This window comes from Perissodus microlepis, chromosome 12, assembly GCF_051167445.1.
Source record: "Perissodus microlepis isolate ML-2025 ecotype Zambia chromosome 12, ASM5116744v1, whole genome shotgun sequence".
In the NCBI taxonomy this organism is placed as follows: Eukaryota; Metazoa; Chordata; class Actinopteri; order Cichliformes; family Cichlidae; genus Perissodus; species Perissodus microlepis.
The window spans coordinates 31,287,680-31,351,299 of record NC_140472.1 but is presented as its reverse complement, the minus strand read 5'-3'; the positions used below and the strand labels follow the sequence as shown (position 1 = coordinate 31,351,299).

General features: G+C 38.5%; 2 protein-coding genes and 1 long non-coding RNA gene across 3 annotated transcripts; 1 reads left to right on the top strand and 2 right to left on the bottom strand.

Annotated features, from left to right (window-relative positions):
* Nucleotides 1-4,734: 4,734 nt before the first annotated feature.
* Nucleotides 4,735-10,134, bottom strand: LOC146376644 (uncharacterized). The gene is made up of 3 exons (XM_084945150.1): nt 9,936-10,134; nt 6,911-7,818; nt 4,735-6,523 (listed from the first exon to the last, which is right to left on the bottom strand). Exons 2-3 carry the CDS (start codon nt 7,639-7,641, stop codon nt 6,286-6,288), a joined length of 969 nt encoding a protein of 322 aa, XP_084801276.1. The 5' UTR covers nt 7,642-7,818; nt 9,936-10,134; the 3' UTR covers nt 4,735-6,285.
* On the top strand, nt 10,133-10,704 carry LOC146376643 (uncharacterized). Its single transcript, XR_014801766.1, has 3 exons — nt 10,133-10,300; nt 10,392-10,441; nt 10,614-10,704. It is a non-coding gene; the product is annotated as an uncharacterized LOC146376643 (long non-coding RNA).
* Nucleotides 10,705-12,040: 1,336 nt separating this feature from the next.
* Nucleotides 12,041-62,223, bottom strand: LOC146376642 (phospholipid-transporting ATPase ID-like). The gene is made up of 28 exons (XM_084945699.1): nt 61,934-62,223; nt 42,912-43,002; nt 41,409-41,467; nt 37,504-37,617; nt 36,359-36,457; nt 31,290-31,351; nt 29,555-29,627; nt 29,134-29,204; nt 28,936-29,018; nt 27,002-27,160; nt 26,831-26,919; nt 25,349-25,539; nt 25,024-25,232; nt 24,770-24,813; nt 24,123-24,288; nt 23,717-23,905; nt 23,474-23,589; nt 22,330-22,494; nt 22,125-22,236; nt 21,931-22,036; nt 21,716-21,851; nt 21,105-21,288; nt 20,691-20,914; nt 20,060-20,143; nt 19,659-19,904; nt 19,421-19,559; nt 17,341-17,471; nt 12,041-16,655 (listed from the first exon to the last, which is right to left on the bottom strand). The coding sequence occupies exons 2-28, from the start codon at nt 42,952-42,954 to the stop codon at nt 16,326-16,328; spliced, it is 3,624 nt and encodes a 1,207-aa protein (XP_084801825.1). The 5' UTR covers nt 42,955-43,002; nt 61,934-62,223; the 3' UTR covers nt 12,041-16,325.
* Between the last annotated feature and the right edge of the window lie 1,397 nt (nt 62,224-63,620).

Genomic DNA, 63,620 nt, shown 5'->3' with positions numbered 1-63,620 from the left:
AGTGGAGACTTTTCAAACAATCAACCCTGATAAGACGTCCTGAGCAGGTTATTGCTTCAGATTTTTAAAGCTTTTTGCCATTTCAACCATGAAAGTGTAGAGGTGGAAGAACTGTAAAGCTGATTTTCGCACTTGAACAACGTTTTTAATGCTGTGAAGTCTGGATTATTTATTAATTATGTAGAATTTTATGTGATTCAGTCATGGCCAGTTCATCAACAACCACTAATTAAGCTAAAATGCATGCCTTTGGACTGTGAGAGGAAGTCAAAGTACCTAAAGGAGGCACAGGGAAAAATGCCACAGAAACCCACTTCTTTCACACTGGGTTCATTTTTCAGCCCTGGAGGCACCCTTGTGGTTTGAAGTTACCTCTTTAATTCCAGCCCACACAGGTGATTCTCAAGAAATCATGTAAGGGGTTTACCTTTCAAATATTCCTCTGAAATGAGAGAGACATACATTTATTTCTCTTTCATTCTGAGATGAGTGGGAAAATTATATAACAAAGGAAAACTTTCAAAGGAACCAGAGGGGATGACTTCAAATGATTTAGGAGGAACTAGACAACAAATGAATCCTCAGGTGCACAGGACTTCTGTCTCCCCCCAGGGTCAAACAGAAGATCTCTAGCATGTTAGGCAAATGTGTAAACCGCAACACTATGGCCCCACTAATCTACTGAATGAGTAAGATTTGATTTCTCCTTTTTCCTAAATAAAAAAATAATTTTGTGCAATTTATATATATTTTTAGTCTGTAAATAAGGCTGTGTGTACATCTTTGCCTCTGCACATTTAATCAGAGAATCTTTCCCAACCAGGTCATTTTCCTCAGTGACCTGATCACTTTTCCACATATGTGGAAACCAACATATCAATGAAACATGTGACTCTTTCTCTCTTGTATGTGGCCAGATACATATTGTGTGTTAGTACTATGCCTTTTTACTATGCCTACTTTATAACTGACATATCTGTCCTGTAAGGTAGATTTCTGATCCAGGTGATGTGTAACAGCCTCTTTAGGCACAAATCTTACTTCATATGTTGGTGCTACAGCTCCACCTGCCGAATCCAACAGGTACAACAATAAAGTGGATTATTAGTATGGGTTAATTTTCATTCAAAATGTGCCAAATATAAAGGTGTAATAATTCAGATTTAAAATAAGAACCGAGAAGGCTTGATCCAGGATCACGCACATCAGATTGGTAGGTTTGATCGAAATTAAATCAAATATCAGACTTGCAAATCAAGAGTAGACAGTTACTTCCGATTACAAGTAGAATAAAAATAAAACAGTTCACCCTTAGAGTTATGAAAATGGAAACTGTCCAAAGAAGCCAAAATCGATTTTTGTACCAGAGTGTAAACATGTTTTTTGGGGGGGAAAGAGACTGGAATTCATTGTATCAATTTATCATCGATCAAAAACTAAGCTAACATGCATGTCTTCAGAATGTGGGAGGTAAAGAAACCAGAGACAGCACAGAGGAAACATGCCAACTCTACACGGAGGTAATTTTTGGTCCTTTGGCAATGGAAGCTCTGCAGGCAGGCGAAACTCATGGTTTGATGTTACCTTTTCAATTTCAGACCACACAGATGATTCTGAGGAAATTGAGCAACATGTTGTAGGTTTACGTTTCAAATATTCCTCTTGAAATGATAACAACAGAAAAGTATACATCTGATCTTTCCAGCTGCCCAGTTTTCCAGCCACATAACTGACTACAGATAAAAATATGAACTGCTCTATTTATAAGTGTTTAACACTTTGTTGCCCTGTTCAGAAGTCATCTTTTTTTGTAAAACAACCCTTTAGCAGTCGGTTATCCACATTACACTAACATCTGCATGGAGCAAGGCATTGCTGGAACTGTTCCTGGCTTTTTGATGCCATAAAGTTGTGTCTTTAGTACTTTTATAATCTTACTGATCAGTCAAGTACTTTTAGCAAACCACATTTAACTACACGTACATGCAATGCATACAGTACATATTCATTTTTATTTATTTATACCTTAAGTACTTTACAACTCACTTCCGTGGGCAATTTAGCACCAGATACTAGTAAAACTAACATGCATCTTTCTGACTCTGGGACGAAGCCATCAGGAGGGACGTGGAAAACATGTCAACACCAGATAAAGGCTGTTTTTGGCACTTCCGGATCGGGTTGGATGGTTTATAGTTACCTTTTGAAATCCAGCCTACACACATGATTCTAATAAAATCTTTGAACATGGTGTGGATTTCAGCACATTTTAATATTAGAGCACATTTTAATATCATTTCAATATTTCCCAGAAAGCTCCAGTTTGTCAACCATATCACTTACTTCAAACATCACTTTGATGGACCATATAGACCAGGGAAGGGCAACTCCAGGCCTCGAGGGCAGGTGTCCTGCAGGTTTTAGATGTGTCCTTGATCCAGCACAGCGAGTTGCCCACCCCTGATATAGGCCCTACATTTTTTCTACATTTAAAAAAAAAACAAAACAAAAAACTGTTCTGAGACATGTGTAGCGGTTGATAGGCAACAGTTTAGTTTGGTTGTGATGCACTTTGACATCACAACCAAGGGATATTATATCTCTCTACCTCTAACTTGCTATGTATACATATAGGTATACGTGTACACACACACACACACACACACACACACACACACACACACACACCTTATATCTTGAAATTGCATGTGGATGTTGGTTCAAGAATAAACTCAAAAACCTGTGGATGTGCTGCAGGCAATAGTCAAGTCCTGCCAGCCCCGTAGATGCAGTTGACCGTGCCATAGGATATCCAATCAGTGTACCAACTTGGGAATTTCCTAAGGATTACGCCGTACACTTAGACATTGATGGTGTCATTTTACAGGCCAAAGAAAAAGCAGTGCTCCTCCCTGGTGAAACTTTCAAGGTACAAATGTTTGACAAACTCTGGCCTGAAGTGGAGTCTAAAGAAATGAAAATCACTGAAGACAATATCAAAAATGTATAAACAGATATCATAATTACAATAATCCATAATTATGTGGATATGCATATTATACAGTTTTAGTGAAATATAAGTCCTCCAGAAAGGCAGGAAAATCCCTGTAACTTACTTTAAAATGAAATATGTTCCCTAAAACGGTAGACAGAGCTACAGACCCAATGGCACCCTTAGCCAGTTAGCTAGCAGCTATGACCGGCACTACTTATACTCCCGAACGCTACAGTCTATAGTCTACACTGTATACCCCACTTACTGTTTTTGTTGCATCAGTCTGCGTCTCCCAATTAATTTCTGTTTCTCCTGCACCGCTTAGATGGCAAAAAATGTGCGTGCTCTTTGCGAGCTCGTTCAGGTGTTGTGCCAAAAAGTGATTGCCTGCCAAAAACTGATTTCCAGTGTTTCCGTGTATTTTTTTATGTGTAATATCTTTACGTTTGTTGGTAAATAGACTTTGGTGAACAGCGTTTACAAAGGGGTTATATATAGAATTAAAAAAATTATCTGTTTTTTCAAGTATCTTTACAACTCGGTGTTATTGTACTTACATTATAACCAATCCGGTCCTTTATCCCCACTTAAAGTATTTTTACAGAACTATTGTAATATTTGCTGCCATTTCTGCTGTCCTCCTGACCAACTTACTCTTAGAAAAGACATATTTAATGTTAATGACATTTTTTAACTGCATAAATAAAGGTTATATAAAAGTTGCTGCCAAAAACTGATTACGCCTTCTATCTTGTTACACGAATGTTGTTGTCATCCATGAGGGATGCATTTGACATGTTTCACATATTATAGCCCAACAAGTTACTTATAGCAGTTTAAATACGAGCAATCACTTTTTTGGCAAATACCGGAAATCAGTTTTTGGCACAACACCGGCTCGTAACCAGCGTCAAGGGCAATCATTGGTTAATGGTAGTCATGTGACTGATGCAAGCCAGATCCTTATGTTCAGCAAAACTTTGATTATTAGTTAAATATTATTGTTGAGGGGCACAGGCAGGACTCAACACGAACACACATTAAAGAAAAACAACTGCCTCGAGAAAAGGGCAGGTGCTCAAGCCCCTTCCTCTTAAAAGGGAGTTTTTCCTCCCCACTGTCGCCTAGTGCTCAGAGGGGTTTGTCTGTTGGGGTTTTCTTTTTAATACATGTAAGGTAAGATTACTTTACAGAGTATTACTGTAAAGAAACGCCTTAAAAAGACAACCATTTCATTTTCTTTGGTGCCTTAGACATTGAAGTGGACTGAATTGAAATGACAACATAAATAATTCAGCGCGTCAAGTTAACATCAGTAAATGTTTTTAAAATTCACACCCTGATTTTTGTTGTCATGGTCTGTGAGTTGAATAAATACGTTTTGTTATTCAGTTTAAATCCTGTGCTGTCATGTAACCAAACAACGGCAAATTAAAAACAAAGAAATTTATTTTAGTATCACAAAAAATGATATTGCAAGCTTTCTCTAAACAGTTACATAAAATATATAAAATCATTTATTTTTCACTTCACCATTTAATGACAAAAGAACCTGAAAGACTTTTTATCTCGTGCATTAAAAAAAACAAAAAACAAACAAACAAAAACAGGAAAATAGGATGGTAAACTTTGAAATATATTCACGCTGTCAGTCATAAACAACTGTTCGAATCTGCAGTTAAAACTTGGTTTTTGGGTATACATTTTAGAAGGCATGGGCGAAGGGAAAAAAAAAAAAAAAAAAAAAAGCAGCAGCATTTTCATCTTTGATTTGCAAGTCAAAATAGTTTTACAACAGGTGTTGCTTGATGCCAGAGGTGTAGATTAATATAAAACCACTGGAGTGAGAATCTGCAGTATTAGAGCAAATATTTTGTATATTGGGGCAACATTCACCAGACATCCCACAGCTCAGCCGCTTGCTGAATGTAACAGAATATGACATGCAAACCCAAAGTTCACACATTTAAAGGCGATTTTACCCACATACCCCCGTTTTGCCTTTTCAGAAATGAGCTGCATATCCTTGGATAATTTATAACAGTTTAGTTCATAGTACTCACAGCATAGAAAAACAAATATGCATTAAAAAAAAAAAATTCCTTGTCGAAGAGGAGAAGAGTTAACTGGATATAGATCTAAAACTAAATGGATAAGCCTTCAAGTCATTCCATTGTGGCTATGAAGAATTAAGCAGCAGATATCTCGAACCCTAGACATTAAAGTAAAACTACGTGCATGGAAAACCCTACAGTGGCGATGCTGAAAACACAAAAATGATCCAGCATCTATGAAAATGCAAAGTGCGCAAATTGCGGTTTAGGTGATTTGCATGAAACCCAAGCTGCAGCTCCAACTAAATGAAACCTGTTGTTAGCAATACACGTATGAATCAAACGTGCAACATTCACACTTCAGGTTCCACCTTTTTAAAGTGCTCAAAGTTTCCCGGGGGGGTGCTGCTGCAAAAATAAAACAACTTTCGTACACAGAGCAGAACAAGGAAGAAGGCAATAGCTTATGGTAAGTTTAAAGAATCTCGTAGTTAAAGTCAGGCAACCAGACCAAAACAATAGCCTATAATAATGGCTTTAACTTATTAAATGATAGTAACAAAATTGCAAAACAATTCTTTTTAGCAGTTAAATGTAAGCCATGAAGACTTTAACATGCATTTTGAACCTGACAACCAGTTTTTGCTCCTAGTGCGTCATCCCTCATCTTTAATATAAAGCTTTTTTTAAAATATCAACACAAAGATTTGCAAAAATGCTACAATGAAAATCAACTGGATCTACTTTCTTTCCCACTACTGTCTTTTCTTGACCATTTTATGGCTTGAACAACAAGATGTTATGTTAATCAAGTTATCAACAGCAAGCTGATCATGTACAGCCTTTGGCACAGGGGAGGCAGATAAAAGTGCATTGATAGTTTGTAAAACTAAGGAATAAAACAAGAAGAGATACCTGGGCAGTTATTAGAAGCTGAAGTGTTATGTTCACGATTAAAAGTCCACCTTCTAGTTTCTCAGTTGTCTTTATCCAGTTTCCGCAGTTTTGTATTTAAAAAGGAGCGCTTCGCTTTGAAGCCCATTGGCTAGTTATAAGCTGTTGAATCCAACACCGCCTCAAATAGTGATGTTTATTGCACATCTGGATCAGTTTTTAAATAGCAGCAGGAAAAGCTGTTGCTTCATGTAATTAGGGAGAATCTTTTTTTTTTTTTTTTTTTTTTAAGTGACATGACACCAATTTTTATAAGACTTCACAGGACAAGATGTCACTCAGTTATTTGCAGCAGGTGAGGAGGAAGATAATGACACCAGTCAGAAGCACCATTATCATCACCACAGATGTTAGGAGTAAGGCACGACACACCGGGTATCTCGTCAGTCTGAACACAGTGCCGCGTGACTGACTGTGACCTTCTGCGTTCCCACTGGGAATGCCCACGTCCAGAGAGCGGTGGATGGATCTCAGAGACGTCAGCGACTGCCGAGGCCACCGACGTTGTCCGTCAGTTGACCTTAAAAACAAAAATTAAATAAATTCAAACTAAATGTTTTATGCATTTATTCAAGTAATTTAGTTCTACGCAGTTACCAGTGCAAAAATATTTCGAAAAAAAAAATGCACAATCCATCTATACGCACACCTTTTGCTGATTAATAACTGATATATTCCCCCGAGCCAATTTCACAGCTCTACTATCACCAGTAAAATACATTTCAGATAAACAGCGCGACTTGTTGACTTCACTCCTTAACAACATTAAGATTAATATGAGTATTAAAATATTCCTGCTATTCAGTTTTTCCTTTGCAATACTGGGGAAACCTAGTAAGAAAATATTTGAACTTTCAAAGAACCACTTGGACAAAAAGGCAAGGAGAAGGCTTTCACCCTCACTGACCTTTTGACCTCCAGCTTCCCTTTGCTGCGGAGGAAACGGATGCTGTAGACTCTCTGCATAGCAGCTGGAAGGTAAGACAAAACATCTGAGTCTGTGGCCAGTTTTGGCAGGCCGAGGGAAGGCAAGGGTGTAAAGCTGCGGCACAGCGGACACTGGATGGCGTTGGGCTCGGCCGACTTGACGTTCATGCGAGCCAGGCACTCCAGACAGAATGTATGCTTGCACTGCAGCATCTTGGGGCAGCGGAAGACATTGTTGAATTGACTGAAGCAGATGGCACACTCCAGGTCTGGACAGTTTTCCTCAGAGCACTGAGTTGAGAGGGGAATGGGATGGAGGTCTGTGGAGGGGATGATCACAGAGACCTGATATGAAGACGGGGTGCCAAACGCAGAGTAGGGATTTGCTGTGAAACCAGGTTCTGGGGTAGAGACTGAAGCTAGATCAGACTGAGACCTGGCTCCAACACTGAAGTCTGGATTTGAGGCTGGAAGCGGGAATGTAGAACTTGGGGATTGGACCAGGGTTTGGGGACCTTCTTGGTCTGATGAGGCCTCGTGTGGAGGAAAGTTGTGGCCTGAAACTGTAGCAGAACTATTATCTGGGTGAATGACTGGAGAAGACTGATCACACGATGGCGCTAAAGCCAATTCTTGGGGTGAACTTTGAGAGCGAGATGCTGCGGCACCACTCAAATGAGAGTCAAGATATTCATTTCCGTAGGGATTCATGTCTCATGTGCTGACGTGCTGACAAGCTGACAACACAGGAACAACAAAGCTGAAACGAGATGAAGCTTGAGCCTTCAGCAGTAACCAGGGGCGAGACGCATCAGTTGTGGATTAACAGACTGGACAGAGGGATGATGCTGCTCCCTAATCTTCAGATCATCACACCCTTTCCACACTCTAAAAAGGAAACGCATTGTCAATAACCAAAACTACCACTATTAAATCTTATTGCCTCAATTGAATCTAAACACTGATATTAGCATTTCCCATCTGTGAACCATTAAAATAAAGTTATTTCCAGTTTGATGCCAATGTTCCCTGCCCTACACTAATATCTTTTTAATATAATTTATAATAGAAATAACATTTGGACATTTTCTTCAGTGTGGTTCTACCAGCAGAGCAACAGCCAAGGTCAAAGTGGATATTTTGTAACATAGCAACCAGAGTGTCTCAGGTGACAAGATACTCCAGATTCCGAAGCACTCACAGCTGGAGTTTTTCAGCTGGCCAAAAAAATGTTTTTGTGTTAATGCACTCTTAAAAAAAAAAAAACAAAAAAAAAAAACTCTTTAAATAAAATGAATTTTTTTTTTTTTTTTTAAAGGGACAGGGATAGCTCAGTAGGTAGAGTGGTGGCCCCATGATCAGAAGGTCGGGGTTCGAATCCACTGAACGGCTACCCTGAGGTACCGTCCCTACACACTGCTCCCCGGGCGCCCAGTGGCTGCCCACTGCTTCACTGAGTGAATGGGTTAAATGCAGAGAGGAATTTCCCCACGGGGATCAACAAAGTATACATTATTATTATTATTATTATTAAACTGAAAGACCAACTGTGACCCAAGAAGCGAGGTTAACACAATATTTATGTAAACACAGGTATCGAGGGGCATAAATGTGTACTGGATACTATTGTTTAAATACTGCAATCTGAAGAGGCAGAAGTAGCTTACGCATCATATTTATGGCTGTTGTGGGCACTTAACAATTTTGCTCACCTATATCAGTGCTGCTGCTGGTGGTGAAACAGACACAAGAGTGCTTCTCCTTAAAACATCAGATCTACATAAAACTACATTCAACTATTTTAAAACTACCAATTTCCAACTGCCTGTGCATAAAAAAATACGCCACTTTCTTAGAAACTACAGAAAGGGACAAACTGACAGTTTGTGCATTCAAAATACAACAAAAAGCACAAAAGCTTTTCACTGAAGCCATTCCAGCTTTGCAGGCAAAGCACACTTCTACAGTCACATTCATGCTGTCTCAAACACAAAGTCCACATACACTTCTCTACCAAACTTTTGACCACACGTTTGATCTTTAAGACCTCACAGTCTGAAGGACTTTAAAATATACATATAGGGTGCTCAAGACACCTGGAATAGTTTTTAATTTTCAAAATTAAGGATTTCTAGTAGTCAACATTAAAAAACAAACAAAGTGCTTACTGGTACCACCTCCTGTGGTTCTCTCACATCAGCTCTGTATTAAACTGGCAACATGTTTCCACTGGTTTGCATAGCTTTACGTAAAACTGAATTACAGTCTGTGTTTTAATAAACAACATGGTGCTAGAGCCACGTTCCACAGAATGTCCAACTGCACAGAAATTTGCATTGTCCGGTTTATTTACAAAAGGCAAATGTCATGCAAAATAACACCGGCCTGCTCGCTGTGACAGTCTAAAGCACACTGAGCAGGAATCACCTCAGATGCTCTAACATGTAACTGAAACTTTTACATTAGTCATCCTCTATGAGGTTAGCATTTTTTCCTATTTACATAAAGACTGGCATTTCCTAAAAGAGTGGACACAAATATGAATGCGTCACAAAAGTCAGTCTGTGTGGCATTTCAGATGTTTTCTTATATTGCAGTAGGCTAAGTTTTCAAGATGGAAAAGATGATCCACAACAAGGTGTTAGGTGAAGAGTTAAGTGGGGCATAAAGCTAGCTTAGAAAACCAAAACAAAACTTGAATCTTCATCAACAACAAAATCAACACATTAGACTCTTTAACCATAAAGAGGATAAAACGATGACACCATTTACTTCATGTAAAACAGCTGGAGTGGGAATTAAAAGACAAAGATCAGAAACGATCAGTTCTTTCGTCACAACTTTACACAACACAAAGCCGAATTCGACTTAAACCTCTCTCGATGTGTAAAACCTCTACAACAAGTCGTTCTGCCCAGTATATGCGTTGGTGTATAAACAACAAACGTAAAATTGTTTGATTTATGAGTGAGGTGTGGTGAGCGTGCAGAGAAAACTGCTCTTACCGCTCATAATCATCGCTATTTGCAGCCTTTTCTTGCCCCACGCTTCACCATTATGAGTCGGTGCCTCGGATAAAACGACCCTTCGGGTTTAACTGTAACTGCCAAAGTTGGTTTTGACTTCTGTCCAACTCAACTTCTGGCTTTCGTATTTGAATAAAAGGAGGAAACGGGTTTAGTCAAATCACCTACTGGCCCAACACTCCGGCTAGGCTGTTTAAAAGCTCACACACACCTGAACACAGTGATGCTGATTAAAGGATCAACGGAGAGGAGAAATTTTCCACCTGATTTCACACCAAGTTTCAGCTTACACTCAAACGCATCACTTGGAAATCAGTGTATTTCATTTCCTCCATCGTTTCCAGGTATTCATTAAAGCGATTTTTACTACCCACCTTCGTAAATGTCATCATCTTTATTCACTGTAATATTTAACTTTTGGGTGACGGCACAAAGACAGAGGGAGGAGAGGAGAGAGCAAAGAAAGACAGAGCAAAAAGAAGCGGGTAAGAGTCGACATGTAGTCAAATTCTCCAATTATTATAAAGCTGTAGCTTCTATTTACCCACATTCAATTCTGATGATTTCACATAACTTAGCAGTGTTTTGTCCTGTTGTCAACTGTGGATCCCCCACTTGCTCTTATAATCATAAGATTATATTTTTGTTATTTTCTAGTTTGTAGCTGAGTGAGGACGATGAAGAGAGGGAGAGGACAGAGGTTGTAAGAGGTGAGGAAGAATGAGGGAGGAAATACTGAAGCTAGCTGGAAAAACAAGAACTATTTTTCACAATGTAGTTTTTCATGCGTTTCATGGATGCTTTGCAGTAGCACACTTAAAAAATGCCAATGGACACTGCAAACAGAGCATATTGATATGGATGGCAGCATTTAACAGGATTAACTATAAACATGGCTCCAACAGGATGGCTGCCACTACATTGATGCCACGGACTACAAATCTGTTCTCCACGTGTGAAACTGTGGCACATGATGCTCGGTGCTGAGTCTGTGCAGTAAAGGGAGCGTTTGCATCAATTCAAAAACTTTAATATGAAACAACTCTGTTACCAGTTTGCTTCGTGTGCAGGTCTGTGGAGTGGCAGGGTGATTTTCCAGTGTCTGTACTGAATAATGTTACTTTAAGTGCTTGATAATTTAGTGGACTGCCTCTATGTGATCTCATCTCTCATCTTATCTGCTTTGCCACAAATGGTTCTTTAAGTTTTTCCTCTGGTTTGACAACTAAAGGCTCCACCCTAAAACAGGTGGATCAGATTGAAATCTGATTATTCGCTATGAATTATTCTTAGACGCTAAAATATCCAACTAATTATGTTGCTTTTCAATGTAACATTGTGATATTTACCAAATTGAATTGAGGTTTGCAAATGTGAAAAGGGTTGATTACATTTGCAAACCACATATTCCATTAGTATTAATGACATAGTGTGTTTGGTGACTGACATAAGGAGACGGATTCATGTAGTATCGCCCTCTATCACAACTCATCTATTCTACTTTAAAACTTTTAGAGAAAAGATGTGAGGGCCACTTTTCAGATTCAATGTATAAAATCTATAGTGCTGCTGAATGTTATGGAACTGAGTGACACTGAATGACAATGAGGGGAACCATTATTTTGATTTGGAGAGGGGACTGTCCCTTTGAATGATGCTCTGCAGCTTTAATTAACTACCTTTGTTTTGGGGTTTTTTATTGTAACTTCTCAGACAGTGTATGTTGGCAGGAGCACTCTGTGGTAATTTATTAAAACAAATAGAAAACAGGCTGTTAGTAGGTCAGCAAGCACAAACAGAAAGTAGGCAGAGATCAAGGTTCACAAAAATGTCATGACATCAGAACAGGTTAAAAATCAGCAGGTTAAGGAACATTTGAGTCGGTTGTGATAAAACGGTTGCCCGTAGACTGAAAGACGAATAACATCTTCTGCTTTTTCTTATGTTCCAATTATGCGCAAGCATAACTGCAGTGGAAGAAAACTCCAGCTATAGTGTCACTTTGCAGCATTTTTATTACTTACTATTAACTTACTGAGAAAGTAGTGCAACGTATTAATAACAAAAACAAGTAAAGAGTGTAACGATGAAGTATGTTGATCTTTCAAATCTTTTTATTGCAGTAAAAATGTTTTAAGGTACAAAACAACATGAAGGAGATATCAGAAAGAGCAGTGCTAAGTTGATTTTTGTCACGTCTGAGAAACAATTGTCAAAAATCCCTTATGTTACACTCAAGGCAGCAGATGCAGTAATAATAAAAACAAACTCATAAATGCTGGAATTTATATGTATGGCTACCATTTATGTACCACTTGGAAAAGGTGTTTTGGACTGCGACTACCCTTAATTAATTTATTATGGATCAATAAAACAGACAAAACTCTGTTAAATTATGTTTAACTGTTTATTTAAACAAGATTATTCCCTCTTCCTAATTAAAGATGCTGTCCAAAATAAAAGCCATGCTTGTGACGCGTGCACAAGCATCAAAGAGCTCTGGAGAATTTGCATTTTATTTATTTACTAGCTGTCAGAAAAAATGGGAAGTTGGATCTAATGTAATAAAATTAGAAACATCTGACTCAAAGCTCGACTTGCTCTGTTGATTTTGACTTTTGGCTAAAGGTCAAATGCAGTATCATTTTCCAAAACAACAGAAAATGTTTTTTCCATATATACAAACACTGAACTGTTTCTATAAAGAATGCCTGTACTGTAAATAATGTAAATAATAACTGTGATATAAACCAGTTTCATCACACTCACTTCCAGCATTAAATTCTGTGACTTTGTAGTTTATTCTAAAGTCACAATGTATCCTTTAAAAAGTATCGTTGGGGGTTAAATTTTACAGAGTCAACGTTCACAACCGGAAAAGGAACAAAAAGGGGAAATCGGACATTAAACATCATTAACTTACAAATACCAAACCAGTTTTGGACCACTGTTTAAGCTTTCAGTGATCATTAATATAACAAATAATTGAAAATCACTGTATAAAATAACATTTTTCCTTTTTGAACTTAAAACATCTGCAATCAGTTTTGATTTGTTTTTTTAACAGCTTTATTTTTGATCAAACATTCTTAGTTGCATAAAATAAGAAAAGTAAGAAAATATCATTTTATCTGAATAATAAGGCAGCATGTGCGTTTTCTTTTGCTCCAATTTTTAGCAGGCTGATGCAACACTTGAAGAAAGAGATGGTGATAAAGACAAATGCAGACATACATTACAACTTAAAGCAAATACATGAAATTCAAATGAAAGTGATTACCAAGCACGCGATCTGATAAATACAATGAGGTATAAATATTATTATTTATACAGCACAGTCCATAGGAATGATCTGAGCAGTGTTTTTAAACCCTGTTCGCACTCACTGCAGGTTTTAATGCACGAAAAAGACAAAAAAATAAAACAGGTGCTCAGTGGCATGAAGACAAATGTGAAGCCAAATGTGTCCCTGAATGGATTAAAGGATTTCTTGATCAACTCTGTAGTGTGTGTACATTGTGATAAACCTCCGAAACACAGGTAGATGTTATCAAGTTTCTACAGCATGTCTTACTTGGATTAGGTTCTATACAGCCATCAGAGTCCACTTCTCTTGTTCGATGAGGAACAGGTTCCCCTTTTGGTTTTGCTAGTTTAATGGCAGAGGAAAATCGGACATTAGTGAGGAAGCACAATCTGCCACAGAAGGTGTGTTTCAGACACACCGGGATGCCGGAACTCAATTCAGTCTGTTAGAAACAAGCTCCAGACAGCATCTGGATGCATCAGCTGCTGTAACCAAAACGTAAATCAAAACACAACTGAAGGAATATAAAGTTGCACTGCAGAAAATTGAAGACCACTTTGTGGAAACATAAAGAACAATCTGTCCTTTAATTTTTGGTAAAAAATAATAAGCCGGTAGACCGGAAACCTTTGGGTTGGTATCCCCGTGCTGGTCAAGTAGGATATGCCCTTTAACTTATTTACATTACCACTATGCTCCACATGTTGCACCATTTGATGTCTACAGCACAGCCACGCTCTTATAACGAGATAAAGTTTGGGTTGATTTTGATTTATAAGATATTGACGTAAAAGCTTTGAACACCGTTCCCACATTTGTCACCAAGCTGGGAATGTTTGGAGTCATTCAACCAAGGAGTCATATCTTCTCGTTAATTCTGTTTACACGCTGATGAATACTGATACAATGTCCAAAATATTTGTATGTACTTTTCACATATCTCTTCAATAATCTTGTGAGTTCCTCACATTTATTTTGCAATTTATCCTTAAAAGCAGCAGACTGGGATCATTGAACAGGTGTTTAATATCAGTAAAATGTGGCAGAAATCAAAAATGGGCAGTGGGCTGTGGGGTTTCATAAGAAACTGACCTTTACTAATAATTTGTTTTAGGTAAGCAATAACTTACTTGAAGCAAAGAGTATACCTCATTATACTCCAGGCTTTATTTTATTGTTTAAATATCTAAACAGTTTGGATGTAAATCAAAAATAAGATATTTTTTGCCAAGTTTTCCCAAATTCGGCAAGTTTGGTGAAATGCTTTCAGCACACAAGAAAACAATAAACACAAATTAAAAAACAAACAAACCACAAAGTGTAAACCTTCGTTAAAAGTGGAATATTATGGCCATATAAACATTGTTATCATTATTGCTTTTTATTTTGGTGTATTATGGGGTATTCACAGTGGTGGGTACTAACTAATTACATTTACTTGAGGAAAAAAAATGCTTTCAAGAGGAGTTTTTCTACACTGTACTTTTTACTTTTACTCAAGTAATAATATTATGAAGTCTTGTTACTCTTACTTGAGGAAAAAATTCTTGCTACTCTACTCAGTGTGAGTAACTTCATTTAATGAATAATAAACAATAATAAACAAAATAATAACCAAAAAGGCATGAGACACAGTCCTACAGTCTATGTCAAAGTGAGACTTCTTGTTTGTACATAAGGTTTGTTGTTTTAATGTTATTCTATCGGCTGAGCCTGTTGTGCCATTTGGAGAAGTAAAGTATCACCATGTATTGTTACTGGAAGTACTTTACCCAATTTTAGCAACATTTATATTACCTTCTCTAAATATTAGTTTCATAATGATTTTGAAAAGATTAGATTTATTATTTTGTAATTATGTTTTTTTTATATGTAGTATTTTTATTTTGCTTTTCAGTATTAAACTTTATATTTTTGTCTGTCTGATTGGCTCATTTTTAAACATTAAATCAGATGTTATTATCAGTTACTCAGTACTCAAGTAGCCACTTTCACTAAATACTTTTTTACTCTTACTTGAGTAATTTCTTGGACGGCTACTTTTTACTTTTACTTGAGTAAAACTATGTTGAGGTAGTGCTACTATTGCTTGAGTACAATTTTTGGCTATTCTACCCACCTCTGGGTATTCAGGGCGCTCAACTTTAATAAAATAAATAAACTCATTATGGGGCAGAGACCTCACAAATTTAAATTTTGTACAAATGTTGCTACAACGCCAACGACATCTGTCTCCATCGAAATGTTTTCATTCATTTTTGGATCAATAAGAGTGTTTAAATAAGACTCAACTGACTCTATCAACATACCAAAATCTACTTTCTGTGACTTTTTGGTTTTTCCAAACCTTAAAGTTAAGTGACGCGATTCCTCGACATTTTTCTTGTAAATTTATGAGTTTTCTTCTCTGAGTATTACACCCCACTCCACCCTGGGCTCTTAATATGGTATTGTATTAGAAGAAGCAGTTCATGATATGTTTGGTTATTCCCCACTGCCACTGTGACACAGCCAAAGTGCTGACCGCTTGTACAGCTTTCAAATTAAGAAAATAAAATGCTTTAAAAAGTCAATATCTTGTGCAACATGGCTTTGCTCGTTATTTCCTCTGCAAACACTGCTTTCCAGCTGGACTCCCAGATAGACTGGGTAGCCTGTAAACATGATGACATATTGTTTCCTTTCCTATTTGAAGACAAAGCACCCCGTTGTTATCTATATTGACAGAAAGCTTTCATTAATCACCCTCTCATCCGCTGGCATCTTAAGAAGACGATTCATATACCCATCATAAGTGGCTACATTTGTTGCTGTAGTTCCCTTTGATGACACCATTTCAGAGAAAAATGTAAGGAGCTTAAGTCATGTACTCTTCAAACCTCGTCTTCTGTGTAGGTATGAAAAATCTTTGACATGAACTTCTCTGGAAAGCCCAAGCAAGCTCTTCATTGCAACAAATAGGACCTTTGAACACTTCTGGCTGCCAGCATCATGCAGCTCTCCAGTCAGTAGTTAATTATTTGCTCCCAAATTTCTCCAAAGAGTCCTAAATGTGCTGTTCATCAGGGAGCAGAATCAGTGATTGTCCTATACATCTGCAGGGAAGTCACCTCCACGTCTGGGACCTTGTTATTCTGAGGACGTCCCGTTGGGCTGTAACCGGCCGATCGTCCCATTGGACTGAAGCTAGTAGTGGTGCGGCCTGCGTGGGTGAAAGCAGAAGATCGTGTCAGGGCAGGACGCCGCAGGAACCGACCCGATGTCACCAGGTCCCCATAGCCCTGTGCGTGCGAGAAGGCGTAGCCCGAACGGCGGGAGCTGGTGCGACGGATGCGGGCACGTCGAGTTGGTGGAGCAGGTGTTGCTTTCGCCTGCCTCACTTTGAACATAACCTAACATTTGGGGAGGAAATGAGACAGTTATAATGCAGGAGTGGGTGTTTTAAGGAAACATTTAGTTAAATAAGAAGCCAGAAGGTTAATGAGTCCATCTTAAACATATTGTATATGTGAGAAAACCTTTAAAAAGACAAATCCTTTGAGAAACTCCTCAGAGAGCCGTGGGTTTGAATCTCAGGAGTAAACACATCTATCCAAATAAACTAGTTAAAGGATGAATCACGTCTTGTTTGTCTGTCTTGTATCTCAGGTACACAGAACTCAAGTTGCACCCTCAAACTGCAATTCAACATACCTTGAATGAATGATCACATTGATTCTCAATAAGCTCTGCTTTTTAACCTGTACTTGTTTTTGGCAAGTTAGCACTGTTAAAGTAGGATGAATTAGTTTTGAGTAGTTTTCTATGCCATGTTTCTAGATTACTTTGTTGTGAGTAAAACGTTACTGTAAAATGACCTTTTCCCTGTTTTTTGACACTTGTTTATTGGCAATCGTTTAAAAAGGACACTGAAGATGATTTCCTCAGAAACCGAAAGTCACACTGAGAGGAGGAAGCGTCTCACTACCCTAAACTAGCTTCCTGGCAGATTCTTAAAAAGTCTAACACCTAAAAATGGAGGTGTGAGTTTTCCATGATAGTCAAGCACAACAGGTAGAGCTGCATCTCCTCTGCTACCTTATCATTGATGGTGGGGCAGAGCTGAATCATCAGGAAACGGTTGGTAATGACGGGAAGGACACACAGGATGGAAGTGAGGAAGATCGTCAGCCAAACGTTGGGCTGGTTCAGGGAGTTTCGTGCTGTTCCTGAATAAACACACACATACAAAAGGTTTGTATAATTACAGGTGTGAAGAGATTTTATTTACAGTACTATCTGGCCCAAACTTTTATCCCTATATATGAATTCTGTTCTATTTTATGGATATCAAATTAACCTGTTAACCCTCAGAGCAATGAAAACATGAAGAATATTGGATTATTCTCCTAACAACAGATGAGTCATTAGAAAGGATAATTAGTATTAGTGGAGTCCACAAATAAAAAAAGGTAATAGGTGTAATAGCTCCACTTTACTAAAGGTTACAAATGCTCATGTATTGAGGCAAAAATAATCAAAACAAAAAGAAAATAACTTGGGATGAATATTATTTTAAATGTTTAGACACACGTGAACATTTAGTAAGACCAGGCTGTCCTCACATCGAAATACTCATTTTAGGAGATTGTATTACTGTTAGAGTGCAGCATCTCTGTTCTCAAGTTTATCCTTTCCCCCCAAAGAGGTTTTTTAATTATCTCTTATAAATATCTTGTAATTAAAATCATTATAAATCATCTTAAAATTATTTTTCCTAGACAACAAGCCAGGTCGCCACAGATCATTGTGACCCAAAAAGGCTCCATTGCCTTGTCATTTCAGACCTCCTTAAATACTGACACCTCAGTATATAGAGGTATCTACTGTAAAACACCAGGGTGAAACAGTGAAAGCTCTTAAGCTGGGCAAACACTGTGCGATTTTTTTCAGTTGCGTTATTCAGCTCAAACTGTACGATTGACTCGCAGGGGTTGGAAGTTCGTAGGTCACGATGCAGGGTCTCACACTATACGGCCCGATGCTCTGATGCGACCTGAGTGCTCACACTGTGCGTCCATAAGATGAAGGTTATAACACAAAATCTGCCTCTCGCTCTCTGTCTTTCACTCACACAGACATGCACACCACCACCATCAACTCTGCTAAATTGCTAATGAAAAATCAGGCAGCTGTGATTGAGCAGCAAAGTCCATCCAACTATTTTCATGGTTGTTGCTGTCGTGATAATTTTGTGAGGCCACATCGAAAAGGCTCAGATGAGCTTGCCAAAGTTCTACAAGTTGCGCTTTCATCGCTTGTGTCCAGATCACACGCTGCACTGCCGTGCTGCTCCGTCTTTTCACTTTCATTTCTGTGTTTGCGTGTGCGCAGTGTGAGAGGCTGCGGTGACACCCTCATGGCGGCCGACAGGATTTCAAACAGGTTGGATTTTCTTACGACCAAACAACTGATGATCGGGAGCTGGTCGTGAGGTGTTAATCACTTCTCGTTACCCGACGTATACTACACGATGCACGACACACGAAAATTACTTCAATTTCGCCTTCAATTACTTGAAGGCGAAACTCGGGCCGATCACCAAAACGGTCGCACGACTGAAAAATCGTCTCAAAATGGGCCAAAAAATGGCACAGTGCATGACCAGCGTTAGAGGATTGTGTGTTACTTTAAACGGTGTCTCAGCTTTTCCCAGTCTAAAGACACTCAGACTGTCAAATATTGTTGCACATTGTGGTAGCCTAAAAAGAAAGGCCTTTCAATCAAGGAGGAGATTTTATTTTAAAATATTAAAACAGAACTGTTTCAATTGAAGAAAAATTGAATGTTGATTAGAATTTTGTATATAGAGAATAAGCGAAAAGAAAAGAAGTATTTATCTCAAATTTTACAACTTTCCAAGACTATGTAGATCAATTTAGTGAGAAAAACAAACATGTTGAAAGCCACTACCACGTGACCTCATAACGCAGACGTTCTGCAAAGATACTAAACACAATTCAAACACTGTTAGTCTTATTTGAATTACTTGAGATTAACTTTAGCCTCACATAAAAGAGTGAGCAGCCGGCGCAGACATGCAGTCAAAAAAAACCACATCGTTACATTTATGGATTGGATACTCAAAGCTGTCAGAGATGGCAAGTTTGTCACTCACCTATGAAAGGGAAGGCTGATGGCAATATGGTGAACATGCCGTTACTGTACATGGTGAATGTGACAGCAAAGTACATCGCCAGGCTTCCCAACACGAAGAACGTGTTAACTGCCGTCCAGTAGGACATCTCAAACCCCAGCTATGGGCAAAGACAGCAAGCAGGTTCTATAGTTATATACGTTTTATAATAAACAAATAAACATTTGAAAAATTATGCAAAAGAAAGGTTTCTGGATACCTGGATGCTGACAGCAAACAGCAGACATGTCTGAGTGAGGAGGGCGAAGGACTGGTAGTCGGCGATGTCCTTCCCATCATCCCTCACTGTATCATACATAGCAGCATAGGGGATAAAAAAGAGCACCAAGGAGCTGTAGCAGCTGTGGAGGGCACATTTGAAGAAGGACTTCTTGCTGAAGTACAGGTTGAGTTGACCTGGAACATAGAGCTGAGGATGCTGGAAACTCCACACATCATTCACATCCTAACCAGCAGGGGGAGACAAAGACATTAGATCCTTTTTTAGTTGGTTTGGGTTTGTTTTGGGGGTTTTCTTTTTCTTTTTTTGGGCGGGAAGGAATTCATTTGAGCTCAGATTTATGGTCATGATATTTTCATACATACAGATGATCCCATTACCTGATCAAATAGACTCATTCCCAGTACAGGTAGTGCTGTGTACATCAGATTGTAGAGCGTTATAAACCACTCATCATACACAGTCTGAAAAGCAAAAACAGAAGTGGACCTTTAACTAACTTCTTCAATTTTGGACTCAAATGAAATGAAGTGCATTAACAGACTTCACATTATCATTCAAAATGTGCAGCATCGTATTTGAAATTTGTAAACTGATGTTATTTTTTGTATCTCTTATTTTCCTTTCAAAATAATTTGGTCTTTTTCACTGACCATACCTAGGCTCTGGTGTAACTGGTGTTATTCTGCTTCATGTCTCATTTTTTTAAATTACTGTATAAACACAAATCGTTAATAATATGTCTGCTGTTCAGAGTTTTAGTACAGTTTGGGTTTTTTTCTACCCCTTCCAATCTCATTTACATACTAAAATTCAGATCTCACTATGACTTCTCTAACTGGTTTGTTCTGCCTTTTCATGACACACAATGAAGTGAGTGAGTGTTTATATATAATTATTTACAGATTGAATGTCATATTATGTTTAGTCTAACTTGACTACAAGAAAAATACAGGTTAAAGGCATTTCTGCAATGGCTCGATCATAATTTTGTAACTTCTCCTCTCTCACCTGCGCAGAGAAACCACAGAAGAAGGCAAACCAGAAATGGACGAAGGTGAAGGTGAAGTTTTTGTAGAAGAAGTAGCGCAAGAACTTGCACATGCGCAGGTAGGACCAACGGCCGTGCACCAGCAGGAGGCGCTGCAGGAAACGGAACTGGGCAAAGGAGTAATCGCTGGACAGCACAGCCTGCATGCCCTCCTGGCCTGAGATGCCCACACCTATATGAGCCGCTGTGTGGGGAAAAAATGAGAATGAAGAAAGAGTATTTTAGTTTTTCTGAAACAAAATGAAGATACTATATATACATAAGGGATAATTAGAATTAATGGTTGAGTATAGGGGAAAGGTTTTCCAAACTTGGGAAGGCATTGGAGAACAAACAGGAGGTTCATATGAAGCAGTTTGAGTTTCTTCTGCTACCTTTGATCATGCTGACATCATTGGCTCCATCTCCAATTGCCAGTGTGACTGCCTTCTTGTACTTCTTGACCAGCTCGACCACCTGAGCCTTCTGCAGAGGAGTCACCCTGCAGCAGATCACTGCTTTGCACATGCATGCCGTCCTCAGGAACTCCAGCTCCAGGCTGTGCTCCAAAGCGTATGCCTGAGGGACAGAGGGGGTAAGAAAAAGGTGAGCTTAGAAGAAGACAGGCAATAAAAAACGTGTGACTGTCAGAGCAGCCATGACTGTTAACAAAGACTGGAACATGAGCACAAGAAAAAGGTCGGGCTTTTTTTGCATCTCTGTTTGATGATTTTAAATCATAATGTCTTTCAAAATAAAGTTTCATGGATGGAAAAAAAAAGTTCCCCACTGTAGCTACAGTACTTTTATTTTATTGGACTTCCAGAAGAGCTTGTTTCATCAAATAAACACGTCTTTCATACTCAATAAAAAATTAGGCTCTAAGTAAGAAACTGAGGACAGCATTTGCATACGGCAGCAACTCGCCAGTTACAAAGTAAGCACATCTTTTAAAGTTTGAAAGTGACAGCATGCACATAAACTGAAATTTTATGTATGTATGTACCAAACTGTGTCCATTGATGACCAGGCCATACTCCCCATTCGCCACCTCATCTGTGACCACTTTCACACCTTTATCCATTTCGGGTAAAAACTCTGAATTCTCAGCTGCATCTGGCTTCATGGAGGTTCGGGCATTTCTAGAAAAAAAATCAACAGTATATGAAAACCTGTCATAATGAGATAGTAAAACATGTTTAGTCTAAGATTTCCTCTGACCTCAGTTCCTGCTGGACATCCTCAAGTGAGTTGCCCGAGATGATGAAGACATCATTCATCTCTTCCCGTAGCAAGTTGCACGAGTAACCAATGTTCTCTGCGGTTTCTGCAACACAGACAATCAACATCACCGTGTGTGGACTGGAGTCTGTTCCCCATACGCATTAACTTTCATCTTATTCAAAGTTATGTACCTTGCTTGTCACCGGTCAAAACCCAGATTTTGATGTCAGCCTTAGACAGCTGCTCGATAGTCTGAGGTACTCCATCTTGCAACTTGTCCTCTATGGCTGTTGCTCCAAGCAGCTGAACACACACAGAACACACACATAATCAGAATGCTGTTCATTTTACCACGCAGTTATGTTTTTACAGTATGAGCTGCCTTTATCGTCTTACCAGGAGATCCTTCTCTATCTCCTCATACAACTGGTCCAGTTTGCCCTCTCTATCCTCCAGTGCAGTGTTGGCCTCATGGTGGCGCTGTATCCACTGGTTAAAGTACTCCTCATCCAGATCCTTGTAAGCAAGAGCCAGAGTCCGCAGCCCATCCCCTGCAAATTCCTGCAGAAATTCCACATGCATATACTTATATGGATGAACGCTGGATACTAGAAGGTACACACACACAAATACACAAACGCACACACAAGCTCAAGGCATTTGCACATATAAACAAAAGTCAAACTCTTGCTCAGTTCAAGATTAGAGGAGCAAAAATGACAGCGAGAAATTAATCAGATCTTTCCCAAAACTTCCCTCGGACAAAAAGAACAGACATAGAAGAAGGAGGAATAAAGAAAGGCACTTTGAACATGGCAGCTTACTCTGACGTACCTGCGCTACAGCTCCGCTGTTGTCCAAATACAAATATTTAAAACAAGGCAAATAAAGTCAAATGAAGCTGTGGTGGATATCTCCCCATTTATGATGACCGCGAGAACTGCAATTTATCTTATGTCAAACCCACACAAACAAACCTTCCATAAAGCATGAATTTAAATCTTTTATTTCCTTTCCTGTCAGTAAGAGAAAAAACGTACCAACACGTTTATTTAAAAAAAAAAAAATAGTGCTATACCTACAGCACTTTACTTAAAGTATTATGTGAGAGGTTGTGCCTGTTACCTTTACAGCCTTATATTGCTCAAGAATTGATGTGTACTCAACTCCACTTAACAATCCACTAGTTTGAACTGCTGCTTTAAAATGAACTTAAAAACATCTATTATGTTATGTCTCTTTATTCTGTCAGTACTGCCTCAAATTTGGGTCATTAGTGGAGATTGAACCTGGTTATCTTTGCACTCGCTCAGACATTTTGGACAGTGCAAAGTATTATACAAATTAAGGTTTTTCATCATGATTATCAGAGGTACTTGTATATAAATTCAATAATTTGTTGCTCCAGGGAAGCAAGTTCATCCCAAATGCAAATGCATGTAGGGATGAACTACGTACAAATGCAGTTGACATAGACTAGCAGAGTCAAATATCTCTCTTTGAACACACACACACACACACACAGAGAAATACTACTAACATTAAGATGCTCTGTCGTGACATCCATCAGCTTGCTGCAGGACTGGTGCAGCCTTTCGTAGATGATTGTGTCGGCACCTTTGCAGTAAAGAGACAGCTTGCCCTCTGGACTCCTCACTGCATACAAAAATGTACATACATGAAAACAATGTTTCAGATTGCAGTGGAAAAAAGAGCAGTCTGTATGAGAGCTAAATAGGAAAGCATATACAGATATATGGATACATATATAGTATGTATATACCTATGACTGACATCCTCTTGCGGACATTGTTGAAATCCAGGATGGCCAGGAGTTCATAGTTGCACTGCTCTCCCATTTCCACGATGGAAATACTGTCTGGTGTTCGTGAGCGGAAGACAAATCCAAAGTTTCTGGCTGCGGTCACCAGAGCCCCCTCATCTGGCGACTGGGCCTGGTAGAAAAGCTCTCCTGGAGAACAAAAAGTTTATATTTAGCAGGGCAAATATGATTATTTAAGTAAAGTTCATAATTCTAGCTGCAGCAAAAAATGCTTTCACGTTGATCATTTTCAAGCCAGAGCTTTTTCATTGGAGGACCTCTACAATAAACTACTGAATAAAAAAAGGACTGGAAAACACACATACTGCCTTTTAACTGCTCACTGAAACATCTGTATCGTCCTTACCTTCTTTCTTCTCCTCGGCCATGACAGTGTGGCAGAGAGCCAGCAGCCTGAAGAAGGCGTGGACCTCCGTGTTCTCCAGCTTCACCGCCTCCACCAGAGAATGGTCGTGGAAGACGAACCGAGAGTCGGCTAACGGATTGAAGGAGAAGTCTACTGTGTCTGTATACTGCAGGAGTAAATGTACAACAAGAAAAAAAGAAGTAAGAAAGAAAGAAGGATAAAGCAGAGAGGGAAAGAAATGTAACTGGACCTGCTTAGGCTGATGAGGAGAGGTGAGAGAAGTGCACACTGAGTCTGTTATAAGAACACTAAAATGTGTCAGAAACTTTAACTAATTTAATAATATAATCCTGTGAAATCACTGTAAACCTGGTAAAGAACTAAAGTTGTTTAACTGTCTAAATATAGAAATCACAGAAAGTAAAGGAGCAGCAGTCTAAAAGGAAAACTGTTCAACATACCAGGGACCAGGAATTCTGTCCAGTGTTTCTCTTAACTACCTTCCTTAAACCTATCCAAAAATTCTATTTCAGGGAAACCAAACTTTACCACTGCATTGGAGACGCCATCTGTCAGTCAGTCAGTCATATGGACCAGTAACCTATTTTTTATTTATTTAATTTTTAAATCTGCATATGTAAACTCACCTCATTAGTTTCTAGTCTTTGGCCTGTGTAGTCATAAACATCTCCTGCAGAGCAGAATAACATTTTTAATCAAACTTTATTATACATGAAGAGAATGTATTGAACAAAGCATCAGCTGACGTAAACCTTTGTGTGCGTGAAAAACATCCAACTTCTCGGAATAAGGAATCCAAAAATGCATTTTTAGAAAGTCTCAGTAGATTCTTGTTTCGGCTTCATTCAACTGAAAAACACTTTATGACTAAAACTCTTACCATAGCATTTGCCGTTAATAGTGCACTTGTTGAAGATCATGATATTCTGGGTGAGTGTTCCAGTTTTGTCACTGAAGACGTATTTGATTTGGCCGAGCTCTTCGTTCAGAGTGGTGGTACGAGCCTCAGCAGGGGTGTCATTGCGGGCATAGTACATTTTCCTGTCCCAGTCGATGTAGAAGCTGTTCCCCAGACGAATGATCTCCACACTTCAAGCAGATATTGAAAAGAGGCACGTGTAGTCATATTTTTTTGTATTGATTTTGTTAAATTCATTGTAAAAAGGTAACACAAGGTAATAAAAGCATCATTTCAAACTTATTACCTCACATAGAGAGAGATGGGCACCACGGTGTTGAGGATGATGACGTAGGACCAGAATGTGAGAAAGGACGAGAAAGCAGGATCATCCTCCAGCCTTGGCAGGAAGACAGTAAACTGTGAGCCCTCATTTTTTTCCCAGATGTAGTTTCCTATCGCCAGGACAGAGCACATGAAGGCTAGGAAACCAAAAATCTGCAGAAAGAGTAGAAAGAGGCTTTATTTTGTCATTTAGGAATATAAAAAAAACCTGTGTTGGTGTATAAACTTCAGCTACAACTCAGAAACACAAATGTTGTAGATCCGAGACAACCAAGATCTGCTTAAGTTGAGAGCTTGAAATAAAAAGACGAGTGAGTTTGTGATGATGTCATCTGAGAGTTTCAGATCTAAAAACAAATGGTGCAGAGTCCCAGGTACTCTATGACCCCTAGTGGAGGTCGTCCTGAGGGTCGTTGACCCACTATTGATCATGTGAGTCGTCACATGAGCCATGGTGTGAAAAAAAGATGTGGGTCAGTACCATCACCAGGGGTTCAGGGGGAAACCACTACGGGACCTTCCTCGACCTCATCATGTGACGTTGCGCATGTACAAGCTTGTATATAGATTTATAACCATCTCTCATTAACTACCAAAAACATGATCATTTTTTATTTTAATCAAAAGTTTGGAGTTACTTTGAAATACCATTATTAATTTTTTAAAGAAAAGCTTATTTGTTTCCATTTAATAAGTTTATAATTATCGAACTACCTCAACACAGATGAAAACTGTTCTGTTGTTTAAAGAAGCATTTGACTAATTAAGCATGTGGAGCATCAGTGTTTGTGGGTAAGATTACCAATTTAAACTGACCGACTTAAAAATAAAAAAAATGGGGTGATCTTGTTTAAGAGGTTAAAGTTATTTCATGCATATTTTGCACAAATAAAGGGAACATTTCATACAACCATGTACAGAAATAAATACATTTATGGATGCTGTATTGATTCCACAAGGCAAATTGTAGTACTTAATGTAATTTAATTATGCGGTTAAAAAAAGGGCAGACTGTAGTTTAAAGTTTGGTTTAAAAGTTTTACATTTTTAAGAATGAGTGGTACTGATTTATCCAACTAAATTAATGGCTTTGTCTTCCTTTGCTGTGGTAGTAGCTACTCCATTGCACCTTGAAGCTTTAGCAAACTATGCATGTATCCCCTTTACGGTCTCGGATACATCACCGATTTTCTTGCTTTCTCCTGTTTGCGCTGCTCTACTGCATCAGATCTTTTGATTTTAAATAAATCGTTAGTGTTGGTGAGGAGAATGTCCAATAAAAAATTGTGGTGCATTAGCAGAAGGGAAATAGTGTAATGAACTGATTTAACTGTAAACTTAGACTTCAGTACCTCAGCAGCAGTCAGCTCATTTCTTCACAAATCTCATTAAAAAACAATAAATTATTGATGACCCTGAGATGTGATAAAACAAATGCACTCACAAAGATGACTAAGATATTCATTAGACGGTCTATACTGGTCCTCTTGAACGTGCTCTTCCCACAGTTTTGCATCAGCTTTGTTTCTGGACCTGCAAAAGAGAAACAGAATGATCTGAAGTCACAAGTTTCATAATTCCCACTACAGTAGTTCCCTATTAATGTGTGTCTGACCTCCAAATAGCACCAGTCCAAAGCACCACTCAGTGTTCCTCAGGGTGCAGCCTCGCAGCAGGATTTTCTCATTGTCAAGTGAATATTTCTGACCTGTGAAGCTCAGCACTCCTGTGAAGCGGTCGAGGCGGTTGTTGGGGGGTTCACAGCGGACCTCACCTTGAGGAAAGGAAAGACACAGCAGGTTTAGATTTAGAAAGAGTATGACCACCAGAGATGGGCAGTAACGCGTTACTTGTAACGAGTAAAGTAAGGGATTACTATTGCAAAAACGGTAATTAGATTACCGTTACTTTCCCGTAGGAACGCTGCGTTACTGCGTTACTAAAACCGTGATTTTTTTGCGAGAATGTCTCATGACAGTGACGTAAGCGAGTGCGACGTTTGTGACAACAGCTGTGTGCAGATCAACAATGGATCATATATCGCATGCGGGAGAGAGTACAAGCGTGCAGCGTTTAAAGCGTGGAAGTACTGACCTTACTTTGAGTTTGATTCCATAAAAAGTGACAAAAACATTAGCGTCCGTTGTGCGTGGGAAGAAAACTTCTTTTTACGCCGAAAAAAACCCCTAAACAAGCTCCGAGTGCGCAACGACGTAATGGGAAATTCACAGAGAAACTCGCGGATTCTTCCACTGACCGCTGCGCCACACCTGCACCAGGGTAAACCTCCGCCTACCCAACTCCTGCTTTACAGGTGAAAATAGAGCAACAGGACCGCTAGTCTTTGATTTTATTTATTTTCTGCTGTGTTTTACTTGCATCTATTTGAAAGACTGAGTGTAAACACAAAAATATTTTATTTTATGTGCTGGAATGTGCAGAAAATAGGTTTCAATGTTAAACTAATTTCTTCAAGTCAGAGAATGTTGCATATAATTGAATTTTTGCTTGATGCATAAAGTTAAAAGATTAAAACTGATAAAACAAGTTTAAAAAAAGAGACTTTTCCATTTGATTACATTTTGTATGATGGATTATGCAGAAAAAGTAGAATTGGGCTGAAAGATCTATCACTTTATCACCTATTCAGGTTGTAAATCATGTTTTTAAAAAGTAACTAAGTAACTAAGTAATTAATTACTTTTGAAAATAAGTAATCAGTAAAGTAACGGGATTACTTTTTTGGGGAAGTAATCAGTAATTAGTTACTGATTACTTTTTTCAAATAACTTGACCAACACTGATGACCACTACCAATTTTAAAAATCAAAATACCTCCATAACGTTCACAAATTGTCTTCAGATGAATTAATGTTAAATGAAGGTTAAAAAAAAAAAACATGGGTTAGAAAATACGTGAGCCTAACATGAACTTTTTCTTTCTTTGCGTTTTCACTTATTCACTTTGATCTGCTGATCGTTGGTTCACGGAAGCTAATTCTCAGCTTTATTTCTGGCACTTGCTTTATTTTAGCGCTTTTTTACTATATAAGACGAGTTCAAGATAAAACCTTGATGAGAATAAAGAAACAGTGTAGAATAACTATAACTGTAATAGTAACTGTTACATGCCTCGGCTTTATTTAATTTTTTCTCTGCCTATTGTTTTGGGCATAACTGGTTTAGAAAAATACCAGCGTTAATAAGCATTAATGGAAAGAGTGGCATTGACTAAATTCATAAACATGTATTTTGTGTAGGCAAAACATGTAAAACTACAAGGAGGCCATAAACAATAAACAACATTTCCAGATTTCTTTACAGAAACTGTGAATGAGGTTTAACTTATTTATTATGTCTTACGTTGAGTATTGCAGTGGGTAGACTGCCATTTATTTATTATATAAATAAAACCTTTTATATACACTGTGAGGAATAGCCTTAACAGGGTAAGTCATTTTTATTTATATAGCACATTTACATTTAACATCAAAGTGCATTACACTGAAAAAATTGTGTGTGTGCGTGTGTGTGTGTTTACAGTCTTACCGTTAAAATCTGCCAGTTTTTCAATATCATCCCCCAGGTCTCCCGTCACTGGGAGGGCCTGTCTCACCTTCAGGTTAGTCTCTCTGAGGAAGAGAAGCCGAGAAAGTAAAAAAGAGGAAGAAAGAAGACGGCTGAATAAGCGGAAGTGAGAACAGAAGGATGTGGTTAGATGTGAAAAAGGAGGAAAAATAGACGAACCCATCGAGTTCTGCAGTCTCAATGTACACAAGGTTGAGTGGTTCACTGCTGGAGAGCAACAAGAGGTCTGCCTGAAATTACAAAGAATTTATAAATGGTAAAAATGTATGTGATCAATGACAGAGGATTTTATTACTCAACTAAAAACTTACTTTAGGTTTACTGACATCTCTGATTGTTCTTTTGTCTTTTAGAAAACATCAAAATTACAATATGAAAAACTTCCCCTAAACCTAATTTGGTTATGCGTCTGTTCCTTTGAACAGACATGCTAAAAGTTCACTGAGTCAACCCACAAGAACAAAATAAAACATCCAGAGGAAGTCAACAATAAACACAATGAAGTACAGTTTATATTCTATGTGTTGGGGAAGAGAAAAACGAACAAATAAGTACTTCCACCCTCTGATGCTTTACTTACTGTAACAAACTGGTTGTTTTCTAGTTTGATGATGTCTCCCACTTGGACATTCATCCATTTCTCACTCCGTAGCCTGAGAACAGGGAGAGGTTGGTAAGTGTGTGTGTACAGTATCACTTTCCCTTGCTCAAATGCTCTGAGGGGTCACAAATAACCACTGAACACCAAGGTCATCCTAATATTAGTCATTTTCCTTTTTCTAGATGTTCCTGCCAGTTTCCTGTATTATCTCTCTGTGTATTTATCTGCCAATAATAGCCAGAGTTTTTCATAGCTGGCTGGAACTGGATGCTTTGCCAAGTTTCCCATTACATGTTTCTGCTCATGTTGCTGTTTCAGATTCCCACAGCTGACATATTTTTAGGATGATCTCTTTCTAGTTTGTAAGTTTTCTTAATATTTGCAGTAATCTTTAACATGTCAAAACAACGTAAAGGAATAATTTTCACATCAGTTTTTCAAAGATTGTAAATAATTTTCATGTATTTTTTTCATGTAAGCTTTATTATCATTATATAAACAGTACAATATTTTTGTTATCAGGGTTTTCTGTGTTCTCTGTATTACTGTAGGTCTTTACCTTACAATAAAAAGCACCTTGAGGCTACTAATGGCACTATTGAATTTTTTAAACCATTATTACTATTTATTGTATTAATAAAATGATTATTACAACCCTGTAATCAGCTCTTTTTAATAGTATTCAGCATTTTCCTTTTTCTGATAGGATATACTTCATTTTTCCTCAAAGTAGCAAAAAACTGAAGTACAGGAGCAAATATTAAACACAACTTATAAGAAAATAGAGCTTAGCAAATTACAATAAAATATGACAAGAAGAAAATCACTCAGTAATTTACTGATAATTTCCAATTAAACAGAAAAAAGTACACAAAATATAGGAGAGCAAATCTAAATGGAAAAATAGAACAATGTAAAACACAATAAATACAGCTACTGTGGTATGAGTTTGGACATTTGTTTCTGAATCTCTTCTTGCAGTAGCACAGCTGCTTCCCCAGTGACTAAACACAGAATAATGAACGGGACACACGCTTCAGCAAAATAAACTATTTACTCCAGTCCTAAAAATGAAGTGATCTTTATTTTGCGTATTTAACAGAAGGCAGCCTTGTGTCAGCAGGAAGTAAGCTTTTTCCTGCAGCTGCTTGTGGACTAAACAGTGAGCAAGGCAGCCAGGAGGAAATGAAGACATACAAGTTAAAATATTTTTATCCACCACACCTTTCCTAAGTAAAAATACAAATGGGGGCTTTATCTCTTATTTGATTATAACATCATCACATCATGGTATACAGGCCTTGTGATAACATCCCATATGGCAATTTTGAGACCTTAAAACAATTAGAATCTCACTTGATGTATAATGTTTAATTGTTCTGATAATAGCCAAGCGCAGTGGATATTTTTGAACCTGTATTTTCCTTTTTGCGCTCCAATATAGCCACAGGAAGCAGCTGCAGGATGGTGGGCAGCACTTGTTTTGTTGTTGCTCTTATGTCTACTATTTCAAATATGTGAGCTATGCTCTATTTGGGATCTCACAGACACATAAGTGACATTCCACCTTCAGAGCTGAAACATCAAATACTTTGAATTCGTGCATGAGGATATGATTCATAGCACCCACACAAACACACACACGCACGCACGCACACACACACACACACACACACACACACACACACACACACACACACACACACAAACTTACTTTCTATCAATAAGGACTTGGACTTTTCGGTTGTTAACTCGATTGTCGCTCCTGTGGCGATTCTGGGAAACAAAACAAAATGACAGGACTGAGTCAGAAAAGGTCACAGGAAACTCAAACTGAGTTCACTGATTTGTTAATTTTTTATGACCAAATTTCTCTTTAAAAGGTATCGGTCACCAACTAACAGAGTATGCGAGAAGAGATGATAATGCAGTGACTGTACAAAATGGAGAGGGTTTTAGCCGAGTTAAACCTCAGACTCTTAGGCAAACATTTACTTCCCTCCATGATGACACTTCTTTGTCTCGTCTCATAGACTTACTATTTATTTCTGTATGTGAGACAGAGAGTCTGCTACTGAGCTAAAACTGAAGGGTGGCTTCCCTTCTGAAATTGTATTCAAATTACAAAAGGGTTAAATGTGGTTTATTGATTGGAAACATTTACTGTTACTACTTGTTTCAAATATGAATAAGGCCCAGCTCAGATATGGCAAATTCAGTGAAGCTTTTCACAGAGCAGAAACTCTCATCTGTACGGCAACACATTAAAGAGATGCTGATCAGGCTGTTGAAGGGAAAATAAAGGTTACAGCCACAATAAAATAAAGTTAATGTTGAACTTGTTCTTTCTGTGTTACAACCTGAAGAGGTTATGTCTGGATTTTATGTTCTGCTTTCTGGGAAGTCAAAGTCTTTCTTTTTTCACCTTTTACATTCCACCTTGTTATCACCCAACCTTTTTATTCTAATTCTTTGTGAAGAGATCACATCAAGATAGTGGTTATCCAAAACTGTTAACTTCTGTTGTCAATTCTCTGGCAATTGCTGATGGCTGTTGATGAGTTGAATTTATGACAGTATTTTTTTTTAAACAGAAAAAAACTGTCATTAATTGTTTTAATGTAAGTAATTTCTAAAACCAACAGTTAATTCACATATGAGTTGTTGCTAGAAAACTATCTCATCTCCAATTATCTCACATTTCCCTTGTGACCATTCATATGGGTAACAAACACCATCAAATCTGTTGGGCTTGAGCAAATAAATAAATAAATATTTATATATTTTTAATAATTTCTTGTGTTATATGGAGTTCCTGTACTTTCTGCCGTTGTCTGATATTTTTTCCTAATGTTTTGATTATCTTGCTTCCTATCTTTAGCTTTTTTATCTGCATTTGTAAGTGTTTGCTCTACCTTTAATTAATTAGTTTGTCTTGTGTTTAGTTACTTTTATTGTTCATTTACATGCCTTTGTCCCTTTGCTTTGTCTGTATATCAGTTTTCCCTCCTCTGCTTGGATTATTTGAACAAGTCTCCCTCAAGTGTCATTCTGTTAGGTCTTTTCCTTTTGTGAAAAATTGAATGGCAATTTAAGTGATTTAATCTCACCAGTATAAAGCAGGAGGAGCTAGCAATAATTACTCACTATTGGGATGTAGCATTAGTTTAAATTCATTCTTACAAAGTTTGAAATCTCTGCAGCTGACTTGAAACTAACTTGTAAAACTCTCCTTTTACAACTGCATTCCAAACACCAGCCATAGTTTGCTTTTGCAAGGTCATCTACCTCACCACACTTGGTCACACCTGGAATGCTGAGATCAAATTAACCCTGAACCAAGTGACCCTGTGAAAGTAGCAGACGTTTACCAGTCAGGATCTCTGCTGCTTAACAAAAAGACTTCTGTTTCTCTTCCTTGAGCCAGTCTTAATGGTTTGGCATTAAGTCCTTTTCCACTCACATGCAAACACCGGCACACATGCACATTTGTCTGGTTGACCTTAACTGCTGAAATCATTGTTTTACAAGTGCTTTTTTTCTGGTTTGCTTCTCACAAATTGATAAAAGAATAAGGAAACATTCTGACAATTAAATAAAAAGCCGTATCTCTTTTGAACTTGCTCATCTCTTGATTAAAAGACTGACTTAAGTGCAGACAGCTGAAGGAAGCTGAAATAATGAAAATGAGTTGGCTATGAGAATGTGAAGTATAAACCTAATCTTTTATCTTTCCCTGCTTGTATATATACAATTTTACAATACAATTTTATTTGTATAGCAGAGGGTTCACCAAAGTGCTTCACAGTAAGGAAACTCTCCCTCCTTCAGTGCCTGCAATTAGTCCAAAATGTGGCAGCACGCCTCTTAACCGGCACTAGAAGGCATGAGCACATTACTCCTGTCCTCGCTAACCTACACTGGCTTCCCGTCAAATATCACTTGATTTCAAAATCCTTCTGCTCACTTTTAAAATTCTAATTAACCTGGCCCCTAGCTACTTAACTGATCTCCTTGATCCGTGCAACCCAAAGAGAGCACTAAGATCCTCCAGCCAACTGCTCCTAATGCAACCAAGGTCCCGTTTAAAAACCAGAGGTGACCGTGCATTTGCCATCCCTGCCCCTAGACTCTGGAATAATCTCCCAGTCGAAATCCGTACTTCGGAATCAATTCAATCGTTTAAATCCCGTTTAGAAACACACTTGTTTAACTAAGTTTTTGAAACAAATTAGTTTGACTTTCATTTGGCCTGCACTACGCCATGTCAATGCAATTTTAAGTATAATTGTACTATTTGTTCTTTGTTCTGCCCGCGCTGCGGTTTCATTGTGAAGCACTTTGATGAACACTAGTCTTTTAAATGTGCTATGTATATAAACTTTGACTTGACTTTGACTTGAATAAACAGTAAAATGATTACACTGAACAGTAAGTCATTAAAACAAAGTAAAATAGAGAAACAAACAAAGGCATTAGTAAGCAGAGATGGGAAAATTCATGATAATCCAGAGAAATGAGTAACGATACAGCAGTTAGTGAGCGGTGAGAATTAGCAAGTCGGAAAATCCAGGTTGAATAGGTTGAGTTTTCAAGCGTGCTTTAAAGTATTGAACGGAGTCAGAGGCACGAAGGGTAGCAGGCAGAGGTTTGGTGCTACAGAGGCAAAGGCACGATCACCCCTAGTCTTCAGACGGTGCCTGGGCTGGGCCAGAAGTAACTTAGCAGATGATCGTAAATAACGGCTGGCAGCATAGAGCCTGAGGAGGTCGGTGAGATAGTCAGGCGCAAGGTTGTTTAGGCATTTGAAAGTAAGCTGCAGAATTTTAAAATCAATACAAAATTTAATAGGCAGCCAATGTAAATCAGAGACCACTGGAGTAAAGGAGGCAAACTTTCTAGTTCCGGTTAGGAGACGAGCCGCAGCATTCTGAACAAGCTGTAATCGTTGGAGGTGAGCGAGTTGGAGTCCAGAGTAGAGAGCGTTACAATAATCATATCTACTCTTCTCTCAGCTTCATTGGCAGCTCCCTCTCCTCACTTCTTTATGTTGCTGCCTTTATTCAACATGTTGTTGAATGTATATCTTTGAGGCAACAGAAGTGCCTGGATAGAGTGGAGGCCACACAATAATGTTAAATTTACCAAATATTAGCTGCTCTAGTCTGACATCAGTACTATCTAATATCACACAGACTATGCACTAGAGAGATGGTAGATTATAGTGTGAAAAAGGTAATTTTCTGGTAGGACAGACAGCCACTACAGCAGTTTTAAAGGACGAGTTTTAAAAAAAATCGAGTGAAACACAGATAAATAAGTCGTAGACAATATGTGTATAATGACAATATGTCATGTGTCCTTTTTTTGTTAATGATTGATGCAAAGTCTGAAGTGAAGTGAGGTGGGGTTCTCATTATTCAGTTTCTGAAGGAGATTCTACTTAAAGTTTGACATGGGGGTGGGGGGGCAACGCATAATGAGTGACTAACAGTTAACATCAGATCCAAAATCCTATTATTAAAAAGACAGTAGCATAAAAGTTGTTACCTGAAGAGGCATTGAGCTTGAGATGGGCTGTTTGATGTTTATATAAATTGACTGAATAAAGAATCCCAATAGTGATGGTTGTATGGTCTTCTTGTGCTGTGCTCGCTTTTGGGTGTTGGGGTACGTGGGGGATGTGTTTGTATCTTCTGACATGCCTGTTTTGCATTTGGAAGCTTAGAAGTTAGAGTGTGCCAAATCTCATCACAGATACGGTAACTTTGCAGATTGCAGTCAACTGAATTCTGTTTTCTTACCCCTCCTAATTCAAGCTACTTGGCTGCTGTAGAACAAACAACTCTGGCAATATGCCGAGTGTCCAGGTCTATTTACTATTTTATAGAGGAGGCTGTAAAGATTTGTGAATGGAGTCCAACACGAGTGGATGAGTCAGTGAAGCTCACTCCTGTCTTATGACAGTGACAGTGAGGTGAGTTGCTGAGGATTTCGTAAGCTTTATTTTCAGTAAGTGTTGTGCTCAGCCTCTGCTAGCTGCTGTTAGTGAAGGCTTTAGTGAAACTCTCTTTGAAGTGGATCTAACATTGCTAGACTGAAGCGTCCTAAAAATCACACTTTCCCTCTGAGTCCAACAATGTTAGATCCACTTCAAAGAGAGTTTCACTAAAGCCTTCACTAACAGCTAACAGCAAGTGGCTAAACAAAGACAACAGCTGGTTATAAGCTAACTTTTGGCAGCAAATGCTAGACTGAAGCGTCCTAAAAATCACACTTTCCCTCTGCTAGCTGCTGTTAGTGAAGGCTTTAGTGAAACTCTCTTTGAAGTGGATCTAACATTGTTGGACTCAGAGGGAAAGTGTGATTTTTAGGACGCTTCAGTCTAGCATTTGCTGCCAAAAGTTAGCTTATAACCAGCTGTTGTCTTTGTTTAGCCACTTGCTGTTAGCTGTCTGGAGAAGGGAGGGTCGCATGTCTAATCTACTGACAATAAGTAACTGTGACAGTTAGAAATGAGTTTATGTTTATGAGAAGGATAATAACAACTGAAAACATATCTGTACTTGAGGTTTAGCAGGGTGCAGAATTTAAAATGTAAACTGGGAATTGGGAAATTTGTATTGCAAACTTAGAAGATTCAGATACAAACGTAACATTTCTATTAGTTTCTAATTTTTCTAATAGTATAATAAAGGACATGAATTATTTTGGTTGTAGATGTGGGTTTTTTCAGTGCCATCTAGCCTTAAAAAAGCAGAAGACATTTTCAAATGTGCTCACAATATCATCAGTTGCATCCTTGGCAGCGGTGACCGTCAGCACGAGGATCAGGGGGACGACAGTGGTGAACCAGGACAGCGAGGAAATCTGAGGAATCACCTGAAGAACACAAAACGCAGAGAACAAAAACGTTACTTTATTCCAACCTGAGTTTAAATAAAGCCATGGGCGTATGTTTACTTACATAATGAAAAGAAAGGTGTGTATATGAAAAGAGAATCTTACTTTATCAAGACAACTTTTTATTAAACAATATTATGGCTATTTCTTTTTATTCTGTTTAATTATACATGTGTGTTGTGTTTGCCGAGTAGTGTTTGAGTTGCCAAAATCTGCTTCCCATTGAAATTGTGTTTCAATAGGAAATCTAAATAAAGCTATTTTCTGTTTTGTATACTTTGGTGGATTAGATGCACTTATTAAGAAAAAAAACCCTGATTTTTAATGGTGTTTATTAATAAATTTAAACTGCAGTGTCTAAGTTCCTTTGTTATGGTACAGTGGTCACTTTAAACTCTGTCGTGCAACGTGACTGTTTTGCACATAATGAGGCAATTTCCTGTTTTTGGATTACTGCACACCCTTAAATATCACTGCAGTGCGAACCGTGGACATACTTTAAGATTCCTTTGATGTTTTAGGAAGTGATTCTGACAGTAAAAGCAAAACTGAATATATATCAAGTTACATTAGATGTAAAGAAGTTGTTTCAGAGGTTTTAATTTTTTTGGTTTCCTGGACAAACTGGGAGAAGGGTTGGAATCTAAGAACAAAATCCTTTTTTGGGAATAAGTCATTACATCACGGTCTTTGTGTTATCTGCGGTTCTGTTGATTCGTGCGGCTGAGTATTGTTTACTGGACTCTGAATTCTTTGCGGAATTATTCTGTTCCCCTTTGTTTGCATCACGCTGTCTCTGTGAGTTTGGTGTTGTTCCCTCTTTCAGTTTTATTTTGGACGTCAGATCCTTATGTGGGTTTCTGCATTTTTAATTCTTTCTGTCTTTCTTTTCCTTCTTTAGTGAACAATTTAATTCATGTATCCTTCCTTGTTTTCTTTGAGAAGCTAAAGATTAAAGTGTCATACACACTCCGTAATTAATGTGTCAGGCAACTAACAGTGAGACAGGTTTGCTTAAAACTCACCTGGAGCACCAGCAGGAACAGGAAGTAAGCGTTAGCAATCCTCTGGAACTGCTCAAACAAGTTGAGAGGTAGGAAGGTGAAGAAGTTGTACTTGGAGGTTTTGATGGCATTTGTCTGTAAAAGACGGAAAGAAAAGGAGATGTGACGAAAATTTAAGAATAAAACTGACAGCAGAGTTACTTTTGAGAAATTCTGGAGTTTGTTGAATGAAAGTATTTGTCATTTTTTAAGGAAGCGCAAAGTGTTGAAGTAACATTTATTAAAGTTATTAATAGACCTAGGAAACAAAATTAGCTGTCCCTACTGTGAATTTGAACCTTCTGTTTAAATGAGGGTTGTAGTTGGAGAATGATGGGTGGAGGTGTCGGGTAACTCTGGACGAATGGTTAAACAGCCAGAGCGTTTTGTGAATCAGGTCAGTTTAGGTGGACTGATCTTGTAATCGCATCTTGGGCTTCCCCGTACTTGCTATGACATTTCTGCTGCATGGGAGCATGAAACCGAAAGTCTTCTGATGTGGGGGTCTACACAAAGTGCAAATGCAAGTGGTCAGTGTGGGATTTCCACAGAGTGATCTGTGTAGCCCGAGTGCTTGAAATGGCGCAGAGGTACACAAAGAGATGAGGTTGACGGACAAATTAAATCAGATATGGCATGGTTTAAGCTTTTTCTGTGAGGAGTCACATCTTGGAAACTACTGGACAAATAAAGCCTTATATCCGAAGCATCCGGTCACTGTGTGAAGCTCTTACTCTGTGGACTGCACTTATATAAATCTATAAAACCTTAATGGCTTGCTTTATGGAAATTGGGCTCTAAGTATAAATGGTGATAAGACAGTCAAATGGTAGGTAATCACATTTAAGGCTTTTAAGAAATATTTGCCTGTGCTTTTGGTCATTTGGAAACTGAATGGCTAAAATTATGTTTGGGTCCAAAGGCAGGTAGCATAAAGGAGAGTGAGAGTACAGCTTGAATATTCCTGAACAGATTCTCAGTAACACCAACTAATTTAATAATCAGAGCACTCTGTAATCAGCCTGAGAAAGTAATAAAGTTAGAAAGCACTTGTTCTGAGTGAGACCTTATATCCCTGATGCAGTTCTGTGTCTACTCTGCTCAATAAGACATTTTCCTATGTTTTATTCAACAAACTAAAAAAATGAGTCAAGCCTCTCTGCCATATTTCAACACACTTCAGTGGCACATCGTACCACGGTCGCGACACCAACAGAGAATGTTTGTCATGGATTATCCTGTTACTCTGGATCTTTACTGAAAAAGCAGCAAGTCCAGCAACATCTGCAAACCAATGTGAAACATTATATTGACTTTAAGCACAGTCAGACTTTGTAATTATTGATTAAATTAGTGACTGAAGATGAGATGAAGTCATTACCAAAGGGTAAGACTGAGCAAACAGCCACAAGCGTTTCTGTAAAGGTAAAACATATATTAGCATTCACTAATTTGGGTTGTCTTACTATTCAGTTCAGTTAAGGTTTATTTACATCAGGGGTCTCAAACGTTCGGCCCACGTCACCTACTTGCGGCCGTATATTGACGTGAAGAACTATAAAGCAATTTGGCCTTTGATGTTACATTTTTGTTAGAGAGGATGTGTTTGTTGCTGAGTGCAACGTTAAAATAAGTTCTTTAAAAAGCAAAAAATGATTTATTAGGAAGGCAATATGAGCAGAGAGCAGAAACATGTTGAGGGATTGGCTGTGTTAGTTCAGTGAAAGAGTTGTTTGTAAAAAAAAAAACTAATGTGTACACTTATGTCTGCATTTTATTTTCTTAAATACGAACAAAATGATAGCAGAATAAACAGATTTGTTTATTTGGTAGTTCAATGAAAGGCTTTGTGTGTTCATGTTTGCAGTTTTTTCTTGTGATACAGTATTTAAAATTTGACGAAAACAAAACAATCACAACACTATATTTTCAGAAATATATGTGGTTGTTTTCTTGTTTGTTTGGTTGGGTTTTTTTGTACTACTTGAACACTAAAGTGGCCTCATGTGTGATGACAGTGCCAGCAGAGGCCCCACAGCTCATTTAAGTTTGAGACCCCTGATTTACATGGTGCCAAATCACAACAACAGTCACCTCAAGGTGGTTTATACTGTAAGGTAAAGTCCCTACAGTATTTAGAAGGAAACTTTAACAATCCAACGACCCCCTATGAGCAAGGACTTTGTGACGGTGGGATAAAAAAAATCTCCCTTTTAACAGGAAGAAACCTCCAGCAGAACCAGGTTCAGGGAGGGGCGGGGCCATCTGCTGCTACTGGTTGGAGGGTGATGGGAAAGAGAAAAGAAAAAAAAGAGCTTTCAGAAACAGGACAAAACACAGACTAAGGGAAAGAATGTAATTACATGTTTGCAGTGGTATATACAAACACATGGTGAATGGTTCACTGCTTAATGGCTTACTACCATGTATTTGTCTATGTGATTACAGTCATCTGTGATTAAGTAGCAGCATACACACAATAATTTACTTATTAGTAAAAGGGACGTGACTGAGGCTGAAAGCAGAGGTTCTACAGAAAAATAGATAAATAAATAAAATAGAAAAATGCTTTGCCTCACAAACGCTCGAGCTTCTATCCCTGTTAAAAACAGATTCCTTAGCTGCTCAATGGTTATAAACTTTAGTGTGTTAAACGATTAATTTTGGAACCTGTTTGTGGCATTAACCACTCTCAGCGTTGCTCAATTTACATTTTTTTGTAGATATTTTTAGGTCGCTGTAGGACAATGTCTCACTGATAATTGTGAAAGATGATTCCCCGAAAGTGACTGTACATTTCCTAGGAGCATCTCTCAGATTAAGTAAAATTAACCCATTTAAAAATGTTGAGGTTAATCTGTTTGAACCAAAATACATACACAGGGTTAATACTCTGGGTTAAATATCCTCAGAGAAGTCTTTGTCTACGGTTTAATCAGATCAGAATCTGTAATGAAACTCCTCCTTAAGTATCACAGGGTTTTTCTAATGGATGTTATGTGACTCTTCTGACGTCCCTACAGATATCTGAAAGAGTGAGAGGCATTTTGTCTGCACCAGGTGGATGTTATCAAGAAGCCCCACCGCCTCGCTGGACTGCAGCTCACGTGTCACGCTATCTCTGCATTTCTTCCCTAAGAACAACCACCCACACGCTTGAAAGTTTGTTTTGACTGTAAAATGTACAAGTACCCAAACAGAGGAAATGACTGTTTATGTCTGTTTTCATTTATTTGCTAATGGCTGTGTCCTCTTTAAGCCGAATGTTAGCTTACAGCTAACACACAGCTTAGCGTTAATAACATCTATTTCAATATCTAGTGCAACAGCCTTTTGAAAATTTAATTATTTACTAATTTTTTATTATTTTTATGATTTCTTTTTCTTTTTAAGTAACAGCATCCTCCATAAAGAGGATTCTAAATTCTAAAAGAACACATTTTATATGATGTCTGCTTTGGATACATTTTAATGATTACGTTCACAAGACAAAAAGAACTTCTCCTTGTTCGTGTTTTGGTTTTTAAAGCGTAACATTTATTGATACACTGGTTTGGCCTCGACATCAGCAACTCAGAGCAGAAAATGAAGGCATTCAACAGCAACCTCAGCTCTTTGGTTTTGGCTGACAGCCCGTATCTTGATAAAATCCAGACACATAAACACAGCCCCAAGGAGGTTTTTTTCCTGTTGTTAATATCGAGACTGACAGAAATTGTGTTTAACAGTGTTTTGTCTAAAAGATACGTGGGCGACAACATCTGTTGTTGATCTCCATCTCTATTTTAGTCACGTTTGTAGTGGACAATAGAATTTCACTTTGATGAACTGTGAGTGGAAAACTCACCAATAACACACCCGCAGTGTATCCTCTGTTTAGCACTTACCGCATATTTAAAGGAGAGATTGTACTCGCGGTCGTTTGCTCTGATTTTCCTTTCCAGCTCTGCAAAAGAAAAGACAAAAATGAAAACACAAAAAGCACGACCATAACTGATTTGTATTTAAATATGTTTTTGAACTGCGAGTTGATTTTTATCTTTTTCTGGCATGAAAAAAAAAAAAACTGTGTAGAAACTATAAATGCTATAAATTTGTGAAACGCAAATAGCAGTGATTTTTTTCCCCCCACTAGTATTTTGACTTGTCAACAATGCAATAGGGCCTTGTTTAATGATACACTGCTTTAGTGCCAAATTTAGAAATTCTTTCAAATTCAGTTATACAGTATAACTTGTTATAGAAAAACTAACTTTTATGCCCTCTTTTTTACCCCTGTTCCTTTTGTTATGATGAACGCCTGTAAAATTGGAGGCAGGTGCTTTGACTGACCTGAACCCCACTGGAACCTATTTTATGCTGAATTGGTGCTTTTGGTTGTGCAACACCAGTTCTGTCCTCATGCCATGGTTTGCAGCATTTTATAGCATCTCCTAATCTTTGCTAATTTAGGAGGGGAAAAATAGCAAACTGAATCTGTGAGCTGCATCGACCCAGTCTTCTGTATGCTTGTCAATAACCCAGCTTCCTTTGAGCCTGCCCCGAAGCCAAGCTAATTGAATAAACAGTCTCGGGACCTGTTTATCTGCCTCAATGACTCAATTAGGGTTCACCAGAACGATCTGCTGTAAAGCAAGTTCGACATAGCTGGGCTATTTTTGAGTTTGCTGGCTTGAGTATGCAATAGTAGTTATCAATTTCTTAGTAAATCCAGGCTTTCTGCTTCAGGCTGTGGGCACACTAATGTGCAATATTAATGTCTATATTCCACATTTGTCGGCACAGCCTACCACTTTGTGTCTTCCTTTTATATTTTATTTTCCCTTGCTGTAAGAGCTCTGTAACACCGAAATTTCTCATCCGTGGGATAATAAAGGTTTATTCTATTGTATTCTATTCTATGCCAAAGAAATTTCTTTGTACTGAAAACATGTATAGAAATTTATTAGTGAAAATGCATTTTAAAGTGAAACCTTCAACCTAACTCCAGTATCATTTGTGAGACTGAAATCTCTGGCTTTTGGCTTAACATACCTCACTAACCCGTTACTCTTGCTTCCCTGACACTAACAAAAACAATCCCAGGTCATCAGCTGAAGTTCTGGCGCTTTCACTTACTGCCAAGTTTTTCTCTGTTGATGAAATAAAGTTGCTGTCGAAATGTTGTCAAGCACCGTATATAAAACAACAATAATGTTTAGAACTCTAAATATTATTATTATTTAAACGCCATTATAAAAACACTAAATCTGCAGAGGAAGTTCTTCCAAAGCTTTAGGCTGAGACTGTTTTTCATTTTATTTTTTCAGAAATGTCAGTAGTGAAAATACAGACGGTAAATATTTTGGCGATCCGCTGATATTAATAAACTAAACCTGCTCAAACCTTACCCCTCTCTTTCTTCCTGACACAGTCCAGCCCAAAGAATGACATCTTCTTTTCCTCTTCTTCCTCCTCCTGCTATCTGCCCATCATACCGATCTGTTAAGATCAAGAGAAAACGTCATAATGTGGCTTAACAAAAGATACAAATGAGTCACTAATTATCTCCCTTACAGGGAAGTAAATTCACTCTCGAATATATTACTGCCTTTCTCCTGGAAACTAAGAGTTGAAACGTCAGTGCTGTTAAAGTAGGAATTGCTTCCAGCCGTCATTAGAGCATTTTCCCGTAATGTGCTCTATGAGGTAATCTTTCCTCAAAATGCCCTTTAAAAGGCATTTTGTTTCTTACCGGAAACAATTTTTAGGCCAGGGAGAAAAGGTTTAGACATCTAAATGGAAGGTGTGTTAGGAAATGGTTACGATATAGGGAAAAAAACTGAAAAAACACAGCTCTTAGGCTATCTAATGAAGGAAAAGACGTCTTTTTTGTGCCAAAACCCCTTGCTCTAGGTCTACATCAGGCCTCTTCATACGTTTCCCATGCTGGACAGCTTGACTCAGAGGGGACACTCCCCTCTTACGCCACAAATCCACTTCTTCTTTTCTCATTCAGGGCAGGAAGAGGGCAGAGCCAGGAGCAACATCTGGACATGGTATCTGTCTCCGCCAAGTGAGGAACACCATGTGTAGCTGTTAATGCCAAATGCCGAACCGAACCACATGGATTATGTAAGAGGATACGCAAATCTCTTTAAACCAGTAACTTGTCAAAATGGATTTAGTGCAAAATAAATAGACAAATTTTATATGCAACAAGAATGATATGTCATTACTAAATCATAGAAATTTATGTAGATTTAAAAAGGGTTTGCTGCTACGACAAAAAGGTGTTTGTAATTCTGGTGGGAGCACATGGCACAGTTTTAAACTCACTGAAAGAAAATTATTATTAGGAATTAATATTATTTAAGAATTTGATCAACAGCAAATGTGTAAAACTCTAATGTTTCAAAAAATTTAACATCCCAAATTGAATTGCAAACTTGTAAGAGAGACCCATGATTACAGAAGTCGAGATTATTACCTCTGCCAAAGAGCTGAGGTTAGGGTCGGTCGGTAGGGTTGGTAGGGTCGGTTAGTTGGTTGGGTTAGGGTATGGGTAAAACACTAGAGATTTTTCAATAAATTTAACATCCCAAATTGAATTGCAAATTTATAAGAGAGAATCATGATTACAGAAGTCAAGATTATTACCTAAGGGTTGATTGGTTGGTTGGTTTGAACTAGAGCCTTGGCCCGTCTCAGGAGTGATTAACTTTTAAAGTTTAGGTCAGGAGCTCTAGATCCAGATCTAGATCCAGGAAGGTTTGGAAAACTTTTATTACCTTGGCAAGGTAATGAAAAATTTTCCATCAAATCCTTAGAAATAAATATTAAATAAAAACAGTAACAAGAGCACAAAACTTAAATGGAATAGTATCGTATTTTGTATATATTCATTTTGTTTTCTTTGTTCTTTTGAAACATGCTTAAAAAGTTTATAATGCAGTAAAAATACAGCATTTTGGGGTCAACTTGAAAGAAAAACAGATGTGAAATGCAAAAGTTAGAACTGTGAAATCTGTAATGTGATATTTAGAGTCCCTTTTTGCAAGTATCGTGTCCCAAATTTTGCCAATACAAACAAATGCAATAGAACTTTAAGTGTGGTTTTAAAGACAAAAGTTTGACCTTATTTGACTTTAAAGAGGCAGTCATAGATCCAAAGTAGTGTGATATTTAGAACCCCCATTTATCATTTCCTGACATTCCCCGCTAACATTTTTTCTAAATATTGTTTGATGTGACATTTAAACTCTCAAAATGCTGAAACATTCTTAAAAAGACAGGATTTTAAACAAACAACTTGATGCAAGTTAAAAAAATGTTATGTGGAAACAGCTCATACAGTTGAAGGAACCATCATGTCAGTTACACAGGAAATTGTGCAACTTCATTTCTATAAGCAGCAGTAGGAATCATAGAGACAGTCATGATGACTGTTATCAGCTATCTCACAGCCTTGCTTATGGTAGAGCTGGTGTTTGTCAAAAGCAAGGCGGCATTTGCCAGGAAGGTTTTGCTTTTTCTCTCTTCTCAATGTGGGACTGCATTGCTGTGAGGATGTTGTGTTTTAATGCACCGAATAAGAAAAAATCTGCTAATGTTAAAAAGCAAATATACACCTTGTTGTGTAGTGTTGATGTGAGACAGCGACAAGACTGACACACCCACACATACGGCGCACAAAACATTTAGCAGGTTCAAGAAATGTGGTTATGAGAGAGAAGCAAGCGTGAGTGTCACAAAAGTAGTTGTGGTTTTTGAATCCCGCCTCTCAGCTTTGGTTGCCAGGGTGACGTCAGCATTGGAGCTATAAATATCAACCATATGAGTTTGTTGAAGAATGTGAGGAAAGTCTGGAAATACATACAGAACACACAAACACAGACACACACACACACAAAGACACTAATACAGTCGGGGTTGGGCAATTTAACATAACGAAATACAGTGATCACATGTTTTTATTTTCTTAGCTAACGTAACATAAAAAACATTTGTAAACTATTTATTCACTGAATATATGAAAAGTTAAGTAAAAAAAACATCCACTGGATACTTATGCAATGCATTGTGAAACATATTTTCATCTCCAAGCATCGCACGCTGACGCTTTGTTAGAGGCATCGCAACAAAAAGCATCAGACGTCCTTCGGCTTTGGTGATTCGTAGCATCGTGAGAAGCAATATTTGATGCTGTGAGCTAATGGTCTGTTTTAAGAAGCCAAGGCCTCAGTTTTCACACAGTTTTGGAGTTTTGTGTTCAGACTTTGTTTTAGGATACTTTTAATTTTGCTTTTGCTCGCTGGTTACAGTTACGTGCCTAAAGCGGCTCAGTGTTAGTGCAAAGCAGTCTGGGTTCATCTACTCCCCTTTAACAAGATTACCCTGCAGATTAATGTTGCACATTTTAATTGCGATGTCCTTAAAAATGTTCGTATGTGACAAGTCTCATGGCCCTGAGGTGATATCGATAAAACAGAATTATTCAAATGAGAGTGGGGTAGAAAGACGAAGTTAGACAATGAAACTATTTGGATGATCTTAAATCTGAATGTTTTCACATGAGGCTGTTTTTCCCACTCTACATTTGGATGGTCTCCTAGGCTGGTTAATTTGTCATCCATCTAAGACAAAAACATGGCTGATTTACTACTGGTAAATCCCTTTGCTCTCACTATGAAAATCTGGTCACTGCTGGTCTTCAGCGTCATTCAGCTGTCTCGAGTCTTGAGTCCCAGTGTCTGGCAAACTACCTCCATTAACTTGGACTGTAGCTCATGGTAATAGACCTTGTTCTGCTCTGTAGGTCCACTGCAACCCGGTGGATCACTCTAACCAGAACTTGATTCATTTTAGAAAGAGTAGTTGTGCCTCCTTTTACACACACAACCTTGCTACAACCACAAATGATATATCTAATTCTATGGAAAACATTGTGGGGCGGTACTCCAGCACCTAAATCTGAAAGGTCTGTTAATGCATACTTAGAGATATTTGCAAAATAACAACAAAACAGTGACATCCCACAGTCCGCCTAAACAAAGGCATTCTTCTTTCTTTAGGCAGTCTGGGACGGTTTAATCCAAGCTAAACTTGGTAGTTTATAGCAATGTGGTAATAATGCTCTGTAATGCAGTGGTACAGAGCAAGCTGTGGTTTTCATGGGAGATGTGAGGCACACCAAGGGTAGCAGACATTTATATTTTAGGTGATATTGATTAGATTCGCTCACTGAATTCTATCTGTTATTCTAGCTTTAGGGATATCTGCAGTTTTGGAAATCATCCATGTAGCTTGTGACATATCTGGTCATATCTTGTGGAAAACTCCACAAAGAGCAGCGAATCTCGGAATAGCAGCACAGGTGAATGGATCACAGCCTGTACACAAAGAACAAATTAAATATGTCACTTATTTATAAATAATTCTTTAACCCCACGGTGGACTGCTACGTTTGCCCAACTTCCAAATCCCACTTTAAACTCTGCTTATAATCTTTTTTTTTTTTTTAAGAAGAATTTGATAGGAAATTTTACGGTGGAAATGGTGCACTGAAGTAAAACTGGGTTTGACGCATTGCCCAACTAAAGTCAACAGAGCTTACTTGCTTTGTAATCAATGATAGATTACGAAACAACACTATCAGGACTCACTTTCACTGTGATAACAGACTAGTTTCGTTTGATGGAACAAGTGAGGTTTCTAAGGAAACTTATGTCATTATTTACACCAAAAAAAAAATACCAGGAAGCCAGAGTTTCTCCACGTGTGCAGCTGTGAGAAACACAAACACTTATGTACACTTATAATGTTCTCCCCTTAAATGTTCCAAAAGGTTGATTCTGCTCATCTGGATGTAACGTTTTCAGGGGGAGAAACATTTTGTCACCCATCCAAGTGACTTCTTCAGTCTCAGCTGACTGCAGGTTTCCCCAACCTTATAAAAAGTACATTTGCACAATAACTCAAACCAGCCTACTGAAGGAGCAAAGTCTGTGAGGTCTGAGAAATGTTTCTCCCACTGAAAACGCTACATCCAGATGAACAGAGTCAACGTTTTGGGATTTACTTACTTGGATGATTGAGCATGCATCAAGACCCCTTAAATGCTGGGAAACAAACCCCTCATTCATTCACTAAGTGACTCAGTTGAATAAAAAAAAAAATCAGCCTGTTCTGCAGACAAACACAGAAGTCATGTGGGTGACAGTGAGAGGCGTGTCCAGCCTGGTGAAAGAGGAAAAAAGTTTCATTTTATTCCTCTGCAGCCATCAGGACAACTTAGCAAGATTTAAAATGTCAAATAGCGTGGATTGTTCAAGTTTCTCTGATCCGTGCAATCGGTTTTGGCAGACTGTGACTTTGCAAGTTTTACTGCTGCTTTGACACACCACAAAGACCAAACTGATTCCACTGAATAAGTTATGGATGGTCTGAGAGATTTACCAGCTGTTTTAGCTTAGAATGTCGCTAAGGTCTGATAAATTACAACGTACAAGTACTGTTAACAAAATATAATTAAGGTTACTTGTACTCTGTAAACTGTTCATTTTTTAAGGATATTACTGCAGATTTTCTTCATCTAGGCACTGGGAAATGAGTCACAAGATAAATATAAGGGTTTCTCCAACTATACACACCTGTATTGAATTAGTGATAAGTTTAGAGTGAATTTTCTTGTGAATTATTTTTTATATTAACTTTTTCTGATCTTTAAAAGAGATCTGGCACCAGTATGATGTTTCATAAACTTTTTTTTTGTAGTGACGCATAATGTTTCTGTGTTATTGTGCAGCGATATCAGAAGCATATTCAAGAATTGCAAAGAGCTTCACTGGCATAAAAGTATAAAAACAAATTTTAAGTGTATTTTGGTCCAGACATTGACAGTATCAGCACAGGAGAATGTGTTTGTATCGTGTTTGCTTTTCATTTTCAGAGCAGACTTATCAGTATATCCTTATCCTGTGTTAGGTTATATGCAAAGAAACTTGTGCAGCCATCACTGCTGCACAAAAGTCTTTGCATTTAGTTTTGACTATGTCTTGTAAATTCTTAAAGAAAGGCCCAAAGGTTTTATATACACACCTCCTTTTTCCAGAGGAGCACAACATTTTCCTACGTTCACTTCTTATGTAATCACAGTTTCATGGAGATATTATAGTGGTTATAGTTTTGCAGAACATTTTTTAATGTAAGTTTGCAGATTTTCCATGTTTTTATGGATCCTGTGAAGCACCAGGCATCCACTTTTGTTATGTGTATTTTGTTATATGACACATAAACAAAACATTCTTTTGCGTTTAGTTATGTAATTCAACCTGCAGGCTCATAAAACATGCTGGAGTTGTGTAATCTCTTACTGTAAATATCACATGTTCACTCACTGATAAATCATATCAAGCACGAGAAGAGTCTGATAATTGCGTTTTATACAGTACAGTGCAGATATGGAAGCCAATAGTTTCCTGGTTGCTGAAATTTCAGGTACACGGGGGCATGGATTGCGAAAAGCTTAGCTATGAAGGCAAATTCTTACAAAACTGAATAACACAAATCAAGAACAAATCTTTCAAATCCTTTAAATATTCATTTGTCAACAAAGCCAACCAAAGAGTCGAAAAGTCAAACATCCTTAAAAACTACATTTCACATTGGAGTGGATGAAGACTTCCTCCAGTTATGGTACTTGTGCTGTTTTCATTTTGAGACACAAACTGCTTCACGTTGGGCTTTAAAACCAAAGTGGAAAAGCGATAAGTGGGTCAAGGGGAGACTGAATATAAACATACTGTGGTTTAAATAAAACCACTTTCACAGATGAATGCACTACTGTTTGTTTTTTTAATTATCTTCAACGTGCACACACACAGACACAAACACTCAAGAATCAATTACACTTAATCATCATTAACATAACTGCTACCTGCCTAATTTTAATCAGATCTTCCCACTAAAATCTTCCAACATAGATCATACATATATAACGCACAACAGATTTATGCATCTACAACACACAAACACACACATGCACACTTTCTCTGTGCAGTTCTCCTCTTTAAAGTGCAGCAAACACCATCATCGTGCAAACAAAGGTGTGTAAGAGTATCCAAGTTGTCAGAGTCACCTGTGGCCGGTCAGAGGTCACACAAATGAAAGGCTGTCTTGTCCAATCGGTGATCTCTGGTTTCTGAGCTGAACAGAGCTCTATTATCAAAACTGACTGCTTGATTGCAGCTGAAAGAAAGACTCTTTTCCTCTGTGTGCATGAATCCAAATTACAGAAAAGCTCCCTTTGTATTTGTCCAGTCTGAAAAAGGATGGTTTTCTACTACTTAAGGCTAACAAAGCAATCAAATGACTAATTACAAAAGAGACTTGTGGATTAACAAAGGTGGTGTCTTAGTTTAAAACTTCAAAACATGTTTTTTAAAGGTTAGAGGAAACCAAAGAATTCCCAAGATAACATACGTCAGGCTTAAAATGCATTTCCGCTTCACTGAAGCGCTGTGGTTATAATATTTATGTTAAATTTATAAAGCTTCAGTAAAAGCTCTCCAACAAGCTATCAACATATCACAAACATCAAATGTCAGTGCCATCCTGAAATAGACATCAACTCTGCACATGCAGATGAGAGCTGTTGCAAAACAGTTTCCATAGAAGAGCCAATCAGACGATGACCTGCAGTAACAGATAAGCCAATGAGCACAGCTGCTGTTTTTTCAGAGCCCTAAGCATGTTCCCTCTCTGTGTGTTTTGTCTAATGGCAAACAGAGCTTTGGATAAATGGGCCCTGTTTTCACTGTGGAGAAAAGGTGTGTGTAGAGAAGAAGGAAACATTTACAAAAGTTTCAGCAGTGGAAAACTCTTAATGGCTATTAAATGTTATCACAAGTTTAAGAGCTTCTCAGTCAAAGATTAAAGGAATATAATTGTTTGTCAGATGTTTTCTGTGTCTCACAGTAACGCACAAGGTAGACTTTGGTAGCAGTACGTCACACAACACTGCTGTTTAAAAAAGCTACAGCGTATCTAAAACAGAGACATTAAAGATTAAATGAAGAATGTTGGACTATTTTGCACTTTGTTCAACTCATTTACATCCAAACTCTTCTTAGCTTTATATACTAGTGTATCTATGTGGTTGAGACGTTTGCCTAATAAGAAGAGGATCCCAGCATCTGGTGTAAAAATCAGACAAAACAAAAGTGTGGAGTTATGCTATGAAGACCCCATGTGTATGAAGAAGATGTTGAAAGTAGCTGTTAGATTTATACACCAATAAGAAAAGAGTGTGCTTTTGGTTCAAATGCATCTCATTGCAAGAGTAACACTGACTGACGAAAAATGATGCGTTGGAAGTGACAGAGCCTTCTCATGAATATTATAATCCAGTGACACTTTGCCACACCAGTAGTTTGACAACACTGCATTATCTGACACACAATGATGTGTGAGATGCCTGAGCCTCTAATCGCCACATGTTAGTGGTTTCATTTTAACACAGTAAAAAAAGTGAAACAAAAAAACCCAGCAGACTTTTGATGAGACTGGAGTTCAGCTCTTGTTCTTGGTTATGTTTTGCTTTCACTCACTGTTTTACTCTAGTGACTTCCTACCTGATTATGTTTAGGGATGGGAAAAGCTCACAGATCAAAAGATGAAACAAATAATGCTTAAAGCATACCTACACATCATAGGAGCAGGATGCACAGAAAAACTTTTGGATTGTTTTCTGGGGGAAGACTAGTTTGCTTCCTACACTGGACGAATTCAGACTTAGTAAAGACACAAAATGAGTCTGTTGGTTTCTCATAACTGATGCAATTGTTTTTGGGTGTTTGCGGTTATTTTTTTTCCCACCTATGTATTTTTTATCAGTCGTCTCTCTGACGTTGTTTTTGATTCTTGTCTTCTTATGTTTTACTGCTTTTTGTCTCTTTGTGGTTATTTAAACCTTTGAAATGACAGCAGAGATAAGAGATGCAGTCATTTCCCACCTACTATATTTGTAGTAGCTTTGGTGTCATCGTGTTCAGTTTGCATATCGTTTTACTCTGAGCTCTGTGACTTTGTGACTTATAATCTCAGAATGATTAACAGAAAAACTGAAATTTTTCATTGGTGATCCTGGTTTTCAGGGGTCAGCATTCCCAAACCTCCACCCTAGGTTTTCTGCTGTGTCTCTATCAGCAAGTACTTGTGTTATCTGGCTTTTTGCTAATAATAGCTGCCCTACAGTCTGAATGTTTCAGTACACTTTAGCCTTTTGAGGTAAGTAGAGCTGCAACATATAATTGAGTCAAAAATTAGTCAATCACCTAAAACTATTTGGGGGATTAGGAAATTATGTCTGTCTTCTTCTGTTTAGCTTTCATTGTATTCATTCGTTTATTCAGTGGGTATATTGGTTGGTAGGTAACTTCAGTAGATAGGCATTTTCACGCCATGGTAATACTCTGGATGGCATTAACTCGGCCTCCGTTAACATCATGAGGAATCTCAGAGACATTTTTGACCAGGACATGTCCTTCAGTGTGCATATTAAACAAATATTCATTCCATTTGTGCAATATTGCTGAAATTAGAAGCATCCTGCCTCAAAGTGATGCTGAAAAACTAGTTCATGCATTTATTACTATTACTATTATCAGGATGTCCTAAAAACTCCTGAAAAGCCTTTAGTTAATTCAAAATACTGCAGTGAGAGTACTGACAGAGACAAGAAAGAGACAGCATATTTCTCCTACACTGACTTATCTTCATTGGTTTCCTGTTAAATTCAGAATCAAATTTAATTTTATTGAATAAGCAGAAGCCATCTCATCTTAAAGACCTCATAGTACCATATCGCCCCAATAGAGCACTTCGCTCTCAGACTGCTGGTTTACTAGTGATTCCTGGAGTATTTAAAAGTAGAATGGGAGGCAGAGCCTCAGGCTCCTCTGTTTTCATTTGGAGACAGACACAGTCGCTACTTTTACGATTAGGCTTAAAACTTTCCTTTTTGGCGACCCTGAATCCTCCCTTAGTTACACTACAATAGGTCTCTTGTTCACTAACCTTTTTATGTGTTTATCCACCACTCTGCATTTAATCATTATTTATTATTCATCTCTGGCTCTCTTCCACAGTGTGTCTTCGTACCGTCTTCCTCCCCTAACCCCAACCAATCACAGCAAATGGCCGCCCCTCCCTGAGCCTGATTCTGCCAGCTCAAGAGTTGGGAGGTCGCTTTGTAATCGGAAGGTTGTTGGTTCGAGCCCCGGCTTGGACAGTCTCGGTCGTTGTGTCCTTGGCCAAGACCCTTCACCCGTTGCCTACTGGTGGTGGTCAGAGGGCCCGGTGGCGTCAGTGTCCGGCAGCCTCGCCTCTGTCAGTGTGCCCCAGGGTGGCTGTGGCTACAATGTAGCTTGCCATTACTAGTCCTTAGGGACTAGTAAAGCACTATACAAATACAGGCCATTTACCATTTAAAAGGGCATTTTTCCTTTCCAGCGTCGCTCAAGAGCTTTCTTCATTTTTTTGTATTATTGCCAGGTCTTTTCCTTACTATATAAAGCACCTTGAGGCAACTGTTGTCGTGATTTGGCACTATACAAACAAAATTTTATTGAATTGAAGTAAAGCGCTTTACCAAAGCAGAACTATACAGTGTCAACTACGCTGTGCAGTCCCATGAAAAACAAAGTACACCCTTACTACTTCTACAGGCATTAAGAGGGGAAGTAGCAGCCAGGTGCTGTTAATAAAATGCACTTGATTAACTGATCATCAGCCAGTGCGCACACTTCTATAACAGCCATGTTGGAGAAAGCCAAACACAGGATATAAACAAAAACCCACACTGCAAAGCACGGTGGTGCAGGGGTGTTAATGTGTGCTTGTTCTGTAGCCACAGGACCAGTTATTTGACGCAACTGTGAACTTCTCTGCACACCAAAGTATTCTAAAGTCAAATGTGAGATGTGATTTACATTTTTAGGAATTCGACCTTCTCTCTGTTTTCTTATTCTGTTCTTATGGCTAGAAGGAAAGGCTCCATAGTATTATGTTTTGTCTTTATAAAACCCTCTGTGTTAAGATTTACTCATCTGTACAAGTTGTCATTTGCGTGGAATGTTCTGAGTGCATTCTGTGGCCATGGTTGGTAGATAACTTTGTTATTCTTTGTCAAATACCAGTAGTGCTGCTGTACTCTGTATTGTTATTTGACCCCTTTGCAAAGGTAAATTATAACCTTACAAAGACAAGCCAACTGGTTTCAGCAGATGCCGCCCACCCTGAGCCTGGATCTGCCGAAGGTTTCTTCCTGTTAAAAGGGACTTTTTCCTTCCCACTGTTACCAAAGTGCTTGGTCATAGGGAGTCATATGATTGTTGGGTTTTTCCTCTGTATATATTGTAGTGTCTACGTTACAATATAAAGCGCCTTGAGGCGATTGTTGTTGTGATTTGGTGCTGTATAAATAAAATGAATTAAATTGAACGTATTTCTCTAGATGGACATATCAGATTTTAAACAGCAAAATCTTTTCCAAAATTATGTCATGCAACAGGGCAACGATCTCACCCCGGCAAATCTACAACGGAATGACTGAAAATGAAAGGAATCGGGGTGTTGCAATGGCCTACTAACAACCCAGACCTCAGACCTCGAAAAGCTGTGGGATGTCAAGAGAACCCTCAATGAACTGAAAGAAGAGTGTGGCAAATTTCCTCCGCACAAATAAGAGCCTCATAAAGTCAGACAGAAAACAATTAAAGTGGGTGCCAGTGGTCGTGTATTTAAGGGTTGTAAAGTTAAGGAAGCAATGTATAAATCCAGCCTGATGTTACGCTACACACGAATGATCTTACCCTAGGGTGAACAATAGTGCTTATTAATTTAGCCCACTACAAGTAAGACAAGCCGGTAAAAGATGACTATAAGCCAAATCAGATAAATTCTGAATAAGTCTTAAAGACCAACACCCTTTCATGCTTCTACACACACTGACAGAGACTGTTATTTTAATCTTTCACTCGTGAAGTTTTTAACAAAGTGATTCAACAAAGAAAACATTTGTGTATTTTTGAGAAGCCAGTCACCTCACAGTGTTTCACACTGGTCATAAAAACCAGGAGATATCAAGAGATTTATCAAAATAAAGAGATGAAGTAGTGATAAAACAATAAGAATTCTAAAATGATTATCAATCTTTTTTCCCCACTCTCACTTTATATCTGCAGGAATCAGCAAGGTTTTTGGTGATTCAATTCTGAACAGTACATTTGAACCCACTTCCTGACAGAATGAAACCAAAAAATGCTCATTAAAATGTATCTAGATCATTGAGTACAGCAGTTTGTAAAACTTTCACTCGGGCTCTGGATGTCACCTGGCCGCAGTTAAACCACAGGTTCAGTGAAACTGACACTGAGTTTGATGACTCTGACGCACGGTGGTCTGGATGGAGTTGTAGAAAACTATTGTTTGCTGAGTGCATTCAAACTGCTGCAGACAACTCCTAGGGAAAGTGTGAAATTGCTGTTCTTGTATGTATCAGAATTAGCAGGACTTTTGGTTACGAGTCTGAGTTGTTGAGTGACAAATATTGACCGACTGACCAGCCAAATACAGCATTCACATTCATTTATAGTTTCATTTACAACGAAAGAGTAAAGAAACTACACAGTGAGTGAAATTAAGTGATCCCCTGCTGAATTTGTAAGAGAAATGAACAATTTTTATGGCAGCTTATGTTAACATCTTAGGAGAGATTTTGGCCCAATAAGACCTCGAGGTGCCGCAAGATTTCAGTCCATTACAGCATATTGTGTTGCTAATGGTGTTTTTGACTTCTGGTCCCAGCTGGCTTTAGATCTTTCACAAGCTGCTTTTGTGTAGGTTTGGATTGATTCACCACTTCCACGTGGAAGTGCTCTTGTAACGTATTTTAGCTTCTAAAAATCAGTTATGTTTCTGTGGAACAGCTTGTTCCAAAAACTTTAGTAATAAAGTTCTTTAGCCCTTTGTTACCTGCATTTCCATCGTGAGCTGAAGCCCCGTGAAGATTAAAGACATGAAATAGCTGATCTTTTAAAAAACGCTAATCTTTTTGGTATTTTATTCATGCAGCAATACAGAACTATTATGGCCAGAGGAAAAAATAATGTAAATGTTAAAACACTTGGGGAAACCACTACCATAGTGGAAACATTTAGCAATCTCTCGCTTAAATTTCCCTTAGATGCTTATTCCTTAGCTGCAAATGTTAGCTGCAAATGTCTACGAGGGCAAGCGAAACCACAAGTAACCAGACACGTGGAAATAACTGTTGGAAAGATTCACCATTGTAAATATCCAACACCAGCAGATGCATTTCTACTGTAGAAAGCTGTGCATGGTGAGATGGCATGAAGTGTTTAATTGAATGAAATCCATCCATCCATCCTCTTCTGCTTATCCAATTCAGGGTTGCGGGGGGGCTGGAGCCTATCCCAGCTTAGGGCGAGAGCCGCGGTACACCAGTCTGTTGCAGGGCTATTGAATAAAATATATGACCTAAAAAAGTTTTTAAAAAATAAAGAAAATGCATTTTTATACGATTTTACTATTAATATGTTTTAATAATAGGTTGTGTATTTAATTATCTAGGCTGTATTTTAATTATTTTTTAAAGAAAAGGGAAAAAAAGGAACCAGAAGATGCTGAACCAAGATCAACTTCTTGGGTGGTGGCTATTGCACTGTTTCCCTGCAACCAAACCACAAACATCTTATCTGAAGATATTGGTGTCTGCAAATTCTGAGAAAATAATAACAATAACGTCAACTTTAAACATAGCGAATACTAGAAAATAGCACCTTAACAGTTTTATTTACAAGTCATTTCAATATGGGATATAGAACTTTGTTAGTGTTGCTACACAAAAAAAAAACCTAACTTTTTTTTTTGTTTTTTACCTGAATTAAAATCCTGTATTTTAATTCTGGAACAGTTCCTTTTTGCAAATAGAATTAATTGTACAGTGCAGCCTGAGTCGGTTCCTGGCTATTGTTTGTTAATTTCCCACTTATCTGATTTCTTTGTTCCTCGTAACGTCAGTCACGATGTGGTCAACGGACCAAAAAAAAAAAAAAAAAGAGAAAATTCAGTATAACCGGGAAATAGGTTGAATAAACAAATAACAAACTGGGTTATATGTTGGTTTGTTCAAGGTTCCTGTCAGTTAATGATTAACATCACTCTGCTCAGTAGCTCTGCATGAATCTGTGATCACATTCTCATGACTGAAAACGATCACATCTCTCTGACTTACATTTTTTCTTTTTAAAAATACAAAAAACCTTTAAACAACATCCCTCCATCTTGAGACAACGATGCCTTTAAAAGCCTTAAAAAACTGAACAGATTTGTTGCTTGTTATTTGGATAGAGGTGCATTTACAATGCAAGCGTAAGCAGTGACCTGAAAAAGACCCACTGGTGACAGACATTAACAAAGCAAGAATGGGAAAGTGTTATGACATAAGGACACAATACAGTATCTGTGCTTTGAGCCCCGAGAGCTGCACCAAAAGACCCAAACAATTAACCTCTGAATTATTCACCTGACCTCTCAGGCCACCGAGCCACTCCCCATCTCCTCTTACATGATAAAACACTGACATTATGACTGACCTTTTAAACCTGATAAGATTCTCATTGTACCATAAAGACTCAGATGTTTTAACATTAAAGACCTTCAACATGTGATAAAATGGATTTTCATGCATGATAAATGCATTTGCGTAAGGCTGGACATTACTGAGACCTCACGTGACCTCAGTCAAAGTTTAGTCGGGGCAGCTGACGTTCAATCACAAGTTTCACATCTCGTAGCATTTTCTGATTAACCAAACAGCTTCAGTTTTCTCTTCACACAGAATCAGTTTGTAAAGGTTTTTTTTTTTAAATCACACTTCTGTTCATGACCAGCTTGACTAACTATGTTTTGACACCGATTGCTAGCATCATCAGACTGTTTATAGACACACTTCTTTGGCTCAGACAGAAATTTTTTCAGCAACTTCTAAACCTTTCGTGAAATGTTTCAGCAACATTTTCTCGTCACTGTGTCAAATATAGACTTTATCCAACACTTTCATACATCATATATTAACAAAACTCACCAAAGCTTCAGATCGTCTTTGTTGATATTCACATGTTCTCATAAAAGTTGTTAAATCGGGCGACTGTGAGGTGGTAATGGCGGGGATGTGATGCAATTTAACGTTGCACGCAACATTAATGCTAATTGCTCATTTGTTTTGGGGGAACAGAGAGCACAGCAGACCTGATTTTGTGCACGCACACAGGAGTACGAAAAGAGCGAAAGATGGAGAGTTTATTTTCCACTTCATTATAATGAGAAAAATGTATTGATACCAACAGGAAAGCATCGACTAATACTTAACCTTGTTTACACACAGCAGTGAATGATTAAGCCTACTTTGCTAAGTAGGGTATCAAAAGATAACACAAATAAAACAGTATGAAACTATAACTTCTGCATGTTCCTTTTTTAAATGTTTTTTATAGTTTTTTCAATATGTTTTATATGTAAAAACAGTTCGCATGAACAGTGGACCAGCAAGGGAGTCATCTTAAGCCGAGCATGCCACAAGACAGTTGCAAATATTAGCGTGTCAGCACCGTGTATTTGAAAACAGACAAACAACATTACATCTCTTTATCATCAGCATTTAGCTAAACTACAGAGTCACGTATTCATGCCATCTTTCCTGTTTCACACTTGAGTCAAAATTGTTATTAGCACCAGAATTAATGGGCTCACTGTGGCCCTCTGGATTTTCATCTCTAATAAAAAGATGGAGCAAACAAAGCATTGTTGTAGTCTCGTGACATCTGTGTAAGTGAAGAGAGACACTGAATAAAGCCTGCGCCCACTCACTCATTCAAAGAAGACTAGAGTTAGGACATAAACTAAACGCACTTAACTTGGTTACATAAGTAAATTGCAATATAACTGCAACTACAGATGGATTTGGCAACCGGTATGAAAAGAGTAAACATTTAGAATCTGTGACAATTTTTAAGTGGCCAGTCGGAGGATGAACCCGGGGGTTACAAAATAGGCCTGATAATACAGAAGTAGATGTGAAATTAACCTTAAGTCTCACCACGTGTATGACCTTAACAAATCCTTTCCCAATGAAGTAGGGCTGCACGATTAATCGTTAGAAAATCGCGATCTCGATTCATACTTATGTGCGATCTCATTTCCAAATGACAACGATTAAAAAAAAAAAAAAAAAAGACGACGACGATTGTACCGCATTTTGATCCGGGACGTAATCTGCATGAAAACAAGCGCTCACTCTTACTGCTCAGCAAATGACAAGGGCGGAGCCTTATACCACGTGATACAGAAGCTGTGCCGTGTGATGCTAAAATTAGCAGGGAAAAAACAACGGAGAGCACGTCAGGGATGACGAGAAAGTGACAGGAGAAAATCCGTCCCGGTCAACCACCCAAATATCAATAACGGGAACCTTATACAGCGCTTCCCTATACCCGTCGAACTTCCGCAGGCACAAAGAAATTACGGAGGCTATTACTTATCACCTGACCAAACACTGGCTCCCATCAACACTGTGCAAAACGAGGGATTTAGGAAAATGACCAACACCCTAGACAAACGCTACACAGTGCTGTCCCGCAACTATTTTTCTATTGTTGCACTACCTGCTCTATACACGCAGTGTCGAGCAACGGTGGAGACGGAATTTCAAGCAGTACAACATTTTGCGGCAACAACAAAACGTGAGACATTTGTTGTTTTTATGCTTATTTATTGTTTTTATGTTCAGTTTCAACTGTTACGAAGTTGATGTGCAGTTAATAAGTGCAATAAATATTTATACTGGAAAAGAAAATCGTGAGAGAATCGTGATCTCAATTCTAAGCCAAAAAATCGTGATTCTCATTTTATGCAAAATCGTGCAGCCCTACAATGAAGTCTTATTTGATACAAACTGATGTTTGGTTTGTGATTAGTGGTTTCATGGAGAGCAAAATAAACAATAAAGCCTGATATGCTTTAAAAGTGTGATCATCTTGTGACTGATAGTCATCTCTCTTTTCAAAACACCAAGATGACTTTGACTAAAATACTTAGTTCAGAACATTGGGTCAGATAACTGAGGCCAATGCAGAAGACCTTAAACCTGTTTCTTTATCTGAACGCCAGCAGCTGGTGATAGCTGTTGTTGCAAAAACACTTCCAGCCCAATAAAAAGTCTATGAGAAAACGTCTTTCTGTCTTGAAATCCATAAATACTTTCCTGTTAAGTTTATGGGCTCTGTCACTCATTTTTGGCCACAATGTATAAAACAATAATAATATCCATCCATCCATCCATCTTCTTTCACTTATCTGGGGCCGGGTCGCGGGGGCAGCAGCCCGAGCAGAGAAGCCCAGACATCCCTCTCCCCAGCCACCTCCTCCAGCTTGTCCGGGGGAACACCGAGGCTTTCCCAGGCCAGCAGAGTGATATAATCTCTCTAGCGTGTCCTGAATCTGCCCCGGGGCCTCCTCTCAGTAGGAGATGCCCGGAACACCTCACCTAGGAGGCGCCCAGGAGGCATCCTTGTCAGATGCCCGAACCACCTCCACTGGCTCCTTTCGATGTGGAGGAGCAGCGGCTCTACTCTGAGCCCCTCCCGGATGGAGAAACTTCTCAGAAATTCTGCCCATAAAATTATGAACAGAATTAGTGACAAAGGGCAGTCCTGGCGGAGCCCATTACCCACCGGGAACAAGTCCAGACAGTATGGGGTATGGGGTCCAGACACCCCATACTCCCCATAATAATATGTCCATCTTTTAAATCTTTGTACTACTGTGTTAGCTGTGGTATACTATGAAACCAGCTCATTGGATAACAGCTTGTCAATCACAATTCGTTAGCCAATGAGCGTGCAATTTGACAGTCAGGCCCATCCTTCTTTGTCACATTTTTTGGGTAACCAATGGCAGCCTTCAAAGATGTCAAAAACCAGTGGATAACATCGCACTAACTACATCCATCTTTTACACCATTTATGGTTTGAAATCAAAATAAAGGCGACACCGACCATTGAACTGAGAAATCAGCCTGTTTTATTCAAACAAATTTAGAAAGAGGCAGCGAGCTTGCCTCATGCTGAGTGCTGATCAAAGCTTTTTTTAAGTTTCCTTTCCATGTAAGTGGTTACACCCTAAAACATCAGGCAAGCTTACTGTTCAGTGTTGAAAAGTGTTTAAATGCTTTCGTTTTTATCTTGTATGCAGTATCAATCAAAACCACACTTTAGTTTATCTTCATTCAAAAACTGAGACAGGATGGCTGAAATCTAGACAATCCAACAGTCTATTTCTAAACCAACACAACAGTCCTGGTACAATGTAAACAAAATGTTAATGTGCCTGCTGTAAAAACTCCTTTTTAGTTGTTTGTTTTTTAAATGGGAACTCCATCTATTGAGCCAAATGTTGTTAATTTGGCCTTGCAGTTGTTGAGATGTTTCTGGGTGAATTTGGGAGATTCAGGTGGTAATTTATAGGGCTTAACGTCCAGTTACTTTTTTGCTACGCCTCTGTGTTTTGAACATACACCTCCTCAAAGTCACAATTAACACTTTAAACACCTCAGTGTTTGGCTGGGAATAGAAAAGTAATGCTTCTGCACCGTAAACACAGGATGACTTCCTCGCAGTCTTCCGCTGTAGATGATGAAGAAATTACTCATCACTGACATCAGTGCCAAACCGCAAAATGCGCTGACAGACAATGTACAGCCATATCTTCTCAAATTATCAGTGTCACTACAGTTCCCAAGAACAAGAAACAATTCTTATTATACCAGGTGGTTTCTTTCTGAAACCAAAGAGGACTAAACTCGGAATCTGACAGCTGAGCAGTGCTGCGTGCTCAGACACCGTCTACAAAACAACAAACACACTCTTACGAGGAGCGCGCTGATAGAAAGTTGCCTCCTGAAACAATTTTCGGAAACATCTTTTTGCTAAACCGACACAACACAGAAGTAACCCATTGTTGTGGAAGCTTCACGATGACTGCTACTGCAGTGAGGAGAGGAAAAGAAAGCGAAGCCGATATTTTCCCTTTCGACACCCAAGAATGCCAAACTTTCCTCTTCCACCAAAATCTTTCCGTTACTTTTTTTGGGTTGCTTTTCCCTGGAGAGCGCAAAGGCAGGAAAGGCAGTGGAGGGACAGCTCTCGCCTGTTCACTGCAGCTTCCCGTTCAGCTATCTCGCCTTTCTTCTCCATCTCTTCCCCCAACTTCATCTCGACACTCCCCCACCCTCCAGCGTCTCCTTGACTCCCAGACAAGGTCAGCAATACTTGAGCAGCGACGCGGTACTTACCGTGCGTCCTGGCTTGGTGGAGGTGCAGTCTGAGCTGTGGCTTCCCTGCCTCTTCGACAGTGAAAAGTATCCCAACTACGTGAAGGATTGAGAGCTAATGTTTTCCTCCTGTCCACCAACTCGCTCCTGCCTCATTCCCCTCCTTCTCGTACGCTCTCCCCTCCTCTACTTCCTCCTCCCTCCGTCTCCATACACTCCTCTGCGAGGGCGCACTGTTTATTCGCTCAGATTCAACTCACCAAAACAAATTACTATGACAGAAAGTTCTGAACGGAGAAGAGGCAAAGCAGTAGACTGGTCACGTTGTGTGAAAATTTAGTCAATCGTTGTGGCCCAATTGTGACCTCTAGTTGGCGAGCCTGAAACAAAACTTTTAAAAAGAAAACAGGATACCGGTTTCCTAAAAACCCACTTCTTCTAGAGGCAAAGGCCATTTAATGGTTTTCTATATGAATCTATAGGCAGCAAAACGGTGTTACACCCCCGAATAAGGGCTAAGGGACCAGGAACCAGGAAAAGAAAAAGCCAAAACACAGTAAAGTGTAAAACAATAAAGTTTTATTGACAATGACTCAACTACTCAAAGAAACACACCGCTATTTCAACCAAACAAGAGAACCACAACCTAAAATATCCTGCTAAAAAAAGGAAATGATTCTCCAACTAAAAGGGAAACAGTCCTGCTGCAAGAAGAGACTAGCTATTCACTATGCTTGTGTAGTCATCCAGGTCATGGTTGACTAGCTAGTCACTAGTTTCAGACATACCCTGTAAGCCAACGCTACAAGGTGACCGACTCACTGACTGAGCAGCTGTTCACCAGCTTTTATTCTGCTGGGTGGCTGAATGAAGCCAGCTGTGCACTCCTGAGCTCCTCCGGAGAAACGGGTGGCAGCTGTGTTCAGGAAGAGATCGGGTACACCCTCCCAACACACAGGCCTGCCTGCTGGACTGTAAGAACCAAAACTCAAATGAAATTCACCTTTCAAAGAAAAAACAAATATATATCCAAAAATGTTAATTTATATCAGTGTTTATAAGTCAAAAAAGAAAGAAAGAAATAACACGTCTCTTTAATGCTGTTTTATAAGAATCACACTCACTGGCTGCATGTACATAGTAGCTTGTTTAAGTGGTCGCAACTGATTCTTTTCTTTAAGGATGAGTGCTCTCATTTTAATCTTTATTGAGATATACTTTGTAAAAATAAATGGTAAAAATAATCTCCCCAAACCTCAGCTGACACCTTTCAAATGCTAAAGGGGTTTGAATAACTTTAACTGAAGGAGAGTTCAGTTAAAGTTCAAGAAGGAAGTGATGGGAGGACCAGCCTCTTTAATCTGCACACCTATGACGCTCATTTCCAGACCTGTTTTTATTCTTGATGTGTGGAGTATCTTTGTCTGATTCAAAGTTCAAAATAATCCTTATTTATCACCTGGATGCTTCAGACTGCTTTCCGTTTAAGCCAACACTCTGACTTGCTGCAACTTGCAAACACAAGGTTTGAACAGCAGGTGGGCGGAGCTTCACGGCCTGAGATGAAGATTCAAATATCTCCTTCGGTTTATTTACTATGATACAAAGTGAAGAGTAGGAAAACGTGAAACTGAACTTTTAGAGCAGAAACAAAAACATTTTTATTTTATCATATTTGATAAAAGCACCCACATAGGCAATAAGGAAC

Bases quoted from the DNA above. Each gene is read 5' to 3' on its own strand.
- LOC146376644 (XM_084945150.1), bottom strand. From the start codon at position 7,641: ATGAATCCCTACGGAAATGAATATCTTGACTCTCATTTGAGTGGTGCC. The intron at 6,524-6,910 runs GTCAGTGAGGGT...TTTGTTTTTAAG, and splicing joins GGGAAGCTGGAGGTCAAAAG to GTCAACTGACGGACAACGTC.
- LOC146376642 (XM_084945699.1), bottom strand. From the start codon at position 42,954: ATGTCATTCTTTGGGCTGGACTGTGTCAGGAAGAAAGAGAGGG. The intron at 26,920-27,001 runs GTCAGACACACA...TCTCTTTTGCAG, and splicing joins TGGACTGGTGCTATTTGGAG to GTCCAGAAACAAAGCTGATG. The intron at 21,852-21,930 runs GTCAGAGGAAAT...TTTTTTTTCTAG, and splicing joins GATGTCCAGCAGGAACTGAG to AAATGCCCGAACCTCCATGA.